Source organism: Dipodomys merriami, unplaced genomic scaffold, assembly GCF_024711535.1.
Source record: "Dipodomys merriami isolate MVZ:Mamm:240054 unplaced genomic scaffold, mDipMer1.0.p SCAF_323, whole genome shotgun sequence".
Lineage (NCBI taxonomy): Eukaryota > Metazoa > Chordata > Mammalia > Rodentia > Heteromyidae > Dipodomys > Dipodomys merriami.
The window spans coordinates 226,745-298,833 of record NW_027204749.1 but is presented as its reverse complement, the minus strand read 5'-3'; the positions used below and the strand labels follow the sequence as shown (position 1 = coordinate 298,833).

Sequence of the window (72,089 nt, the reverse complement as noted above, 5' to 3'; positions counted from 1 at the left end):
CATAGGACACACACAACAGAGTAATCTTAAAAATATTACAAATGTGAATAAGTGAAACCATGGGACCTATTATTTGCAATATCTAGTATATGTATGAGTCAAGCAGAAAAGGTCAGATAATGTGCTGTTAGGAAAATGAACCCTTAGCTATGTATTTAAATATTTTTTTTCTTTCATGCATTTCTTTCTAATGCATTTATAAGATTATTTCTTTGTTGCTTTGTATGTCCCTCCCCCACAGTATAATCCCTGCTTTCACTATATTTGATGTCAGTATAATTGGTGGAGGAGAAGTGGAAAAACAAGTCATTTAAGCATACAGGTGGACCTGTTGCAACAATGAGAAGTACAAATTGTCAAGTCAAAAATGAACTTTTCAACTTGGTGTGGGGGGGAGAATAGGGTGGTGGAGAAGGGTAAGGCTGGGAAGCGATGTGAAGGGTAAACAAAGGAGGAGGCTGCAATGCTTGATAAGAAATGTACTCATTATCTTCCCCATGTAATTGTAACCCCTCTGTACAGTATGTTCACAAAAAATAAAGTAAAATGAAAACTATTACAATGTGGAAATCCTTTGATCAGAAAGAAATACCTCATGTTTATCAGAGAACTGAGTCACATAGGAGAAAAGAAAGTAGTACATAGAACATATGTGAAATGACTTTCAATCAGAACTGAGTCTTCAGCATATGTGAGAGCAGAGACAGGAAAGAAATTATGAGTATAGAAAACATTTTGCCCAAAGTCCCATCTGTACAGGTATCAGAGACCTGGACACATGACATAATCTCTGTAAATATAAACATGAGAGGAAGTCTTTCAACCACAAGCCAACCTTCAGCAAATGTTAGAACATTCACCCAGGAAAGAAGCCCAGTGTAGGAAAATCTTTGTCAGAAAACCTCTGTAAATTGTACGGAGAAATCCTTCATGGAAGAGGTAAGCTAGGTGTGAAGGGAAACCATTCTTCACTCTTCAGCTTTCTTTGAGCCAACATTTGTCATCCTCTCGTCATGTTGAGTGGGGATGGTGTCATTCAATATTATCCTTTGGCAAATACTTTTGCTTGAGCTCAAAATTTAAGGGATTTACTGCTCACTGAGTTGGTAAAGTACCCTTTCTTTCTTTTAATTTAAAACCTGCAATTAAAAATGAGCAATGACACTCCCTCATGTGTGGAATCTTAGCTACTCAGGAGGCTGAAATTAGAAAATTAGTATTTGTAGGCCATTCAGTGCAAAAGCTTCATGAATATGTTTTCTTAGCCAATAAAAGGATGGATCTGGTCATATGTGCCTATCTTGTTTGCTACTTGTGATATGTAAGTATAAAATTAGTGTGTTGAAAGGCCCAGACAAAGAAGCAAGACTTTAAGGTGAAAAATCAGTGATACAAAAAAGCATCTGGTATAGAAGGTAAAGGAAGCCTCACTAATTTTGTCCCTGAATTCAACCTGAAGACCACTAATATGATCTGTGCAAACAATGCATTCTTCCAAATATTTAGTGGAAGAATTTGGATGTGGTTTACAGAATGATAGGTAAACAGTCCTTTACCAAGTGATTGCAAAAGGACCTTTGCCTATGTCAATATGATGTTATGAATTTTATATCGTATTCTGTGGAAACCATGAGTCCTGCTTGGATCAAGTAGTTAAGATCTCTTGATCTAACAGGGCACTGGTGCTTCACATTGGAATTCTTAATTGCTCAAGAGTATGAGTTTTAAAATCACAATTGAAAGGCCAACTAGGTAGGAATGCTCTGAGACTGTTTTCACCTAATTTCCCACAAGTAGTGCTGTGAATCATGTTGATAGACTGTCATCACTTTTGTTCCTTTATTACAAAATCTCAGGGACAGTACCCAGGTCCTGAGTAGAAAGAACTTCAAGGCCGGGGAAGATATTGTTTAAAATGGGTTCTTTGGCCTTCATGCAGGAAAGTTTCTACTCCTATAGGAATCTGAAATACTCCATAGGGTATAGTCATGGTCCGTCAATTGAAGTTGATATTGAAATGTCTTAAAGCCTGGGTAATGATAAATTGTCACAAATAGTTTGGTATCTTTTGTCATGTGAATAGACATGCATATACCTTTATATTTCTGACTAGTTCATACATACTTTCAGAGGTTCAAGTTACTATGTAGGACAATGTGGTCCACATGTGTAGGAATTAGACATTCCAAGAGAGATCTCAACATATAAAATGTGGCCGAATATTTCAATATACTTGAAACAGTATCATAAGAAAAGAAGGAGTCAATAGTGATCATTTAAGATCCCAGAATACCAATATATTTGAATGAGAAAACAATGGTCTTCTACTGTGTGCACACAGATGTAGGAGAAAGAATCTTTTCAGTCTATTCTGTCCAGATGTGTAGAAGCAATTTTGTTGTTCTTCCCTTATGGATTGCACTTTATTTCAAGGCCACTCCCGGGGGTGAATGACAGGATGTTTAGTATCAGCTCATTCTAAAAGCTCCTATGTCCTGAGAAGAAAAGTGGTGAACCATGATTTGGGTACATATCCACCCTAGACCTAATCACTAAGAGTGGGTTAAGTTCTATAATTTTTCAGAATGTCAATGGTCCTACCACAAGGTTCATCCTGAAGCAATATCCAAAGTTAGGCTTTAGAAGATGTCCCCCTTTCTTCAAAGATTTCAACTCGAAATTAGATTATTTTCAATAGCCATTCATTGAACATTACTGGATAAAGTATACAAACAGAGTCACATCTATGTTACAGAACATTGTGATAGGCTGGGAAGGGATGTGAAGGGTAAACCAAAGGAGGAGGGTGCAATGCTTGGTAAGAAATGTATGCATTATCCTGCCCATGGAATTGTAACACCTCTGTACAGTATGTTCACAAATAAAATAAAATTAAATTTAAAAAAATGAACATTGTGATATCATCAGCAGGGGCAGTTCATATGACCCAAAGTCATGACCCTGAAGTGTCTGCTCTCCAGAGATCTAAGTATTTAACTAAAACCCTCCAGTTCCCAAGCAATCTTGATCCCAATGAGAGAGCAGGATTTTAGGTGAATCCTTGTTTCTTCCTGAGGTTGACCTGGAATGCTGCACTTCAGAGTGACTGGAAGGGACAGAAGCTAGGATACTGAGCACAGTGGGTACTGAACAAGGCTCTCATAGGATTTTCACTAGAACCTCAGGGACCACCCAAGGCATCCTTCCATTAGCTTGAGCACTTATATCTTTAGTGTTGTCCACCTCTAGGTCATTTTTCCTCCCATAATTAGCATAGTATTAAGTGTACAATTTTCCTGCTCCTTTGAGAAACATCTTACCCTAACCTCTCTTTTCTGTTTCCTCAATGAATTCTGAGGTTCTTTTAAATTTTTTTTGTTCAGGTTTCTGGATCAGAAACATCCTTGTATGAAGTCCCTGTTATAGAGTTGTCAGTACATTGAGAAGATCACTACCTGGGGCATCCACAGCTAACCATCTTTTCTTCACTTGTCCATGGGGTCTGAGCAAAACCAGGCCAAATCTTTATATGTGCATTCTAACTTAAATGTTTGTTACCGAAACTTTGATGTAGAGACTTTATCAGGTGTGTTGGAAGTTGTCTGGGCTCATAGTCTAGGCCAGAACTCAAAATGGAAGGTACAGGAAAGAAAAGATTGGTGAGGAGACAGCCAAGGAAAGGAGCACAGTGCCAAAGTCTTCATGCAATATGCAAGCCTGGCAAGCCCCTTGGAACAGGAGTGAGGAGCCCAGAACAGGGCCTGTGCTACCCATCAGTATACCACCAGCACCACCTGGCAAATCTAGCATGGGATCTGGGCCTGTGCTACCCATCAGTACACCACCAGCACCACCTGGCAAATCTAGCATGGGACATGGTGTGCCCAGGTTTCAGGAGGGTTGACTGTTGACACAGGGACCTGTTAGTCAAGTTAAGCCAGTGGCCTAATGTAATTGTCTTATCTTGTGTAGATGATACAATTGCTGTGGACAAGAAGAATTGGTAATAAAACTATTGTCTGATGAACTAGTTAAAATTCTTCAGGATATTTTGTGTGTGTGAGTGTGTGTGTGTGTGTGTGTGTGTGTGTGTGTGTGTGTGTGTGTGTGTGTGTCCTAAGAAGAAAACAAATTGAAACATAGTTCAGAGAGAACTCAAATGACAAGAGTGTCCAACTTAATTCATCAGCAAGATAGATCCATTACAATCACACAATAAGTGAAAAGGAAAGGTTTCCTTCACTTATTTTTACCTATCTTGACAAAGCCCATTGTGTTTAAAATAATAAGAACAGAAATGTATGTGTTGCTGCTTACTGTTGTACAACAGCTAGTTTAGAAGTGACAGCAGAGGCAGAGATTCCCTTCTGTGTGCGGCCCCTGCACTCACTGGAAAGGAGGACAGTAGTATTGAAAGTGAACTAAAGTCACTTGTAAGTTTGTCTTTTAAATTGCAGGGGAAGCATTGACTAAATGAGCAGATGTTTTGTTTTGCTGGTCCTTAGGCTTGACCTCAGAGGCCAGGTGCTGTCCCTGAGCTGCTTTTGCTAAAGTGTAGCATTCTACCACTTGAGCCACAGCCCCACTTCCAGGTTTTTCTGTGCATGTGGACTTGAGGAATAGAACCCAGCTCCTCATTCATGCGATGCAAGCACTATACCACTTTGCTACCTTGCTTGTACTATTAGTAGAGTTTTTATGTTAAAAGAAAAAAGAATAGGTTGGTATGGAGTATCCACCTTCCATGTGCAATTCCCAAGGTTCAATTACCCAAAGTGAAAGGAAGAAAGTGGAAAATGGAATGATATGAAGTATACAGTTACAATAACAAAGAAAAATAGAAAACAAAGGCAATGAGCAAGTATTTAGGTTTTTGTTTGTTCATAATTGTTTCTTTTTTCTTTTAATTGTTAGTTGTGGGGTTTAAACTCAGGGAGGGCCTGGCATATTCCCTAGGCTTTTCACTAAAGGCTGGCATGCTACCACTTCCAGCCAGAATGTCACTTCTAGTTTTGTGGCATTTAATTGGTGATAAGTCACAATGAATTTTCTGCTGATGTGGGGCTGAGGAGTGGAACCCAGTGCCTCATGTATGCAAGGCCAGCACTCTACCACTGAGCCACACTCCCAGCCCTGCCTCCTTTCTGAAAATAGTATGGTTGGGGCTGGCAATGTGGCTTAGTGATAAAGTGCTTGCCTAGCATGCATGGGGCACTTAGTTTGATATTTCAATACCTAACAAACAACAAAAACTACCAAACACCCCTAGAAGCACTGGTGTTGTAGCTCAAGTCGGAGAGTGGTAGGCTTCAGCATAATGAAATTCAGGAACAGTTCCCACACCTTGAGTTCAAGCCCCAGGAATGTCAAACAACAACAACAAATGAGCAAATGAAAACAAAAAACCCAGTGTCAGCAAGTTTCATTGATAAACACCACACACACACACACACACACACACACACACACACACACACACACACACACACACACACACACACACTTTTTTTTTTTTTAACGATATTCACTCCTTTACTGTGTGTGCTCACCCTCCTGGCTCCAAATGCTACCTACATCCATAGGAGAACTTATTCTATGTTTCTGTTGTTTTTGCATTCTTATAAAAATTATTTTGGGGCTGGGAAGGTGGCTCAGTGGTAGAGCACTTGCCTTGCATGCCTGAGGCCCTGGGTTCAATTCCTCAGCACCACATAAGCAAAAAGAAAATAAAAAGCTGAAAATGGCACTGTGGCTCAAGTGGTAGAGTGCTAGCCTTGAGCTGAAGACCTGAGGGACATGGCCCAGGCCCCGAGTTCAAGCCCCAGGACCAGACCCCGCAAAAAAATTTATTGTAAAGGTGATATATATACATATACATCTGTACATACATATATCTGTATGTCTATATATACATATACATGTACATATACATATGTATGTACATACATATACATATGTATGTATATCATACATATTTACATCTATGTATATATACATATGTGTGTATACATATATACTTCTATGTATATATACATATATACATATATACACTTATGTATATATACATATATGTGTGTATATATGTGTATATATATATATATATATATATATATATATACACATAGAGGTATATATGTATGTCAAAGTTACATAAGCCAGGTATTGATTTCATTACTTGATTGATTACTCAATTGATTTCATTACTTGTTAAACAATATGCATTTTTGCACAATTCCATCCCCTTTGGAAAGCAGCATTTATTTCCATATAACACAGTAAAATATACCAATATTAGGTATTGATCTCATTGTCTGGGTGCTGTCCCTGACCATTTTATCTTAAGCATCTATCACTGGAGCCATCTATCAATTTCTACCCCTGGATTTTTAGGTGATTAATTGTAGATAAGAGTTTCATTGACTTTTCTGAAAGGGCTGGATGAAATCTCAATCCTCGGGTCTCAGGTTTGCTACCATGAGACCCTTGTGTCCAGCACCTTTAAATATTATTATATGCACTATGTTATTTGTGGTATGTTTTCTCTTTTCATCATTCACGAGATTTGATCTCTGGGCCTGGGCTCTGTCCCTCAGCTCTTCAGCTCAAGGCTAATGCTCTACTACTGGACCCACAGCACCACTTCCAGCTTCTTCTGTTTATGTGGTGCTGAGCAACCTAACCCAGGGAGTCATGCATGTAAGGCAAGCACTCTCCACTGAGCCACCTTTCCAGCCCCTACAGTAGCATTTTCAAAGGAATATATTAGGCCTTATATATTTGTTTGTTGCACTGATTCAACAAACCATAGAACCCAAAGACTTGACAAAGTATGGTACCTATAGTAAACGTGCAGCCTTTGAAAAAACCATCATTATCCAATGAACAATGCATTGTAACAACTATTTAGTAGGATTTAAATTGGAATAGGTATCAGAGGTGATTTACGGTGTATATAATATTCCCTGGAAATTATATGAGAGGTGATTTGCACTGTGTAGAACGATGTGTGCAGGTTACATGAAAGCAAACTAAGAAATACACATCAGATGAGACAAACATAATAAATAGCAAAGTAATCACTAAAATGAAACCATGTTAATATTGTAATATAAAAATATTAAATATATCAGGTACTGTCTGATTTGAACAGAAGAAAACATACTCAAAAAACTCAATAAGCCAGAAAGACATACATTAATTATTGAGAAATAAAAGTAAATCAGTATAAACATACCATAAGCAACAATCAATACTGAAAAATACAAGTAGTCATAATAGGAAAGGAAAAGAACCTCAGCACAAATTGTGTTACCACAGATACAGAGCATTCATAATAACAGGCAAATTATAAATCTGTATAACAAAAGTTCTATTCTGAAAAGTAAAGTCTACAATGACATGATTAAAAGGCCAAAGAATGATAATTTCTTTAATCTATCATTATGATGGGAGAAGTAATACTCCTCTTAATGACTGAGTAACTAGACAAAAGGTCACTAGAAACACATGGATGGCATTATCCTTACAAAATGCTGTTTATAAAGCACTATGCTCTTATATTTACCAAGACAGACACACTGAGAATAGATCTGAAGACAAATTGTCTTGAAATCAGTATGACAAATAAATCTATGATATAAGTACAATGAAATCCAACAATATGTTGCTAATAATCTAACAGTAAAACAAACAGAAGGAAACTAGAATGAATATGTAAAAACATATTTATGCTCTCATTGTGATTTATTCAATATTAAAGGGAGCTACTTTCTTATTTCACTTGTGAAATAAAAACAATTGCTTTCAATTATGTATGGTGTTTTCACGTGTGTATCTTCTGGTGTGTATGGCAGAGCCATAAAATGTGAGGGAAATAGGGTGATGAAAGTAAAATATACAATACAAGAGTAGAGATAGGAGGGAGAGATTGGGAGAGACTGAAGGCATGGAAGACACTGTATGAAAGGAAGGGTATTTTTTACCTCACCGATATCATTATATCTCTCTATACATCACCTCCACAATAACATTAAATTACATTAATTATAAAAAAATACCTCCAGCATAAATGATTTGCTTAGTGAAGAAACATACTGCAGTTAGAACAGTTACAATTGTTAGAAACACAATACAACACTTAATTTGAAAGATAAACTATTTCAGTTTATGTTGAATATTAATTCTACATAAACCAGTAACAATAAACTTTCATTGTAGTATCCAATTAAGTGTTAATGTTAAATGTTGAGGTAAGAAAAATCAAGGCAAGAACTTCTTGCTCAAGACTGTCATTTTAGCCTAGCTACTATGGAGGAAACTGAGGTCTGGAAGCCAGCCTGGATAGACAACTCAAACTAAGCAGCTAATGAACAGGTTAGAGGTATGGCTCAAGTGATAGTGCCAACAGTGAGTGAGGAAGGTGACTGACTGTGAGACCTGCAATTCAAGCTCCAATAGTAGCTCAAGAAACCCATGAAGTATGTGTATTACATGTGTTTCTAAGTTAGAAACCTAACTGTAGTGATACTAGCAAGTCTTCATCTCAGATATAAAGGGAAAAGAAGATGAGTGGAGAAGGTGGGGAAGGGAAGCAAAAGGTTAGGGAAAAGAAGGAAGAAGAAAGAACAAGAGAGTAGTGGAGAGGAGGGGAACAGAGGGAAAGGAAAAGAAGAGAATAAGAGAGAAGGGGAGGAATACTTCATGACATCAGATTTGATAGTAACTGGTCTGGGAAGATTGCTCAGTGGTAGAGTGCTTGCTTAGCATGCATGAGGCCCTGTGTTTGAATCCTCAGCACCACATAAGCAAAAATGTTTGAAGTGTTCCTTTGGTTCAATTTTTAATGTACTCACCTTCAGTACATTAAAAAAAAAGTACTTGCAGACAGTAAACTGATTGATTCTGGCATCATCTTCCCCTGCTCTAATATATATACTGCAATAAAATAACAGAATTTAAAGACAGATATACTTTATAATGTATGAATTAAATTGATTTGTCAAATTTTACTCATTACTTTCCCAGTTACTCCCAAATATCATGTATGAAATTTTAAGAAGTTTTTGGTTATTTGTGTCTGAAATTTGCCTTTCCTTATAAAGTTTTTCCCTCATTTTGTTGTTGGTCCTGTGGCTTGAACTCAGAGCTTGGGCACTGTCTGTGAGCATTTGCTGTGCTGTACTTGCCTTTCTTTTACTAATTGCTTCAGGAGACTAGTGAAAAGTTTCCTCCCAGGAGTTTCTTAGAAAATGGTACTCTTCCTCCAAGACTCTTCAAAAAAAATGGTTGTCTAGGTAGATCAGGATGAATGTGGGAGGAGGTAGAGTTCAGCGCAGGTCTATGTTCATGTGAAGCTTGATTATTTGCTGCAAACCAGTGTGTTTTTACTTTTCTGTTTTGTATATCCTATTTTGTTTTGATTTTCAACCTCTTCTCTTACCCTAGAAGTTCCTGTCAGCAAGTCTAGGTCACATATCTAGGGGAACTAAGACTTGTTTTCCCAGACTGCATCCATTACACCGTGCAATAAATCTTTTGCCTCCCTACCTCATATAAGACATGCTAAGCTTGTCTCTTAAGGGTTTGTTGTGATTGTTGATGATCCTTTCCCCACATTATGATTGGGAAGGATTGTGTAGGAAATTTTCATGCCTGTTATTCAGTCCTCCAATGCAAGGTTTTTCCATCCCTCTTTTAGTGGACTTTAGCTATTCCTCATGAAAATGGAGATCCTGAGGCACATTTGGATGGATAGACGGCAACATAGGAGCACCTATAAAATATGAAGGAAGAATAATTCTTCCTTTCTGTAAAAGTTGAAAGTAAGTTCCTGAGAGGGAAGGACATAAGGATCAGGTAAAAATGGGTGCTTCCTAGACTAGCTGTGTCCCATAGTTGTCATTGTTCTTGGTTACATTTTTCAAACATTCATTTCTAAGTATTATGTTTATTGTACTAGTATAAATAGAATTTACTTCCTACATTATTTTTGAATTGTTCATTGCTCACAGATGTAAGTCTCATTATTATACAAATATTATATCCTATTACTTCATTGATCACAGTTATAGACTTTTGCAGATCCTGAAGTAGAAGGTACAAGTATGGTAAGGTATTCGGGGATAGATTATGGGTCTGACTTCCTCTGGAGGAAAAGGTGAACCAATGGAAAAAGATGGATTTATGCATAACACTTGTAGAATTCCTTTGGCAGGAGATGTGGTGCATCCCTCTTGGGTTCCACTATGCCCAGTGATTCCCATGGTTGCGATGATCCATCGCCCTGGAGGGTCAGTGGATTTCACATCTTGTCCACTGTTCTGGTGGTAGGAGTCTCCCAGTATGTAAGGCAGGACTGGTCTCAGAGGAGTGTTGTGATTAGTGGTACCTTGCTGGCTCCCATGTTTGTCAGTTTGTGTGGACAAGCTCACCCTGACATCTTGAGCCTGGCTGCTGCCATGAGGCCTATTTGAACCAATGCCTCTCACCATCCCATACCTCTGTTTCAGAGACCTGTCCTGTTTCATGGTTTTGTATCATTTACTGTGCAAGCTTGTGTTATGTATCCATACATGCTAGTAGTTGGGCTGGGTATGGTTTTCATGGGTGAGGTTGTGTTTCCTGCCTCTTGCAGGAACAATTGTGTTCTCACTAACTGCATGAGTAATCCTAGCTTACTATGCAATCCCCTTAACTTACATTGCATGTTCAGTTCATAGAACCATGGTATAATAAGTTTGGGTCTCGGTTTGCTTTTGAGGTTCAGAGGACTCTTAGCCATTGCTGCAGATTTTTGGGAATATTGGTTGCCCTCATTATTGTTACCCTGACTCTTGTTGCTAGCACTACTGCTTCTCCTGTGATCCTTGTAGAAACCATATATACAGCAAAACATGTTAATGCTTTAGTTTGAAATGTTTCTGGACCCTTGATATTCAGCTGGGAGTAGATAAAATGATCGTGATATGTTTTATGATTTGGAAACAGCAATGATGTATGTTGATAATCACATAGACCTGCTAAAGAGACAGTTAAAAATGATGTGTCATGCTAATTGTCTGTACATCTGTGTTATCCTTCTTAAATATGATGGAAATATGACTTGTACCAATATCCAGTGACATATTTGAGGAACCTTGCCCTCTGATCATTTAAGCTTAGGCATTATGCAGCTTCAGGGTCAGATATCTGGTATTGGTCACTGCACCACGCAGGCTTAGCTGTATCACTTCTCAATTACCTTCAGGAATTCACCTGGGGAATTAGCACTCTTTTTGCTATTTCTTAGGCATTTTCCTGTTTATTGTTTTGGTATTTCTTTTTTCTTCCATTCTTCCTGAGATGTATGATCTGCTGATTTTCCAGGTTCAGGCTGATAAACACTTGCTCAATTTACAAAATGAAAAAGGGGGAAGTGGTGCAGACCCTGAGGTGCCAGGAGCTGGCACGGTGTGAGCAAAAGATCCACAACCATGGACTCCAACCTTCAGGGCTATAAGTACTTGCCCTTTTTGTAGGAGGGAGTGTTCCTTTTAGCTTCTAGGCCTGGAGGCTTACCTCTAGGTGTTTGTTGGACAAAGGTTGAAATAGAATGAGGAAGGATGCATATGGTCTGCACTTGTTGGCACAGTGAGTCCTTCAAAAATGTGATGCAAGCACTGGACAGATCTAGAAAGTATCTATAGCTAAGGTTATTGCTGGAATAAAGAGAGATTCGTCATTGGCCTTCTCTCAGTCTGTTCCATTATCATCCCATTGCCCTTCCAGAGCACTGTTGGTGTTGTGGCTGTCCTGAAACAGTGGTAGAGTGCTTACTTAACCTGCATGAAGCCCTGGTTCAAGTCCTCAGTACCACATACATAGAAAAAGCCAAATGTCGAATTGTGGCTCCAGGAGTAGGGTGCAAGTTTTGAGCAAAACTTTAGGGACAGTGTCCATGCACTGAGTTCAAGCCCCAAGGCTGGGACATAAAAGAAAAGAAATGCAAGCTGGGTGCTGGTACATCATGTCTTTAATCCTAGCTATTCAAAAGGCTGAAACTTGAGGATCGCAGTCCAAAGTCAGCCTGGCCAGCATTGTCTGTGAGACAATTATCTCCAATAAAAATGAGAAAACCAGAATTGGTGCTTTAGCTCACAATGTAGACCACTTCACTTGAGCTGAAGAGTTAAGGGATGGTTCCTAGGCTCAGAGTTCAAGTGGCATGACCCAAAACAAAACAAAACAAAACAAAAGGATAAAAGAATAAAGAAATTCATCACAAATATAGGCTTGAACAATGAAAACTATATTTCAGAGATGGGAAGGTAGTTCAGTGGTAGAGTGCTTGCCTTGCATGCATGAGGCCCTGGGTTCGATTCCTCAGCCCCACATAAGCAGAATAAGCCAGAAGTGGCACTGTGGCTTAAGTGGTAGAGCACTAGCCTTGAACAGAAGAGCCGAGGAACAGTACCTAGGCCCAGACTTCAGGACCCATGACTACCCAAAAAAAAAACAAAAGAGGGCTCGGAAGGTGGCTCAGTGGTAGAGCGCTTGCCTTGCATGCATGAGGTCCTGGGTTTGTTTCTTCAGCACCACATAAACTAAAATAATAAAGCCAGAAGAGGCTCTGTGGCTCAAGTGGTGGAGCGCCAGGCTTGAGCTGAAGAGCTGAGGGACAGAGTTCAGTTCCAGAGTTCAGGCCCCATGACTGAAACCCCCAACAAAAAAAAAAAAAAAAGAAAAAGAAAAGAAAACTACATTTCACAGGTACTCTTGGGAGCACCCCAGTTTTTACCTGATCCTTATCTGTTTGTGTCTCAGGAATTTAGTTTTAGGGAGGATTTTTTTTTTTTTTCCTGGGCCTAGAACTCTGGGCCTGAGCACTTGTCCCTCAGCTTTTCAGCTCAAGGTGAGCGCTCTACCACTTGAGCCACAGCCCCATTTCCCAGGAATTTAGTTTTAAAGAAGGAAATTATTTTTTCTTTATATTGTTAGAGGTGCTTTTAAGTTGAAGTCTATACATTCAAATATGCTCTTTGATTCCCATTTTCATGAGGAATAGTTCTGGTCCACAATAGAGACATGGAGAACCCATACACTGGAGAACTAAAATCAAACGTGAAAGTTTCCAATCCAGTCTTTCCCAATTATTTTTTATGGAAGGGATTACAAAAAAATCACAATAAACACCTAAGAGACAAGTGTAAGTTCTCTGATAAGAGAGAGGGAGACTGTTGTAGACCCTGGGGTGCCTGCCAGGAGCAGACAAAATGTGAGCAAAGGCTTCAGTGCCATTGACTCCCACCCTCAGTACTGCAAGTCCTGGTCCTTTCTTGGTTTGAGGAAGTGTGTGTTCTAGCTTTTGGCCTGGGGCTTTAACTGACAGGAGGCTTGGGTGAAATAGAATGAGGAAAGGTGTGTGCTGTTTGCACTTTTGGGCACAGTGGGTCTAGACCAATATTACACAAGCATTTGAGAAATATAGCAGAATTGTGCCATCAGCCATCTCTCTGTTTCCTTAATTATCATCCCATTGGCCCTCAGAGCCTTGCTTGTGCTCTGATGGGATTATGGCAGGAGACAAAGTTTTACTGCATACTTTAATCGTTAAGGTCTGAGAAGACAAGTCTGAGGTCCCCTCGATATGTGGCCTAAAGCTACTGAGAGGAACTGTTAGGATCAGAGAAGAGGTAAGAATTCTAAAGAGATTTTCACATGCAAAATGGAAAGACAAAAGCAGACTGATTTGCAAATGATTAAGCTTCACATCAACATAGCCTAGCCTAAACTTCACTCTTCTATCTCTCCTGCATTCATCTCTGACCCCCCTAACCACTATCTCTTTGAAGGGAAATGGAGGTGATGTGCCTGGTTCATAAGAATCCCTGTTTGGGAAATTTTCACAAGTTACATGAAGAAATTATGAAAGGAAATGAAAATAGAGCATAGCAAATGCTCACAGACAGTACCCAAGCTCTGAGTTCAAGCCACAGGACCAACAACAAAACAAAACATAAAATCCTTAAATGAAATACAAAATTCAGAAAAAAACAAAAACTCATTAGATTTAATAGATAGAATTGGGGAGTTTCTGGAAAATTAATTGTTAGATTTTGTGACATCCAAATCACCAGAAGTATTATGCTGCATATTTACATAACAATCTCACTATTTTATGCCAGTGTATACATTACCGCAATGGGATGTGACCCAGGTATAAGTTTAGTGGTTGTGAATACCTTTGTAAAGTAAGAGGGGATGTATTAAAAAATTTAAGACAAAACAGAAATATAATTTACATTCAGCAGAAGGCAGACATTGAATAAACAGAAAGGTATAAGCAACGCAGTCACATAACCTCAATTTCATTATTAGAACTAAGAATCGAAAAGCCAAAATATCCAATTCTACCCATATATATCCATTTTCTGCGTGGTTTTAGGTATTTCAAGAGGAAACAGTGGTTTTCAAGAAGAAACTGAGCTTAACTCCCACAGCAGGGAGAGAAAAGTCCCTATGCACACAAGCACACTTGTTCCCAGGTATGTAGGAGGGTGGCACCGAGCATTGTGGGAATTGTAGTCTCCTTGGAGGATATTTTCTTTGAAAGTCCTGGGTTGTTTTTGTTTTTTTGGAGGGTGGAGGTGGGGCAGAAGATGCTTTTGCGCATGCGTCTCCCCGCCCACCATGGGTGTTTTAAATCTGCATCTTCTGGATTCTTTTCCTTTGCCTTGCTGCTGGAAGTGCACAGAAATACAGTTTTGCCTTCCATAGGTGTTAGCCATGAGCCTTGGGCCCAGCTCTGTGCAGTGGAGCTTGGGATCTGTAACTTGAAGGAATCTCAGGCTTTGGAACTGAGCCAGGTAGGAATTGTGTGATTGCTGCAGGAGTCTCCCCTCCATGGGTTTCTGTTTGTTTTTCTGTTTCTGTTTGTTTGGTGGGGGGTGAACTCTGGGCCTGAAAGCAGCATTCCTGAGCTCCTCAGCTCAGAGGGAGAGCTTGATACTTGAACCAAAGTGCCTACTTTCCTCTCCATGCTTTTCTCCAGTATGGAGTTGATAATTTGCTCAAGGTTCAAATGTCTGAGAGCAAGCTGGGTGATTGTCCAGACCAGGAGAGCCCAAAAATTGTGCACTTGTACTCCAAGACCAAGGGATTCTTCTATTAACCCATATGACTTTATTTGCTTTGCCTACGTGAAAGAGGAGTACAGGAAGAATTCTAGTGAAATTGTGAGGTGTGTGCCTGCCTAGAGTCCTCTTACATTGAAGTTGTATTTGGGGCTTCTGTGATTTTTCTCCTAGAGATATTTTAATCTATTTGGCTTGAGTTTTTAATCTCCTGGCTTGAGTTCACACGTGTTTGTATTCAACACTGTTTCTAGAGACAGTTGTACACTGGATATTCGAGTAGTGAGTGCTGGTCCTGTACTATTAGGAATGAAGCTTAGCAATGTTTGAAGCAGAGCACCCTATGAATAGGAATCTCTATCCTAAATGAACAGACCTTGTCAATTCTGAGAAGCCCTAAAGGAAAGAAGCAGAAAAGCAAGGAAGGGGAAGATGTAGCTAGCTTCCTTTGCCTTATGCAAAAATTGTTGCTACTTCCCTGAGCACCAGATTCACGTGGTACTCTTTCCTACACCACTCTCAATCACTTTTTGTTGTTGCAAGATTAAACTAATTTCTAGGAGGCATGATGAGCTGGATTGAGGAATAAGCCAGAGCATAGTTATGAGAGGGTACCTGAGGCTGTGGTTTGGGATGGTGGGGTAATTGTTATGACTGAAAGTATCTATTCATGTAGTAATCCCTAATCCTGTTTTTGCTAATTTATTCAGCCTGTTAACACTGTGATTTTTAGTATGTAATCATGCAAACTTACATTAAATGTGCCATCTATGGATTTGCTAGTGCTAGCTCTAATTGGTTGGTTGTGCTTGGTTGTACAGAAAGTGTTGGTCTGGGACATGTGGCCTAAAAAGAAAATTCACAGAAGAAAACTTGAGGTAATATGTCTTACTCAAGGTTGTATGCTTTGTAGGTGTTACTTATCTTCAGGTGTGTCATGCCTATATCGATTATTTTATGTTGTATCTTTAGGATGGCCAAGGTTCTTCGCATGACTGTTTAGGGAAATGAACCTTAGGGACTTCTCAAATCTGGGTTACCTCATCTTTTCTCATGTCCCTTTGGCCAAAGCATTTTAAATGGCAAATTGCTAATCATTGCATATGTGTGCAATGGGTAGAGTGAAATGTGCGATTTGATACCCATTATTGAAATAGTATAACATAAGAAATATACTCTATAAACATTTTTATCTCTAACTTTGGGTGAAAATTACTGAGTTACATCATACATGTTATCCACGGTGTTTAAATACGTAAATGAATGAGGTAGAACACAAAATACAATGGATGCCTAGGATACTTTTGTATTAAAAAGGCAGTTCATGGGCTTGAAAGGTGGCTCAGTGGTAGAGTGCTTGCCTTGCCTGTATGATGTCCTGGGTTCGATTCCTCAGCACCACATAAGCAGAAACTGCTGGAAGTGCTGCTGTGGCTCAAGTGGTAGAGCACTAGCCTTGAGCTGAAGAGCTGAGGGACAGCGCCCAGGCCCAGAGTTGCGGCACCTTGTCTGGCAAAAAAAAAAAAAGTAAAAAAAACCAGTTCATACATCCTGAAGTATATTCAGTAATAAAAACGTTTAGTGGAAATATATGTTTTTGCTTTCAATTATTCAATATTTTCAGTGGGAACATTCATTTTTTGAATTTAGTGTGTACTTAAACAAAGAAATTAGTTGCTTTAATAATATCTAACAGGAAATTGACTGGATTTGTGTTTATTGGACAATTTAATGCACTGCCTGAGAAATTAAAGTTTCTTTGCTTATAAGAAGGCTTTACGTTTTCAGGAAAAAATAAATAAAAAATTTTTAAAAAGTTTATGGTTTTGCATCCCATGTATCATGTTTGCAAGAGGAAATTCTGGGCCCAAAATCTCACAGATTCATTTCTGAATGCATCATTTCCCTTAAATCCCAGCCATGTTTCCAGAATCTTCTGCTCATTGTCAGCAGCAAGACAGAATGAATGGATCTCTGGTGAGTTGTTTTATTATTTTTCATTTGTTTTCCATTCCATTATATGAACCTAAAGATGTCCAAGAATTAAAAACAATACCAACCACACAGATTCAGCCTCAGGAGCATATTCATAAATCAGATAAAGAAGGCTTGTAAATTAGCAGATAAAGATTGCTTGTAGGTTTAGCAGATTGAATGGTTATATTCTAAGTTGAATTCAGATTGGCTTCAGAATGTCTAGGTTTCATCTTGTCATAAAATGTAGTCATACCTGTTATTTGATGTAATGACACCAAGCAGGTTACTTCTCATGGAAGGTGAAGGATAGATTGCCACCAGATCACTTCCTCATGAGTAACATTAAACTATCTCAATGAAATTTTCTTGGAATTGCTGAAATAGTGTGGTCATACATACCTTCATGTGTTCTTAAGGAATGATTAACCTATATGTACTTAAATTACTCTCCATATATAGTTCTTGGACTGCTTCATGGTCTTGGTCTTACTTGAAACTTCGCCTGTATTTGTTGCTAAGCTTTATGGTCTTTCTACAAATTCCTGTTTGTTTTCTAAAGTATTCTCACGAGATTTCTTTCCTCTATTTTCTCTCTCTATTTTTGATTTTCTACTCGCTAGTGTTGGTTATTTTTCTCTTTCTCTCTCTTAGTATCTATCTTTCTATCATTTTTTTCTTTTTTCATTCCCTCTTTCCTCCATATGTGTCTCAGATTTTCTTAGTGATCAGCTTTAAGTTGCTGCCATGGCTCTTAGGATTGACATTTTTTTTCCTGTAGTATAGGAATATTATTGCCTAGAGAGTTCTACAGGATTCAAGATACAAAGAAAATTAGAGAAACACAAAAACACAAACAGATAGACGTACGGGAAACCAGGGTTCCAAAAGCTCTCTGGCACTTTGTCCCTGTGCGCCAGAAAGCTAGCATAGTTCCTTGAGTGCACACTGGGAAGATTACCATTGATAACATGCAAAAATGAATTATCTATACTAATAGTACAATCAGAGTCACAACAGGTTGTGAGGAAAACATGTTTTCTTATTCTCCTGAAACAGTAGACTGTCGCCCAGAGAAAATGCAGACATGGAGTTCACATTACCTAGCCTTCAAGGTGAACAGCAGTTCAGTTTCAGATGCTATCTTTCCAACAGTAAGGAAAAGGCCTGCACTCCAGTCTCTTAACCCTCTCCAGATTTCTCTTTTAAGCTTTCTGCAGCCAGCTCTCAGTGCTCTCAGTTCTGTCAGGCTGGAATTCCAACCTCTCAAACCTTTTCCCCTTCAGCTCAACTTCAGAGTTCCATTCAGAAAAGTACATCTTTCCCCCAATTGATAAACTACAAGGAAATTTGATTTCACCTGATTCTGTTATCTTTGGTCTAACTTCATTTGTCGTGGTATTCAGTTTTGTTTTTCCATACCACTACTTTTAAATATTTCACTCACTGTCAGTATAAGATAGGTAATTTTGATAAAAAAAAAAAAAATACAGTGACGAAATTTTCCCTATTAGAAATATCATTGTTTGCAAAATCCCACATATGTTTGCTTAGGAATTGATTTTGATCTCTGAGGAATTTCGCTATTAACTAACACAAGGGAAAATGTATCCTTAGGGCTCTACTGGCGAAATGACTGAGGAATATGTAACACATTTGAGCATTTGGTCATATTTATCATTTTTGTCATCTTGAGTGTTCCTTGAGCCTATATTAATTTGCCTCCACCTTCCATGAAGACCTATTAAAATGAAAATCTTCTCAAGGAACATTTTATTCTCCTCCCACCTATATTTTGTATTGTAGAATGTAGAGAAAGTTTACAAAACGTCATGATAGCAGTCCTTTTTTACATAGGAAGGAAATATCAGGGAATCTATGACCACACTTCAATATTTAGTATTTAAACCAATCATGGTGAACCTAGGATATTTTTATGTGGGAACTAAATCAAGTCTTATAAGGGCTCAATAAATCATTAGCTACTTTCTGGAGTACTGTTACTGTTTTTTAATATTCATGTGGACACTGCTTTTCCTTGATCTAGTAATGTTGTAGGTTCTGTATCCCATGTGATATCCTGAATGTGTTCTGCTTGCTTATGAGAGTACTTGTTAATAGAAGGTCTAAATAGGATTTATGGTGAAGCAGTATATGTAAAGGCAGAAAAAATATTTGTTTAATTCATTTTTATGCTGATATGTACTAACATTTTATCAAAAATAATAATATAATTTTTTAGACACCACCTTAGACTTAATGTCACTATGCCAGATTATTGTCTCCTTAGAGTTTTTATCTTGTCTCTATTGCTAGCAGCAGAAATGTGTTTGCATGCATTAGGGAATCTGTAACTTTTTATTGGTCTTGGGGTTTGAATTCTAGACCTGGTTGTTGTCCCTCAGTTCTTCAGGTCAAGGTGAGTGCTCTACCACTTGAGTCACAGTGCTACTTTCAGTTTTCTGGTGGTTTATTGGAGATAAGTGTCTCATGGACTTTCCTGCCTGGGCTGGCCATGAGCCTTGATCCTCAGACCTCAGCCTCCTTAATAGCTAGGATTACAGGCATCAGCCACCAGGTGCCCTGCAAATCTGTGTATTTTAATGGCCAGGTTTATGTATTGTCAAATATGTCTAATTTGCTATTTAATTTTCCCAGTTAAAAGATAACACAGCCAGCTGCAAACATTTTATGTAAGATAAAAGCATACCTGCAGCATAATGGAATTCCAGATTGGAATTCTCATGACTCTGGTCTAATTTCTTGATGGAAATGTGCCATTACAGAAGCTGATGTCATTTGACGATGTGGCTGTGTACTTCACCTGGAAGGAGTGGCAGAATCTGGATCCTGGACAGAGGAACCTTTATAGAGAAGTAATGCTGGAGACCTATAGCAACTGAATGTCCTTGGGTGAGCAAAGGTCACTTTTAATTGGAAGATCAAGTGCTTTCATTTTAGTAGACATTTGACTGTTTATGTTGTTTAGGTATAATATTCCAGTCCATTCCCAGGTAAAAAACTGCTAGTATAAAAGCCAACCAAAGTTAGGTCTGGGAGCTTTATATTGTTTGCCTTTCACACTACTGCTTCAGCCAAAACACCATTTTGGCTTTTGTTTTGGGGTATAGTCTGAATTTCCATCCCAGGTTGGTTTCAATCCTGCCCCTTCTGATCTTACCTCCTAAATGTAGGGTTAGAAGTGTAAACCTTTGGACCATTACATTTTGATGAAAAAAAAAAAGATTCCAGTCCATAGGAAGTGTCATTTCTTCCTAAGGGAAACTTCAACTTCATTATATGTAACTCAAGAGCTTATTTTATTCTCATTCTTTAACAAGGCAAATTAGTAGTTGGACAAAAGTTCTAAACGATTATCCACTAACAGGAAACTGACTTCCCAGACTTGGGGGTGATTATTATAGGTGGATCTGCAGTCTGGAAAGAATATATATTACTAGTGTCAGTACGATTTGGAAATAAGTAGTTGAAAGTGTGAAAGTGTGTATTTGTAAGCCAAACCTGACATAGGTTGCATTGCTTCAAGCTTGGAATCCTAGATACTCTGGAGGTGGAAATCTGCAGATTTTGGTTTGAAGCCAGCAAGTGTAGAAAAATGAACATGAGACTCTTATCTCCAATTAACCATTCCAAAACTAGAAAGGTAGCCAAGACTCAAAGTAGTAGAATGCTAGATCTGAGCAAAATAGCTGAGTTCAAGCCACACAATTGGCAAAATAAATGCGTAGCTGGGGCAAAGTCCACCATGGAGCTGTTAGAATTGAGACACCATGGGTTGGGAAGGTGGCTCAGTGGTAGAGCACTTGTCTTGCATGCTTGAGTCACTGTGTTCGATTGTTCAGCACCACATAAGCATAAAAAAATCCGGAATTGGTGTTGTGGCTCAAGTGATAGAGTGCTAGCCTTGAGCTTAAGACCTGAGAAACAGCTCCCAGGTCCAGAGTTCAGGCCCCACAACAGAACCCACCCACCAAAAAATAAAACAATTGAGAAACCAGATTTAGGAGCAACCTTGTGAGCAGGATGTCTGCAACCTTATATTAATGATGACCCAGCAAGAACAATAGTTCTCCACTATTTCTTAATCACAGGCCTCTGTGTTCCTAAACCTAAATTGATTGTCAAGCTGGAGCAAGGTACAGATCCATGGATAAGAGAAGACTCAGAAGAGAATTTCACAGGTGACTTAAAGCATCTTGAAGGTGATGATTGGTCCAGAGCCTATTGGTCTGTTTATCTTGAGCTGTTTAGAGGGAAATAGGCCTTGTACGCCTGAGTCATGTGTAGCAGAAAAGTAGGTGATCTTTTGTCTCAAGGAATTGTAAATCCAGAATTCACGTGGAGACAAACTGAATTTGGTGTGCCAGTGTAGTTAATGTTAGCAATTCTCTTTTTCTGTAGAGAAGTCATTCATAAAGAGAAAAAGACAATAAAAATTGTAGAAAGGAGATCTCATTTTCTTTTAAACTAATATTATGAAGTTAGGAGGAAAATAGGAGTATGCTAGGGCTGCTATCCTCTGCTGTGACAATTTCTCATCAGTTATGATGTGCATAGAGTGAGATTCAGAATGGAAGCATTAAAAGTACATAGATGAATAATTTGAGTAAATATTTCCTTGACAAAAAAAGAAATATCTGAAATACAGAAAAACATTATTTTCCATTGTAAAATGTCAGTACTACTTTCTCAATTACTACATTGCATAGAAAATATATATTCTCAAAATTGGTTAACTACATGTAGAAAAATAAAGCTAGATCCTTATATATCACCCTGTACCAGAATCAACTCCAAATGGATCAAAGACCTTGAACTCAAAGCAGACACTCTGAAAACATTACAGGATGGAATAGGAGAAACCCTAGGTCTCCTTGGCTCTGGCCGAAATTTTCTGAATAGAGACCCGGAAACACAACAAATAAAAGAAAGGTTGGACAAATGGGATTGCATAAGGTTGCAGAGCTTCTGCAGGGCAAATGGCATAGCTAGCAAGATCAATAGAAAGCCCACCGATTGGGAGAAGATCTTTACTAGCCATACAACGGACAAGGGTCTCATATCTAAAATATACTTGGAACTCAAAAAATTAAACCACCCAACAACAAATCCTCAAAGAAACAACTGCCCAATAAATAAGTGGGCGAAAGACTTAAAGAGAAACTTCTCTGAAGAAGAAAGAAGGATGGCCAATAGACACATGAAGAAATGTTCAACATCCCTAGCCATAAAAGAAATGCAAATCAAAACAACATTGAGATATCACCTCACTCCAGTTAGAACAGCAAAAATCAAGAACTCTAACAACAACAGATGCTGGAGGGGATGTGGACAGAAAGGAACCTTACTTCATTGTTGGTGGGAATGTAAACTTGTTCAACCACTTTGGAAAGCAGTATGGAGGTTCCTCAAAAGACTTCACATAGAACTCTCCTATGATCCAGCAATCCCACTTTTGGGCATTTACCCAAATGTTTACAAACAAGACCACACTAAAGCTACCAGCACAACTATGTTTATTGCAGCATTATTTACCATAGCTAAGATATGGAACCAACCCAGATGCCCCTCAGTAGATGAATGGATCAAGAAAATGTGGTATATATACACCATGGAATTCTATGCCTCCATCAGAAAGAATGACATTGCCCCATTTGTTAGGAAATGGAAAGGCTTGGAAAAAATTATATTAAGTGAAGTAAGCCAGGCCCAAAGAAACATAGGTCCCATGGTTTCCCTTATTTGCAATATCTAGTATAGGTATGAGTCAAGCGCAAAAGGTCAGATAATGTGATGTTAGGAAGACGAACCCTTAAATATATTTTTTAATGTTTTCGTTTCTTTCATGCATGTGTTTCTAATGCATTTATAAGATTATTTCTTTGTTGCTTTGTGTGTCCCTCCCCCACAGTGTAACCCCCGCTTTCACTATATTTGATGTCAGTATAACATGTGGAGGAGATGGGGACAAACAAGTCGTTTAAGGATTCAGGTGGACCTGTTGCAACAATGAGAAGTACAAAATGTCATGTCAAAACCAGCTTTACAATGTCGGTGTGTGGGGGGGAGGGGGGTATGATTGGGTGGGGGGGAGGGGGGAGGCTGGGAAGGGAGGTGAAGGGTAAACAAAGGAGGAGGCTGCAATGCTTGGTAAGAAATGTATGCATTATCCTGCCCATGTAATTGTAACCCCTCTGTACAGTATGTTCTCAAATAAAATAAAATCAAATAAAATAAAAAAAGAAAATATATATTCTGAATAAAGGAATGCATTGATATTTGAAAATCTTGTAACAGAGTGAGAGAAAATACCTTTACATTAAGGAATTTATGGATCTCATTTATGTTTTTGTCTATTTTCCTGTTATTTATTTTAGATGTCCCAGAAATGGAGGATGAAATTAGCACCTGTCAGGAAAGTCACAATAAATATCTCTCTGAAGTAGCAGTCATGAATAGTAACCCAGGGGAGGAAAAAGTGAGACTTATAATAAGTTTTAATTTGAGCTCAAAACAGAAGTCAGAACTGATTACGAATAATGGGAACTCCTTAGGAATGAGGACAGAAAAGGTCACTGGGTGTCAGAACATGGGTGTTTTCAGTGAACCTGGTAAGATCTGTGCTGCATATCGTCCTCATGTGCCTTCTGTAGTTGAAGAATATAAACAATGTGAAAGGTCTTTCACTGAGAAGACATACCCTATCATCCCTCAGAGAAAACAGACAGGAGAGAAACCTTATGAATGTAACATGTGTGGAAAGATTTTCACCTGTAAGGCATACCTTAATGTGCACCTGAGAATTCACACAGGAAACAAACCATATGAATGTAATGTGTGTGGAAAGTCTTTCACCCAGAAGTCACACCTTACTGTCCACCAGAAAAGACACACAGGTGAGAAACCTTTTCAATGGAACATGTGTGAAATGTCTTTCACCTGGAAGTCAAACCTTACTACCCACCGGAGAACACACACAGGAAAGCAACCTTATGAATGTAACATTTGTGGAAAGTCTTTCAACTGGAAGTCAAACCTCACTGTCCACCAGAGAACACACACAGGGGAGAAACCTTATGAATGCAATGTGTGTGGAAAGTCTTTTGTCAAGAAGGCATGCCTTACTGTTCACCAGAGAACACATACTAGAGAGAAACCTTATGAATGTAACATGTGTGGAAAGTCTTTCACCCAGAAATCAAGGCTTACTAGACATCAGAGAACACACTGGAGAGAAACCTCATGAATGTAACAGGTGTGGAAAGTCTTTCACCAAGAAGTCATACATTACTGGCCACAAGACAACACACACAAGAGAGAAACCTTATGAATGTAACATGCATGTCATCTATCACCTGGAAGTCAAACCTCACTGTCCATCAGAAAAGACACACAGGAAAGAAACCTTATGAATGTCATATGTGTGAAAAGTCTTAGCCAGAAGCTAGACCTTACTGTCCACCAGAGAGCACAAAAACAGGAGAAAAATTTTTATGAATGTAAGCTATATGGAAAGTCTTTCACCCAGAACATACAACTTTCTGTCCATCAGAAAAAAACCCACCAGAGAGAAATGTTATGTATGTAGCAGGCATGGAAATTCTTTTACCTGTAAAGCACACCTTAACATCCATCACAGAACACAAGGAGAAAAACCTTATGAATGCAACCAGTGTGGAAAGACCTGGAGGTCACAGCTTAATACACATAAGTTGATTCACACAAATGAAATAACTTAGGATTGTACCAAATGGACAAAGTTTTCGATCTGTAAGAAAATTGAAATTGCAACACAGAACTAATACAGGATAGAGACCTTATCATATAGCAGATGTGGAGTCCTCCAACTAGAAAACACAGCTCAGGGTTGATCACAGAACACACAAAACACACAGACAGAGACACACCCTCTCACACAAAGAGGAGAGAAATCCTACATAGGAAAAATAAATGGAAAGGTTTTCAAGAAAAAGTCCTAACTCAGTTTGCATCAGAGAACAGACACAGATGAGAAAATACAAATGTAACAAATGTGGAAAGTCTTTTACCAAGTATTCATGGATCCAAGTTCATAGAACACACACACTAAAGAAATCTTACAAATATTACAAATGTGGAAATCCTTTGATCAGAAAGGAATACCTCATGTTCATCAGAGAACTGACTCACGTAGGAGAAAAGAAAGTAGTGCATAGAACCTATGTGAAATGACTTTCAATCAGAAATGAATACTGAGCATATGTGTGAGCATAGACAGGAAAGAAATTATGAGTATAGAAAACATTTTCCCGGAAGTCATATCTGTACAGGTTCCAGAGACCGGGACACATAGCAGAATTTCTGTAAATATAAACATGAGAGGAAGTGTTCCAACCAGAAGCTGTCCTTTAGCAATTAGTAAAACATTCACCCAGGAAAATAGCCCAATGTAGGAAAACATTTGTCAGAAAACCTCTATAAATTATATAGAGAAATGCTTCCTGACAGAGGTAAGCTAGGTATGATGGAAAACCATTCTTCACTCTTCAGCTTTCTTTGAGCCAACATTTCTCATCCTCTCATCGTGTTGAGTGGATATGGTGTCCTTCAATATTATCCAAAGCATGTGGAAACAACCAATCACAACAAGTAATTCAGAGATTGAAGTTATTAACTTGTGTCTTTTATACTAAGGAATGGTGTGTCAGGGTAATTTGATAAACTCTTCTTAGAAAAATGAGCTCTGGCCCTTTGGGACTGGATTCAGGTCATCTCCAAAATGGTTAGGGGAACAATAGATAGGTAAAGAATGTGATGATTGGAGGCAAGAACATGAGAACAACCATTTTTCTACTGCTCCCTTAAGTCTCCCTCCGTATGTGTGATCCATGCCTTATAGGACAAAGGCCTAACTTATTCCAGTTCAGTTTCTGAATAGAAGATCTAATGGAAGATATTAGTCCTTATTGCAGTACATACATAGTAGTAAATTCTTTCTCGGAGGGGTAACAATGCTCAATAGGAAATGTATTCATGACCTAACTCATATAATGGTATAACGAATCTATATAGCATATCTACAATATATATTTTAAAAAATATGGTGGGGGGCTTGGGAGGTGGCTTAGTGGTAGAGTGCTTGCCTTGCATGCATGAGGCCCTGGGTTCAATTCCTCAGCACCACATAAGCAAAAAGAAAAAAGCTGGAAGTGTTGCTGTGGCTCAAGCTGTAGAGCACTAGGCTTGAGCTGAAGAGCTGAGGGAGAGTGCACAGGCCCAGAGTTTAGGCCCCAGGACTGGACGAAAAAAAAAAAAAGAACAAATGAAAAAATATGGTTGATAAATAAAACAAGAGTCTCTGCATTTTGCCTTGGGGCAGAACCCCAAAGTGTCTTCAGTGCTTGATCTTGTCTTTATTTAATCACTGGTGATGAGCAACTTGTGATTGATTCACTCTTAGCCCATTTAGTTGTTCTGCTGAGTAAGCTATAATGAAACACCAGTGTGGACGATGTGTCATGACTGTGTTATCTCATAGAGGGCCAATGTAGATATGACATTAGGGAAAATAATCAGGCACAAAAAGATATTGATCAATCTCACAAAAATTGAAGTTAACAAAAAAATAAAACCATCTGCCACTTGAGCTACAGCATCACTTCTAGGCCCTGAGACAAGGGAAGGAAGGAGGGAAGTGAGAGAGGGAAAGAGGAAGGGAAGGAATGAGGAAGAAGGAAGAAATAAATTATTCAAAAGAAGAATGTTTAATTTTTGGTGAATGTGAGAATTATTCTTTCATAGGTGGGGCTCAAGAAAAATGGCTTTTACAAAAAGCAAATTCTTTAACTGTATACAAAATGATAAAGAGGATGTAACATTTTGTAAATTAATTTAATAATTCAGTAATATTAAGTAAGGAAGTCAGGTGTGGCTGGTGCGCTATTGGCCACAGGGTGGTTGGTGGGGTCTGCAGTCTGGTATTTATGTTTGGGGAAGGAAATGACAACATACATCACTTGCCACCCAACAGATGGGTGTGTCTGGTTTCCTGGAAGCAGGGGTGAGCATTTGGCTGATATGTTACTCAATCTGTTAGTCTAGTGCCTGGGACTGGAATTTCCTGTAGACCTGCCTCCTGCTTAGGTCCTATTTAGGCTTGACCAGCAGTGGCACCAGATACAATGCCACATGTTTCTGTGATCATGTCCTGTGTCCTTTCCCCTGGCTTGTCTCTGGTCATCCTAGTGTCCCAATTCAACACTCTCTTGGTGCTGATTGGTTTCTTGGTGTTGGTTTTATTCTTTTTTTTTCCTTTCTGTCCTATTTCCAAGCTGTCTAAGTGTATTTGTGGACTTCAAGTCTTTGTTACTACAGGCTGCTTGCAGACTGCTAGCTGTGTAATAAACACTGTAGTATTCCATTTTCCAAAATGTGGCTTCCAACAAATATACTGTCTTCTTTTACAGAAACACAAAGGTGGACCTAACATTAGAATTTCTAGAGCCAAGATAGATGCCACAGTATAGTGATGTAATTAAAGATATCTTGGAGGCATTTACAAAATATGTCTGTTACATCAGAAAGTGCTTAATTAGTAAACCAAGACCAAGACTCCAGATCCTATATAAGCCAGTCATTCTAGATATGTCCAGAGCTGTTTGGTTACATGAAGAGCTCTACTTTCACACTTTCTTTTTTTTTAATTTTAATTTATAATTTTATATTGTGAAAACACTCTAGAGAGGAGTTACAATTCCATGGGCGATATAATGAGTACATTTCTTATCAAGCATTGTAGCCTCTTCCTTTGTTTCCCCTTCCCATACCTTCCCTTCATCCCCCCCAGCTCCCCACCTAATCATCCCCACTTACCCACCCTGTCCCCCCCCACCAAAGTTGTAAATTTCATTTTTCGACATAACGACTTGTACATCTCATTGTTGCAATTGGTCCACCTGTATCCCTATTTACTTTCACACTTTCATGAAGGAATGCTTTTGTGCCAATATGAGGTGTTGAACTCAGGAACTGAGTTGAAGCCAAGCTGGCTTCAAAGGAGATTCTTTCATCTTGGCCTCCATAAAAGCTAGGAATCAAAGCATGAGCTCTGTGGGCTGTTCTGAACAAATCTCTCTCTGGTAACAGGAGGTTTCCTTCAGTGCTTTACCTCATGCTTCCTGTGCCTTCAACAATTTCAGTATTTATTTTAATTGTTCAAAGAGAATCCTTAAATCCAGCTTATGATTCCATGTACAAGAAAAGGACAGTGGACTTCACATTGCAAGATTTAGCTATTTGCTAGCTTAACCTCTTCCATCATACTGTTCACCCTTTTGCTTTTTTGGGGGGGGGGAGATACGGTTGTGTGGCCTGAACTCTGGGCCTGGGTGCTGTCCCTCAGCTCTTCAGCTCAAGGTTAGCACTCTACCATTTGAGCGACAGCACCACTTCCAGGTTTTTTTTTCTTTTTGCTTATGTGGTGCTGGGGATTCGACAGGGCCTCATGCATGCAAGGCAAGCACTGTACCACTGAGCCACTTTCCCAGCCCAACACTTCTGCTTATCTACAGAGGAATAGTGAAAAAAATTGGGGGATTGGGAGGTACCTGTGCCCTTGCTCTTCCTACTTGTACCCCCAACCCCACACACCATCCATTTGGAAATAGCTCATTCTCCCATGTTTATAAAGTGGATGCTTTCTGAGAAGGGATGGGTCACAGACTGGAGTCCTACCTTGGCCTGTTTTATAGCTCAATTTATGAACCAACATACCACATTCATTTAAAGTATGCCTGATGATAACATTTCATTAATGTTTTCTATTATTTTGTTATTATCATGTGGCCAACTCTTTGCTTGAACTCACAATTTAAGGGACTTAATGCTCATTGAATTGGTAATGTACCCTATCCTTCTTTTAATTTAAGACCAGCAATTAAAAATGAGCAATTACACTCCCTCATGTGTGGAATCTTAGCAACTCAGGAAGCCGAAATTAGATACAATTTGTAGGGTATCCCATCGAAAAGCTTAATGAAAATGGTATCTTAGCCAATAAAAGTGTGGCTCTGGTTATATGTGACTATCTTGTTTGCTACTTGTGATATGTAATTATAAAATTAGTGTGTCGAAAGGCCAAGGCAGAGAAGCAAGACCCTAATGTGAAAAATCAGTGATACAAAAGGGCATCTGGTATAGAATGTAAAGGAAGCCTCACAAATTTTTGCCCCTGAATTCACCTTGAGGACCAATAATAGGATCTGTGCAAACAATACATTCTTCCAAATATTTAGTGGAACCATTTGAATGTAGTTTACAGAATGATAGGTAAACAGTCCTTTACCAAGTAATTGCAAAAGGAACTTTGCATATGTCTATATGATGTTATGAATTTTATATCCTGTTATGTGGACACCATGAGTCCTGCTTGGATCAAGAAATTAAGATCTCCTGATCTAACAGGGCACTGATGCTTCACATGTGAATTATTAGTTGCTCAATAGGATGAGCTTTAAGGATCACAATTGAAAGGCAAACTAGGTAGGAATTGCTGTGAGAGTGTTCTGGCCAATTATCACCAAATTTCCCACAAGTAGTGCTGTGAATAAAATTGATAGATTGTCAACACATTTGTTCCTTTATTACCAAAGCTCAGGGACAGTACCCGGGTCCTGAGTAGAAGGCACTCCAAGGCTAGGGAAGATATTTTATAAAATGGGTTCTTTGGCCCTCATGCAGAAAAGTTACCATTCCTGAGAAAGCCTAAAGTCCTCCATATTGTATAGTCATTGACCTCAATTGAAGTTGATATTGAAATGTCTGATAGATTGTCATGAATAGTTTGGTATCTTTTTTCATGTGAACCCACATGCGCATACCTTTATGTTTCTGACTAGTTCATAGGTCCTTGCAGAGGTTCAAGTTACTATGTAGGACAATGTGGTCCACGTGTGTAAAGTGCAGAATGAGACCTTCAAAGAGAGATCTCAACAGAAAATATGGCCAAATAATTCAGTATCCTTGAAACAGTATCATAAGAAAAACCATTTGAAGAAAAGTAAAATTAAGAGAAAAATGGAGGAAAGAGAAGCAGAGAGAATGAAAGAGAAAAAGAGACAGAGAGAGAAGTAGACAATGAGAGAAGAAAGAGAGAAATAAAACTAGTGAAGCCACATGGTGGTGGCTCATGCCTGCAATCCTAGCTAGTCAGGAGGCTGAGATCTGAGCATAGAAGTTCAAAGCCAGCCCAGGCAGGACCATCTGTGAGACTCTTATCTCCAATTAACCACTAGAAAATTGGATGTGGTGATGTGGCACCAGTGGTAGAGTACTAGCCTTGAGCTGCAGAGTTTAAGTATAGCGCCTAGGCCCAGAGTTCCAGAACTATGACTGAAAAGAGAAAAAAAAAAAGAAAGAAGGGATGGTAAATGGAAACAAAGGAGGAGGCAACAATGTGTGATAAGAAATGTACTCACTATCTTGACCATGTATTTGTAACCTCCCTTTATGGTATTTTCACAATAAATAAATGTAATGCAAAAGAAAGAAAGCTAATAAAGATGAAAAATAGAATGAATTGGGAAAATAGGTAAGAGAACTCCTATGAGAGCACCATAGAGAAAAACAGAGATTTCTATAAATACCATCAAGCTCAGCCTAAGTTTCAAGTAAAACAAAGACCACAAAGCAGTCCAAGAGTATTTACAGAGATTAATTGAAGTACTTAAAGCTCACTCAGTCCTGTAGAATATTTGAAGTTATGTTTGACCACACTATTTCAGCAAATCCAGTAAAATTTCATTAGGATAGTTTAATATTACATATGAGGATGTGATGTCTGAGCAGTTGCTAGCCATCCTTCACCTTCAATGAGAAGTCATCTCCTGGGTGTCACTGAATCACATAACTAGTGGGCCAACTTTCTCTCACACTAGAAAATGTAGAAACAAACAAGCATATCTTCACTTAACTTGGAATGTCAGATTTTATAATCTTCTAAATCTCCAAGCCAACTTTAGTTTTTTTTTTTTTTTTTTTTTTTTTTTTGTCCATCGTGGGGATTGAACTCTGGGCTTGGGTGCTGTCCCTGTGCTCTTCAGCTCAAGGTGAGTGCTCTACAGCTTGACCCACAGTGCCACTTCCCTTTTTCTAGTGGTTTATTGGATAAAAGAATCTCACAGACTTTCCTGCTCGGGTTGGCTCTGAACCCTGATCCTCAGCTCTCACCTCCTGAGTAGCTTGGATTACAGGTGTGAGCCACCCGCGCCTGGCTACATCTTTAGCATTTTTAGAAACATGTTCCTGAAGCTGAATCTTTTTTTTCTCTTCATCCATCTTGGACATCCTTAGGTTCATAATGGAATGTCAAACAAAGTGAAAAATAAAAGAATCTCACTAGAGATCCTTTCATGCTTTCTTGCTGTTGACAATGTATAACGATTCTGGAACCATGGCTAGGAGTGAAGGCAAATAAGGGAGTCAGAAAAGAACCTGTGTGATTTTACCCTAGATGTTCCTGTTCAAAACATGATATGTGGCCTGGAAGAGCCTTCCTATGGGAGAAGAATCATTCCTGTCTTAAGAAGAGCATTATATTGTCCACTAAAGACATATGCATGGGGGCTGGGAAGATGGCTCAGTGGTAGAGCACTTGCCTTGCATGCCTGAAGCCCTGGGTTCGATTCCTCAGCACCACATAAGCAAAAAGAAAAAAGCTGCAAGTGGCACTGTGGCTCAAGTAGTAGAGCGCTAGGCTTCAGCTGAAGAGCTAAGGTACAGGGCCCAGGCCCAGAGTTCAGGCCCCAAGACCAGACCCTCCCCCCAAAAAAAGAACAGAAAAAAAAACTAAAGCTCCTACAAAAGATTGTTGAAAAATTGAACCCAAAAAAGGAAAACATGCCACCTGTTCACTAAAAGTAATTATCACTGAAATACACCTAGGGATATATAAACTATTTTTCTATTAATGTAAAGATATCTTAGGACTCCATTGATTATTTGTTCTCTAACTCATTTATTTACATATTCAAACACATGTATGTTATGAACAGTATTTTCACACAAAGTTATAGAGATAAAATATATACAACACATATTTTTGTTTTATAATATTTCAGTAATGGTTGTCATATGGCACATTACCCTTTATGCAAATAATTAGCATACCTTGGTACAATGACTTGCAATTTGAGTTTGAACCTGCTTTGGCCAAAGGTACATCAGCACTGATGATATAAACACAGATTGAGAAGTCCATCACTTTCCTAAGTAGTCATATTAAGAATCATGTCCATTCTGCTGGAGATACAGGGCCTAATAAAGATGCAACATAAAATGCTGGTCAGAGGAGTGACAAAATCCCAGTCAACCATCCCCAGCCAAGGCACCAGTAGATTGAAGTCTTATGTGTTACTAAACAATCTTAACAGAAAATACACCCCAAAATGTACATCCATCAAAATTAAAACCAACAAATTATATCCCGATGTGCTTTTGATTGTACTTATTGGTTGATTACACAGGATATTCTGTTATCGAGTAGTGATGTAGTTTCTACAATTACATAGAATGGTAATTGTTAATATAAAATACATGACCTTTACAGTGACATATACAGAAAGTGAAAATCTATTCTGTATACATCATTGAGGTTGTTTTTGCTGAGAAAGACACTATGAATCCTTTAAAAGCAATAATTTCACATTACTACTGGGTTTTTCTGTCACAAGAATGTTTTCTCACTTTGAAAGACTTAAGAATTTATTATAGACTAAGTGTTCACATTCACAATACTTGAGATCAGGAGTGTTACAGATTTCAAGGTGGGGGCATTTTCTGTGTGTTTTGGGATTTGGAATGTCCTCATACACATTAGTGACAACATTGTGCCTTAAAACTTTCAAGTTTTCTATTTCATATTATTTCATTAGAATATAATCTGAATTTTAAAAAGAGCATTGTAACTGGGCTATCATGTGTAATAGCTGTAATCTTACTTACTCAGAAGGCTGAGATCTGAGGAAAGTTAGTATTATCCTCACCTTTACTTCTCAGCTCCACCAAGACCTGAGCTCTTCCCAGACCTAGAATTCCCTCAGTACAGCTGGCCACTCCCTCTCTCATCTCAGACTCACCTGAGCACGTATTTAATTCACATCCTGCCCCCCAGATCCTGTTGCAACCAGAAGAGGGACAAATGCTTGTGCTCCCTGTCCTGGGAAATATGGTCCTTCTAATAAACCTTATAATAATTTTTCTCCCGTGCCTGCTTGTGGTTCCCTGGGATGGACATGAAGGAATGATACAAGGATCACAGATTGAAGCCATGGCATATGAAAGTCTGAGAGACTTATCTCCAATACACTACCAAAGTAGTGGGAAGTGCAAATGTGGCTTAAGTGGTAGAACATTAGCATGGAACCAAATAATTTCAAGGTCATTTTCAGACCCTGATTTCAAGAATCAGGACAGGCACACACATATCAAGTGCATTGTATTGTATTCAAATTATGTTTTAACAATTGTTTTTGGTGTACATGTATAGGAAACCTCTCTGATATTTATTTTGTCGGTGTGGGGCCTGAACTCTGAGCCTGGGCACTGTCCCTCTGACCTTCAGCTGAAAGCTAGCACTCTACTACTTGAGCCACAGTACAGTGCTGGCTTTTTCTGCTTATGTGGTTCTGAGGAATAAAACCCAGGACTTCATTCATGCAAGGCAAGCAGTCTATGACTGAACCACCTGCCCAGCTAGTGTCTCTCATTTTAAGTGATGTAATATAGGCTAATTAAATTAGTGGAGAAATTGTAATTTGTCAAGAACAGACATGTTAATTGGAGTATATTTGTGCCAGCAGCATTTTGAAAGTTTCAAAAGCCCTAGAAAGTGCAGAGGATGAAAAGAGGATCAATATGTTTATATAAGACATTTTCAAGGAATGTTTACCATTCATTGACTTCAATTCAAAAAACCAAGTTCATAAAGTCATATGTGTGCATACCAGAATCTCTAGGTTCAGAAGTATAAACGCACAACTCCTGACTCTCCTTGTCTCAAAAATCAGAGTTTTGTGAGCCACTTTCTGGCACCTGGAGGAACAAGTGCTAATGGCAGCACAAACCTATGAGCTCATAAAATATCATCCACCCCAGACTGGGGAAAGATGGGAAGGGCAGACTCTGGCTAGGAGCCTCAGATCGCTTCGAGTTAAAGCTCCAAAGATCCCCTGAAAAAGAGAAGCTGGGCTTCTACCTCTTGGCTCTGACTATGGAGTGCAAAGCTCTACTTCAGAGCACTTCCAGCAGCAAGGGAAAAGCAAAGTAACCCGGATTTGCAAACTAAAAACACCAACAGTGGGCAAGGAGGGACTGGTGCCTCTTCCCCCCACCCCTGCCTCCCTGATTTCCCCCCACCCCCGACCGCTCCCGCCCCCTCCCCCCCCAACACTTTCAAAGGATCTATACCCCCATAGAAACTACAATTCCCAGAATGCATGCACAATTCACCTAGAGGAAGTGGTCTTGTTACAGGGTTTTGATTGGCACAAGGCACTTGGTCCTAAGTGTGCAAGGATGCCTGGGGACCTTTCTCTTCCAGCTGCGGAATCTTAGGTGAGTTTCTTCTTGAAAATTCAGTTTACCAACATAAATATTGTGAGACCAATTAAAAACACAAATGTATTAGGAGCACTGCATAATTTGGCTTTTTAATTCTTAGTTCTTTTAATATAATTGAGGTTATGATACTACGTAGTTTTTGTTTTTGTTTTTGTTCAAAAAGTACGTTCTGCAGAACGTAAATTATGTCTCTGTTTTTCCTTAAAGTTTTGAATATCTCCCCTCTCATTTTACAACAGTATTTGCAGCTGGGTGCCAATGGCTCATGCCTGTAATCTTAGGTCTCAGGAACCTGAGATATGAGGATCCCAGTTCAAAGCCAGCCTGGAAAGTTCATAAGTCCTATCTCCAGCTAACTACCAAAAAAAAAAAAAATGGAAGTGGCCTTGTGGCTCAAGTGGTAGAGAGCTCACTTTGAGCTAAAAATGCAGGGACAGCACTCAGGCTGGGTTCAAGCCACAAGATCGACAAAAAAAAAAAAAAAAAAAAAAAAAAAAAAAGGGTACTTGCGGACAGTAAACTGATTGATTCTGGCACCATCATCCCCTGCTCTAATATATATACTGGAATAAAATAACAGAATTTAAAGACAGATATACTTTATTATCTTCGAATTAAATTGATTTCTCAAATTCTACTCATTACTTTCCAAGAAACTCCCAAATTCCATCTATGAAATTTTAAGGAGTTTTTGGTTATTTGTGTCTGAAATTTGTCTTTCCTTATAAAGTTTTTCCCCCCTTTTGTTGTTGGTCCTGTGGCTTGACCTCAGAGCTTGGGCACTGTCTGTGAGCATTTGCTGTGCTGTACTTGCCTTTCTTTTATTAATTGCTTCAGGGGACTAGTGAAAAGTTTCCTCCCAAGGCTTTCTTAAAAAATGGTACTCCTCCTCCAAGACTCTTCAAAAAAAATGGTTGTCTACGTAGATCAGGATGAATGTGGGAGGAGGTAGAGTTCAGGGCAGGTCCATGTTCATGTGAATCTTGATTACTTGCTCCAAACCAGTCTGTTTTTACTTTTCTGTTTTGCATATCCTATTTTGTTTTGATTTTCTACCTCTTCTCGAAACCTAAAAGCTCCTGTCAGCAACTCTAGGCCGCATATCTAGGGGTCTTCAGACTTGTCTTCCCAGACTGTATCCATTACACTATGGAATAAATCTTTTGCCTCCTTTCCTCATATCAGACATTCTAAGCTTGTCTCTTAAGGGTTTGTTGTGATTGTTGATGATCCTTTCCCACATCATGATTTGGAAGGACTGTGTAGGAAATTTTCATGCTTGATATTCATTCCTCCAGTGTAAGGGTTTTCCATCCCTCTTTTAGTGGACCTGAGCTTTTCCTCATGAAAATGGAGATCGTGAGGCACTTTTGGATGTGTAGAGGGCAACATTGGAGCACCTATAAAATATGAAGGAAAAGTTAAAAGTAACTTCCTGAGAAGCAAGACATAAGGATCAGGTAAAAATGGCTGCTTCCTGGACTAGCTGTGTCCCATAGTTGTTATTGTTCTTGGTTACATTTTTCAAACATTTATTTCTAAGTATTATGTTTATTATACTAGTTTAAATAGAATTTACTTTGTACATTATTTTTGAATTGTTCATTGCTCACAGATGTAAGTGTCATTATTATACAAATATTATATCCTCTTACTTCATTGATCACAGTTATTGACTATTGTAGATCCTGAGGTAGAAGGTACAAGTATGGTAAGGTGTTCAGGGATAGATTATGGTTCTGACTTCCTCTGGAGGAAAAGGTGAACCAATGCAAAAAGATGGATTTATGCATAACACTTGTAGAATTCCTTAGGCAGGAGATGTGGTGCATCCCTCTTGGGTTCCACTATGCCCAGTGATTCCCATGGTTATGATGATCCATCGCCCTGGAGGGCCTGTGAATTTGAAACCTTGTCCACAGTTCTGGTGGTACGAGTCTCCCAGTATGTAAGGCAGGGCTGGTCTCAGAGGAGTGATGTGATAAGTGGTAGCTTGCTTGCTCCGATTTTTTTCAGTTTGTGTGGACAAGCTCACCCTGACATCTTGAGCCTGGCTGCTGCCATGAGGCCTATTAGTTCATAACGCCTCTCACCATCCCATACCTCTGTTTCAGAGACCTGTCCTGTTTCATGGTTTTGTATCATTTACTGTGCAAGCTTGTGTTATGTATCCATACATGCTAGTAGTTGGGCTGGGTATGGTTTTCAAAGGTGGGGTGGTGTTTCCTGCCTCTTGCAGGAGCAATTGTGTTCTCACTAACTGCGTGAGTAATCCTAGCTTACTATGCAATCCCCATAACTTACATTGTATGTTCAGTTGATAGAACAATGCTATAATAAGTTTGAGTCTCTGTTTTCTATTGAGGTTCAGAGGACTCTTAGCCATTGCTGCAGATTTTGGGGAATATTGGTTGCCCTCATTATTGCTACCGTGACACTCCTTGCTACTTCCCTCTCCACACTTTACTCCAGTCTGGCGTTTGATAATTTGCTTGAGGTTCAGGAGTTTGTGCTGTCATTAGCCTCTGGGCCTTCAGATGCAAGAACCTGGTCCCAAATATCTGAGAGCAAGCTGGGTGATTGTCCAGACCATGAGAGCCCAAGAGCCGTGCATTTGTACTCCAAGACCAAGGGATTCTTCTATTAACCCATGTGACTTTATTTGCTTTGCCCAGGTATAAGAGGAGTACAGGAAGAATTCTATTGAAATTGTGACAAATATGCCTGCCTTGAGTCCTCTTACATTGCACTTGTATTTGGGGCTTCTGTGTTGTTTCTCCTAGGGATAAGTTAATCTGTTTGGCTTGAGTTTTTAATCTCTTGGCTTGTGTTCACAAGCGTTTGTACATGACTCTGTTTCTAGAGACAGTTGTACATGGGATATTGGAGTAGTGAGTGCTGGTCCTGTATTTTTAGGAATGAAGCCTAGCAATGTTTGAAGCAGAGCACCCTATGAATAGGAATCTCCATCCTAAATGGACAGACTTTGTCAATTCTGAGAAGCCCTAAAGGCAAGAAGCAGAAAAGCACAGGAAGAGAAAGATGTTACTAGCTTCCCTTGCCTTATGCAAAAATTGTTGCTACTTCCCTGAGCACCAGATTCACGTGGTACTCTTTCCTACACCAGTCTCAATCACTTTGTGTTGTTGCAAGATTTAAACTAATTTCCAGGAATTGTGATGCGCTGTATTGAGGAATAAGCCAGTGCATAGTTATCAGAGGGTACCTGAGGCTGTGGTTTGGGATGGTGGGGTAATTGTTATGACTGAAAGTATATATTCATGTAGTAATCCCTAATCTTCTTCTTGATAATTTATTCAGCCTGTTACCGCTATGATTTTTAGTATGTCATCATGCAAACTCATGTTAAATGTCCCATCTAAGGATTTGCTAATGCTAGCTCTTATCGCTTGGTTGTGCCTGGTAGTACAGAAAGTATTGGTCAGGGACATTTGGCCTTAAAAGAAAAATCACAGAAGAAAACTTGAGGTTTTATGTCTTACTCAAGGTTGTATGCTTTGTAGGTGTTGCTTATGTTCAGGTATGTCACTCCTATATGCAGTATTTTATGTTGTATCTTTAGGATGGCCAAGGTTCTTCCCAAGACTGTTTAGGGAAATGAACATTAAGGACTTCTCAAACCTGGATTTACCTCATCTTTACTCATGTCCCTTTGGCCAAAGCATGTTAAATGGAAATTGCAAGACATTGCATAGGTGTGCAATGGGTACAGTGTAATGTGCCATTTGACAACCGTTGTTGAAATATTATAACACAAGAAATCTATTCTGTATACAATTTTTCTCTAACTTTGTATGAAAACTACTGAGTTACATCATACATGCTTTCCCTGGTGTTTAAATATGTAAGTGAATGAGGTAGAAAACAAATTCCAATGGATTCCTAGGATACCTTTGCATAAAAAAAAGCAGTTCCTACATCCCCAAGTATATTCAGTAATCAATACTTTTTGTGGAAATGTGATATGTTTTTGCTTTAAAGTATTCAATAATATTTGTGGGAACATTCATTTTTTCCAATTTAATGTGTACATAAACACAGAAATTAGTTGGCTTAATAATATCTATCTACCAGGAAATGGACTGGATTTGTGTTTCTTGTAGACTTTAATGCTTTGTCTGAGATATGAAAGATTCTTTTAAGACAGCTTTATGGTTTTGCAGTCCATGTACTATGTTTGCAAGAGAAAATTCTGGACCCAAAATCTCACGCATTCATTTCTGAATACGTCATTTGCCTTATATCCCAGCCATGCTTCCAGAGTCTTCTGTTTATTGTCAGCAGCAAGACAGAATGAATGGATCTCTGGTGAGTGTTTTTTTATTTCTCATTTGTTTTCCATTCCATTATATGAACCTAAAGATGTCCAAGAATTAAAAATACTACAAACCACACAGATTTAGCCTCAAGAACATATTCATAAATCAGATAAAGACAGCTTGTAGATTAGGAGATAAAGATTACTTGTAGGTTTAGCAGATTAAATGGTTATATTCTTTCTAAGTTGAATTCAGATTGGCTTCAGAATGTCTAGGTTTCATCTTGTCATAACATGTAGTCATATCTGTTATGTGATGTAGTGACACCGAGCAGGATACATCTCATGGAAGGTGAAGGGTAGATTGCAACCAGATCTCATCCTCATGAGTAACATTAAACTATCTCAATGAAATTTTGCTGGAATTGCTGAAATAGTGTGGTCATACGTACCATCGTGTGTTCTTAAGGAATGATTAACCTATATGTATTTAAATTACTCTCCATATATACTTCTTGGACTACTTCATGGTCCTGGTCTTACTTGAAGCTGAGGCTATATTTGTTGCTAAACTTTATGGTCTTTTTACAAAATCTTGTTTGTTTTCTAAAGTATCCTCACAAGGTTTCTTTCCTCTATAATCTCTCTCTACTTTTGGTTTTTTACTCACTTGTGTTGGTTATTTTTCTGTTTCTCTCTCTTTGTATCTATCTTTGAATCATTTTTTCTTACTTTTCTCATTCTCTCTTTCCTCCATATGTCTCTCAGTTTTTTCATTTCTTCAATGATCTATCTGGAAACTAGTTTTTCTTAGTGATTATTTTTAGTTTGCTGACATGGCTCTTAGGATTGACATTTTTTTTACACACTGTATAGGAAAATTGTTGCCTAGAGAGTTCTACAGGAATCCAGAAACAAAGAAAATTAGAGAAACACAAAAACATAAACAGATAGACTTAGGGGAAACCAGGGTTCTGAAGCCTCTCTGGCACTTGGTCTCTGGTTGCCAGCAAGCTAGCATAGTACCTTGAGTTCACACAGGGAAGATTCCCATTGATAACATGCAAAATCGAAGTATCTATCTTAATATTACAATGTGAGCCACAACAGGTTGTTAGGCACACATGTTTCCTTATTCTCCTGAGACAGAAGCCTGGTGCCCAGAGAAAATGCAGACATGAAGTTCACCTTACCTAGCCTTCAAGGTGAACAGCAGCTCAGTTTCAGATGCTATCTTTCCAACAGTAAGGAAAAGGCCTGCACTCCAGTCTCTTAACCCTCTCCAGAATTCTCTTTTAAGCCTTCTGCAGCCAGCTCTCAGTGCTCTCAGTGCTGTCAGGCTGGAATTCCAACCTCTCAAACCTTTTTCCCCCTTCAGCTCAACTTCAGAGTTCCATACACAAAAGGACGTCCTTCCTCCAATTGATAAACTACAAGAAAATTTGATTTCACCTGATTCTGTTATCTTTGCTCTAACTTCATTTGTCATGGTACTCAGTTTTTTTTTCCATACCACTACTTTTAAATATTTTCATTCACTGCCAGTATAAGATACGTAGTTTTGATTTAAAAAAATTAATCCAGTGATGAGGATTTCTCTATTAGAAATATCATTTGTTGCAAAATCTCACAGACGTTTGCTCAGGAATTGATTTTGATCTCTGAGGAATTTCGCTATTAACTAATAAAAGTGGAAATATATCTTTAGAGATCTACTGGAGAAATGACTCAGGAATATTTAACACATTTGAGCATTTGGTCATATTTATCATTTTTGTCATTTTGAGTGTTCCCTGAGTCTCTATCAATTTGCCTCCACCTTCCATGAAGGCCTATTAAAATGAAAATCTTCTCAAGGAACATTTTATTCCCCTCCCACCTATATTTTGTATTGTAGAATGTAGAGAAAGTTCACAAAACTTCATGGTAGCAGTTCTTATTTACATAGGAAGGAAATATCAGGTTGTCTATGACCACATTTCAATATTTAGTATTTAAACCAAACATGGTTAACCTAGCATATTTTTATGTGGGAACTAAATCAAATCTTATAAGGGCCCAATAAATCATTAGCTACATTCTGGAGTACTGTTACTGTTTTTTGAGCATTCATGTGGACACTGCTTTTCTTTGATCTAGTAATGTTCTATGTTCTGTATCCCATGTGATATCCTGAATGTGTTCTGCTTGCTTATGAGAGTACTTGCTAATAGAAGGTCTAAATAGAATTTATGGTGAAGCAGTAAATGTAAATGCAGAGAAAATATTTGTTTAATTCATTGTTAGACTTATATGTACTAAAATTTTATCAAAAATAATAATACAATTTTTAGACAGCACCTTAGACTTAATGTCATCATGCCACATTATTATCCCCTTAGAATTTTTATCTTGTCTTTATTGCTAGCAGCAGAAATGTGTTTGCATTCATTAGGGAATCTGTAACTTTTTATTGGTCTTGGGGCTTGAATTCTGGGCCTGGTTATTGTCCCTCAGCTCTTCAGGTCAAGGTGAGTGCTCTACAACCACTTGAGTCACAGTGCTACTTTCAGTTTTCTGGTGGTTTACTGGAGATAAGTGTCTCATGGACTTTCCTGCCTGGGGTGGCCTTGAACCTTGATCCTCACACCTCAGCCTCCTCAATAGCTAGGATTACAGGCATAAGCTACCAGTGCCCTGCAAATCTGTGTATTTTAATGACCAGGTTTATGTATTGTCAAATATTTCTAATTTGCTATTTAATTTTCCCTGTGAAAAAATAACATAGCCAGCTGCAAACATTTTATGTAAGACAAAAGCATACCTGCAGCATAATGAAATTCCAGATTGGAATTCTCATGACCCAGGCCTAATTTCTTGATGGAAATGTGCCATTACAGAAGCTGATGTCATTTGATGATGTGGCTGTGAACTTCACCTGGAAGGAGTGGCAGTATCTGGATCCTGGTCAGAGGACCCTTCATAGAGAAGTGATGCTGGAGACCTATAGCAACCTAATATCCTTGGGTGAGCAAAGGTCACTTTTATTTGGAAGGTCAAGTGCTTTTATTTTTGTAGACATTTGACTATGTTATTTAGGTATAATATTACTGTCCATTCCCAGGTAAAGAACTGCTAGTATAAAATGCAGGCAAATTCAGGTCTGGGAGCTTGATGTTGTTTGCCTTTCACACTACTGCTTGAGCCACAACTCCATTTTGGATTTTGTTTTGGGGTATATTCTGTGTTTCTGTGCCCAGGTTGGTTTCAAGCCTGCCTCTTCTGATCTTACCTCCTAAACGTACTGTTACAAGTGTAAGCCTTTGGACCATTACATTTTGTTAAAAAAAAAAAAAAGATTCCAGTCCATAGGAAGTGTCATTTCTTTCTAAGGGAAACTTCAACTCATTATATGTAACTCAAGAGCTAATTTTATTCTCATTCATTAAGAAGGCAAATTAGTAGTTGGACAAAAGTTCTAAACTATGATCCACTAACAGGAAACTGACTTCCCAGTCTTGGGGGTGATTATTATAGGTGGATCTACAGTCTAGATAGAATATACATTACTACTGTCAGTATTATCTGAAAATCAGTAGTTGAAAGTGTCAAAGTGTGTATTTGTAAGCCAAACCTGACATAGGTTGCATTGCTTCAAGCTTGCAATCCTAGATACTCTGTAGGCTGAAATCTGAAGATTTTGGTTTGAAGCCAGCAACTGTAGAAAAATGAACATGAGACTCTTATCTCCAATTAACCATTCAAAAACTAGAAATGTAGCCAAGACACAAACTAGTAGAATGCTAGATTTGAGCAAAAGAGCTGAGTCCAAGCCACACATTGGCAAAATAAACCCAAAGCTGCGGGAAAGTACATCATGGAGATGTTAAGAATTGAGAAACCATGGACTGGGAAGGTGCCTCAGTGGTAGAGCGCTTGCCTTGCATGCTTGTGGCCCTGTGCTCGATTCCTCAGTCTGAAAAAAGCAGAAAAAAAAAAGCCAGAATTGCGGTTGTGGCTCAAGTGGTAGAATGCTAGCCTTGAGTTTAGGAGGTGTGATACAGCTCCCAGGCTCAGAGTTCAGGCCCCACAACCGATCCCTCCACCCAAAAATAAAACAATTGAGAAACCAGATTTAGGAGCAACCCAGTGAACAGGATGTGTGCAACATTACATTAATGATGACCCAGCAAGATCAGTAGTTCTCCACTATTTCTTATTCACAGGGCACTGTGTTCCTAAACCTATATTGATTGTGAAGCTGGAGCAAGGTGCAGAACCATGGATGAGAGAAGACTCAGAAGAGAATTTCACAGGTGAGTTAAGCCTCTTGAATAGTGATGTTGGGTCCAGAGCCCAGTGGGTGTGTTTATCTTGAGCTGTACAGAGCAATAGTATTCCTAGTGCCCTGAGTCATGTATGGCAGAGAATTAGGTGATCCTTTGTCTCAAGGAATTGTCAATCCAGAATTCTCGTGGAGACAAACTGAATTTGATGTTCCAGTGTAGTTAATGTTAGCAATTCTTTTTGTCTGTAGAGAAGTCATTCATAAAGAGAAAAAGACAATAATAAATGTAATGAGATCTCATTTTATTTTAAACTAGTATTTTGCAGGTAGGAGGAAAATGGATCAGGACAATTTCGTATCAGTGGTGCTGGGCATAGAGGGAGATTCAGAATGGAAGCATTAAGAGTACGGAGATGAATAATTTGAGTAAATATTTCCTTGAGAAAAATATAAAAATCAGAAATAAAGAAAAACATTATTTTCCATTGTAAAATATCAGTGCTACTTTCTTAATTACTACATTGCAGAGAAATATATATATTCTGCATAAAGCAATGCTTTGAAATTTGAAAGTATTGTAACAGAATGTGAGGAAATATCTTTACATTAAGGAATTTATGGATCTCATTTATGCTTTTGTCTATTTTTCTATTATTCATTTTAGATGTCCCAGAAATGGATGATGTGATTAGCACCTGCCAGGAAAGTCCCAATTATCTCTCTGAAGTAGCAGTCATGAATAGTAACCAAGGGGAGGAAAAAGTGAGACTTATAAGAAGTTTTCATTTGAGCTCCATACAGAAGTCAGAACTGATTAAGAATAATGCGAACTCCTTAGGAATGATGATAGAAAAGGTCACTGGCTGTCAGAGCATGGATATTTTCAGTGAACCTGGTAAGATGTGTGCAGCATATAGTCCTCATGTGTCTTCTGTAGTTGACGAATGTAAACAGTGTGAAAAGTCTTTCACTGAGAAGAAACACCCTGTGGTCCCTCAGAGGACACACACAGGAGAGAAACCTTATGAAAGTAACATGTGTCAAAAGTCTTTCACCCAGAAATCAAAGCTTACTGTCCACCAGAGAACACACACAAAAGAGAAACCTTTTGAATGTAACATTTGTGGGAAATCTTTCATATGCAAAGCATATCTTACTAGACACCAGAGAACACACACAGGAGAGAAACCTTATGAATGTAACATCTGTGGAAAGTCTTTCATCCAGAAATCAAAGCTTACTGTTCATCAGAGAACACACACAAAAAAGAAACCTTTTGAATGTAACATTTGTGGAAAATCTTTCATATGCAAGGCATATCTTACTAGACACCAGAGAACACACACAACAGAGAAACCTTTTGAATGTAACATTTGTGGAAAGTCTTTCTCCTGGAAGGCAAATCTTACTAGACACCAGAGAACACACACAGGAGAGAAACCTTATGAATGTAACAAGTGTGGAAAGTCTTTCACCCAGAAATCAAAGCTGACTCTCCACCAGAGAACACACACAAGAGAGAAACTTTATGAATGTAACATGTGTCGAAAGTCTTTCACCGAGAAATCAAAGCTTACTGTCCACCAGAGAACACACACAAAAGAGAAACCTTTTGAATGTAACATTTGTGGAAAGTCTTTCTCCTGGAAGGCATATCTTACTCTGCACCAGAGAACACACACAGGAGAGAAACCTTATGAATGTAACAAGTGTGGAAAGTCTTTCACCCAGAAATCAATACTTACTCGCCACCAGAGAACACATACTAGAGAGAAACCTTATGAATGTAACGTGTGTGGAAAGTGTTTCACCTGGAAGTCAAACCTTAATGTCCATCAGAATACACACAGGAAAGAAACCTTATGAATGTCATATGTATGGAAAGTCTTTCAGCCAGAAGCAGACCTTACTGTCCACCAGAGAGCACACACAGGAGAGAAATTTTTATGAATGTAAGATGTGTGGAAAATCTTTCACCAAGAAATCAAATCTTAATCTCCACCAGAGAACACATAATAGAGAGAAACCTTATGAATGTAACTTGTGTCGAAAGTTTTTCACCCATAAAAGAAACCTTACTGTGCACCAGAAAACACACACATTAGAGAGACCTTATGAATATAATATGTGTGGAAAGTCCTTCTCTTGGAAGTCAACCGTCAATGTCCATCAGATAAGAGACACAGGAAAGAAACATTATGAATGTAACATATGTGGAATGACTTTCACCTGGAAGTCAAACCTCACTGTCCATCAGAAAACACACAGGAAAGAAACCTTATAAATGTCGTATTTGTGGAAAGATTTCAGCCAGAAGCTACAACTTACTATCCACCAGAGAGCACACACAGGAGAGAAATTTTATGAATGTAACCTATGTGGAAAGTCTTTCATCCAGAACTTACCCCTTTCTGTCCATCAGAAAAAAAGCCCACCAGAGAGAAATGTTATGTATGTAGCAGGCATGGAAATTCTTTCACCTGGAAGGCACAGCTTAACATCCATCACAGACACAAGGAGAGAAACTTTATAAGTGTGACCAATGTGGAAAGACCTGGAGGTCACAGCTTAACACACATAAGTTGATTCACACAAATGAAATAAGTTAGGATTGTACCAAATGGGAATGTCTTTGATCTGTAAGAAAATTGAAATTGCAATACAGAACAAATACAGGATAGAGACCTTATGATATAGCAGATGTGGAATCCTCGAACTACAAGACACAGCTCAGGGTTCATCACAGGACACACAAAACACACACACACACACACACACACACACACACACACACACACACACACACACACACAAACACCCTCACACAAAAAGAGGAGAAAAATCATATGTAGGAAAAATGGAAAAGTTTTCTAGAAAAAGTCATAACAATAGTAAAGTCTTTCTTGGAGGTGTAACAATGCTCAATAGAAAATGTATTAATGACCTAACTCATATAGTGGTATAAACCAATCGATACAGTATCTTTACAATAAAATATATATTTAAAAATATGATGGATTAATAAAGACTAGAATCTCTGCATTTTTTCTTGGGGGAGAACCCCAAAGTGTCTTCAGTGCTTGCACTTTTCTTTAATTAATCACTGGGGATGAACAACTTGTGATTGATTCACTCTTAGCCCATTTAGTTGTTCTGCTGAGTGAGCTATAATAAAACACCAGTGTGGAAGATGTGTCGCACCTGTGTTATCTCATAGAAGGCCAAAGTAGATATGACATTAGGGGAAATAATCAAGAACACAAAGATATTGATCAATCTCTCACAAAAATTGAAGTTAACAAAAAATAAAACCATCTGCCATTTGAGCTACAGCATCACTTCTAGGCCCTGAGAGGAAGGAAGGAAGGAGGAGGGAAGTGAGAGAGGGAAAGAGGAAGGAAAGGAGTGAGGAAGAAGGAAGAAATAAACTATTCAAGAGAAGAATGTTAGGAAATGGAAAAACTTGGAAAAAATTATATTAAGTGAAGTAAGCCAGGCCCAAAGAAACATAGGTCCCATGGTTTCCCTTATTTGCAATATCTAGTATATGTATGAGTCAAGCAGAAAAGGTCAGATAATGTGATGTCAGGAAAATGAACCCTTAGATATGTATTTTAATGTTTTTTTCTTTCATGCATGTGTTTCTAACGCATTTATAAGATTATCTCCTTGTTGCTTTGTATGTCCCTCCCCCACAGTATAACCCCTGCTTTCACTATATTTGATGTCAGTATAACTTGTGGAGGAGATGGGGAAAAACGAGTTGTTTAAGGATACAGGTGGACCTGTTGCAACGATGAGAAGTACAAGTTGTCATGTCCAAAATGAGCTTTACAACGTAGGTGTGTGTGGGGGGGAGGGGTGGGGAGGGAAGGAGAAGGATTGGGATTGCGGAGGGGGGGGCGGCGGGAGGCTGGGAAGTGATGTGAAGGGTAAACAAAGGAGGAGGCTGCAATGCTTGGTAAGAAATATACGATTATCCTGCCCATGCAATTGTAACCCCTTTGTACAGTATGTTCACAAATAAAATTAAATTAAATTTAAAAAAATAAAATAAAAATAAAAAAAGAGAAGAATGTTTAATTTTTGGTGAATGTGAGAATTATTCTTTCAGAGGTGGGCCTCAAGAAAAATGGCTTTTAAAAAAGCAAATTTTTGAATGTTTACAAAATGATAAAGAGGATGTAACATTTTATAAATTGATTTAATAATACAGTAATATTAAGTAAGGAGGTCAGGTGTGGCTGGTGCCCTATTGGCCACATGGTAGATTGTGGGGTCTGGCATCTTGTTTTCATGCAGGGGGAAGGAAATGCCCCATCCATCACTTACCACCCAACTGATGGGTGTGGCTGGATCCCTGCAAGCAGGCATGGGCATTTGGCTGATATGTTACTCAAACTGATAGTCCAGTGCCTGGACTGGGAATTTCCTGTAGACCTGCCTCCTGCTTAGGCCCTATTTAGGCTGGCCCAGCAGTGGCACCAGATGCCATGCCACATGTCTCTGTAATCATGTCCTGTGTGCTGTCTCCTGGCTTGCCTCTGGTCATCATAGTGTCCCAATTCAGCACTCTCTTGGTGCTGATTGGTTTCTCACTGCTGTTTTTATTCTCCCCCCCCCCTTTGTGTCCTGTTTCCAAGCTGTCTAAGTGTATTTTGGACTGCAAGTCTTTGTTACAACAGGCTGCTTGCAGACTGCTAGCTGTGTAATAGATTCCATTACTCCATCTACCATAATGTGGCTTCCAACAAGTATACTGTCTTCTTTTACAGAAACACGAAGTTTGACCTAACATTAGAATTTCTAGAGCCAAGATAGATGCCACTGTATAGTTATGTAATTAAAGATATCCTGGAGGCATTTAGAAACAATTTCTGTTACATCAGGAAGAGCTTAATTAATAAACCAAGACCAAGGCTCCTGATCCTATATAAGCCAGTCTTCTAGATATGTCCAGAGCTGTTTGGTTACATGTAGAGCACTACTTTCACACATTCATGAAGGAACGTTTTTGTGCCAATATGAGGTTTTGAACTCAGGAACTGAGTTGAAGCCAGCCAGAGCTGTGAACCATCCCTTCTCAGAAAGCATACAGTTTGTAAACATGGGAGAATGAGCGATTTCCAAATGGATAGTGTGTGTGTGTGTGTGTGTGTGTGTGTGTGTGTGTGTGTGTGTGTGTGTGTGTGTGTGTGTGTGTGTGTGTCTTTGAAGCCAGCTCTGGCTGGCTTCAAAGGAGATTCTCTCATCTTGGCCTCCATAAAATCTAGGAATCAAAGCATGAGCTCAGTAGGCTGTTCTGATGAAATCTCTCTCTGTGAACAGGTTTCCTTCAGTGCTTCAGCTCAGGCTTCCTGTGGCTTCAACAATTTCCATATTTATTTCAATTGTTCAAAAATAATAACTCTTCTTTACAGTATTTTCACAATAAAAAAAGGAATCCTTAAATCCTGCCTATGATTCCATTTACAAGATAAGGACAGTGGAGTTCACATTGCAAGATTTAGCTAGTTGCTCGCTTAACCCCTTCCATCACACTGTTCACCTTTCTTCTTTTTTAGGGTGGGAGGTCTGGTCTTGTGCCCTGAACTCTGGGCCTGGGTGCTGTCCCTCAGCTCTTCAGCTCAAGGCTTGCACTCTACCACTTGAGCCACAGTGCCACTTCCAGCTTTTATTTCTTTTTGCTTATGTGGTGCTGGGGAATCAAACCCAGGACCTCATGCATGCATGGCAAGTGCTCTAATGCTGACGAACCATCCAAGCCCAACCCTTCTGCTTATCTGCAGAGGCCTAGTAGGAAAAAATGGCATTGGAAGGCACCTGTGCCCTTTGCCTTCCTATTTGTACCACACAGACACACACACACACACACACACACACACACACACACACACACACACTATCCATTTGGAAATCGCTCATTCTCCCATGTTTACAAACTGTATGCTTTCTGAGATGGAATGGTTCACAGACTAGAGTCCTACCTAGGCCTGTTATATACCTCAAATTATGAACCAACATACCACATTCATTAAAAGTATGCCGATGATCACATATTTTATTAATGTTTTGAATTATTTTTGTTATTATCATTTGGCCAACACTTTGCTTGAATTCAGAATTAATGGGACTTAATGCTCACTGAATTGATAAAGTACCCTTTTCTCTTTTAATTTCAAATCAGCAATTAAAAATGAGCAATTACACTCCCTCATGTGTGGAATCCTAACTACTCAGGAAGCTGAAATTAGATAGTTTTGTAGGCCCTCCAATGGAAAAGCTCCATGCAAATGGTATCTTAGCTAATAAAAGCATGGCTCTGGGTATATGTGCCTATCTTTTTTGCTACTTGTCATATGTAATTATAAAATTAGTGTGTTGAAAGGCCCAGACACAGAAGCAAGACCCTAAGGTGAAAAATCAGTGATAAAAAAGGGCATCTTGTATAGAAGGTAAAGGAAGCCTCACAAATTTTTGCCCCTGAATTCAACCTGAGGACCAATAATAAGATACGTGTAACCAATACATTCTTCCAAATATTTAGTGGAAGAATATGGGTGTGGTTTACCCAATGATAGGTAAACAGTCCTTTACCAAGTAATTGCAAAAGGACATTTGCATAGGGCTATATGATGTTATGAATTTCATATCCTGTTATGTGGACACCATGAGTCCTGTTTGGATCAAGTAATTAAGATCTCCTGATCTAACAGGGCACTGGTGCTTCACATCGGGATTCTTACTTGCTCAAGAGTATGAGGGTTAAAGATCACAATTGAAAGGCAAACTAGGTAGGAATTGCTGTAAAAGTGTTATGGCCAATTATCACCAAATTTCCCACAAGTGGTGGGGTGAATGAAGTTGATAGACTGTCAACACTTTTGTTCCTTTATTACCAAAGCTCAGGGACAGTACCCGGGCCCTGAGTAGAAAGAACTCCAGGGCCAGGGAAGGTATTTTGGAGAATGGGTTTTTGGCCCTCGTGCAGAAAAGTTACCATTCTTGTTTAAGCCTAAAGTCCTCAATAGGGTATAGTCATTGTCCTCAATTGAGGTTGATATTGAACTGTCTTATAAGCCAGGGTAATGATAGATTGTACGAATATTTTGGTTTCTTTTGTCAAGTGAATCCACATGCACATATCTTTATGTTTCTGACCAGTTCATAAGTCCTTGTAGAGGTTCAAGATACTATGCAGGACAATGTGGTCCACGTCTGTAAAGTGGGGATTGAGACCTTCAAAGAGAGATCTCAACATATAAAATGTGGCCAAATATTTCAGTATACTTGAAACAGCATCATAAGAAAAGAAGTATCAAGTAGTGATGATTTAAGGTCCCAGAATACCAATATATTTGAACGAGAATACTGTGATCTTGTGCTGTGTGCACATAGATGTAGGAGAAAAGCTCTTTTCAATCTGAGCTCTTCAGATGTGTTTAAGCATTTTTTTTGTTTTTCCCTTTCTGATTGCACTTTATTTCAAGGCCACTCCCAGGGGTGAATGACAGGATATTTAGTTTCAGCTCATTCTAAAAGCTATGTCCTCAGAAGAGAAGTGGTGAACCATGACTTAGGTACATATTCACCTTAGACGCAATCACAAAGAGTGGGTTAAGTTACATAAGTTTTCAGAATGTCAAAGGTCCTACCACATGGTTCATCCTGTAGCCCTTTTCAAAATTAGGCTTTAGAAGAGTTCTGCCTTTGTATGAAGATTGCAGCTCTAAATTAGATTATTTTCAATAGTCATTCAGTGAATGTTACTGGATAAAGTTTACAAATGAAATCGTATTTATTTTAGAGAAAATTCTGATATCATCAGCAGGGGCAGGTAATATGACTCAAAGTCAGGACCCTGAAGAGTTTGCTCTCCAGAGATCTCAGTATTTAACCAAGAACCTCCAATTCCCAATCCATATTGATCCCAATGAGAGAACAAGATGTTAGGAGAGCCCTTGTTTCTTCCTCAGGTTAACCTGGAATGATACACCTCAGAGTGACTGGAAGGGACAGAAGCTGGGATACAGAACACACTGGGTACTGAACAAGGCTATCATAGGATATTCACTAGACCCTCAGGGACCACCCAAGGCACTCTTGCATTCCCTTGAGCACTTATATCTTTATGTTTGTCCAGCTCTAGGTCATTTTTCCTCCCATAATTAGCTTAATATTAAGTGTACATTTTTTTCTGTTCCCTCAATGAATTGAGAGGTTCTTTTAAATTTTTCTCTTTCATTTTTCTGGATCACTTACACCCTTGTATGAAGTCCCTGTTATACAGGTCTCAGTACTTTGAGTAGATGACTACCTGGAGCATCCACAGCCAACCGTTTTTGCCACACTTGTATGTGGGATCTGAGCAAAACCCAGCCAAAACTTTATATGTGCATTTTAACTTAAATGTTTGTTACAAAAAGTTTGATGTGGAGACTTCATCTGATGTGGTGGAAGTTGGTTGGGCTCATGGTCTATGCCAGAACTCAAAATGGAATGTACAGGAAAGAAAAGTTTGGTAAGGAGCCAGCTGAGGAGAGGAGGGCAGTGCCAAAGTCTTCATGCAATAGGCAAACCTGGCAAGCCCCTTGGGACAGGAGTGAGAAGCCCAGAGCAGGGTATGTGCTCCCCATCAGTCCACCCCCAGCACAGCATGGCACCTGCAGCATGGGCCAAGGCGTACATGTGTTTCCTGCAGGGTTGACTGTTGACACAGGGACCTGTCAGAGAAGTCAGTGGCCTAATGTAATAGTCTTGTCCTATGTAGATGATACAATTACTTGTGGACTAGAAGAATTAGTAGTAAAACATTGTTAGATGAACTAGTAAAAATTCTTCAGGATGTGTGTGAATGTATATGTCCTAAGAAGAAAAGGAATTGAAAAGTAGTTCAGAGAGAACTTCAATGACAAGTGTGGGACTTGAGTGCACAGCAAAATAGATCCATTATTATCACAACGAAAAGGTGAAAAGGAAGGGTTTCTTTCACTTATTTTTATCTACCCTTACAAATCCCATTGTGTTCAAAATAGTAAGAACAGAAATGTATGTGTTGATGCTTACTGTTGTACAATTGCTAGTTTATACATGACAGCAGAGGCCTAAGGTCTCTTCTGTGTGTGGTCCCTGAACTCTCTGGACAGAAGGACAATACTATTGAAAGTGAACTTATGTCACTTGTAAGTTTGTGGTTTAAATTCCAGAGGAATCATTGATTAATGTAAATGAGCAGACTTTTTGTTTTGCTGGTCTTTAGGCTTGAACTCAAGGGTCAGGTGCTGTCCCTGAGCTGCTTTTGCTCAAGGGTAGCACTTGAGCCACAGCACCACTTCTGGCTTTTTCTGTGTATGAGAACCTGAGGAATAGAACCCAGCTCCTCATTCCTGCGATGCAAGCACTGTACCACTTAGCTACCTTCCCTGTCCTATAAGCACACTTTTTATGTTAAAAGAAGAAAGAATAGGTTGGTATGTAGTATCCACTTTCCATGTGCAAGTCCAAAGGTTCAAACCCTCAAAGTGAAAGGAAGAAAGTAGAAAATGGAGTGACAGGAAGTATTCAGTTACAACTACAAAGAAAAATAAAAGAACAAACACAATGAGCAAGTAATTAGGTTTTTGTTTGTTTGGGATTGTTTCTTTTTTCTTTCAATTGTTAGTTGTGGGGTTTAAACTCAGGGAGGGCCTGGCATATTCCCTAGGCTTTTCACTAAAGGCTGGCATGCTACCACTTCCAGCCAGAATGTCACTTCTAGTTTTCTGGCATTTCACTGGTGATAAGTCACAATGAATTTTCTGCTGATGTGCTGGGGAATGGAACTCAGTGCTTCATGTATGCAAGGCAAGCACTCTACCCCTGAGCCACAGTCCCAGCCCTGCCTCCTTTCTTAAAACAGTGTGGTTAGGGCTGGCAATGTGGGTTAGTGATAAAGTACTTGCCTAGCAGGCATGGAACATTAAGTTTGATATCTCAGTACCTAATAAACAACAACAGCCCCCAAACACCCCCAGAAGCAATGGTGCTGTAGCTCAAATAGTAGAGTGGTTGCCTTCAGCATAATGAAATTCAGGAACAGTTTTCAAGCCCTGAGTTCTAGCCCCAAGAATCTCAAACAAAAACAACAAAAAAAAAGATGAAATGAACAAATGAAAAGGAGAAACCCACTATCAGCAAGTTTCATTGATAAACACAACACACAAACACACAAACACACATATAGACACACCCACAAATATAGTTTTATCAAACCATATTCCTCTCCTTTACTATGTCTGCTCACCCTCCCTGATCCAACTGCTGCCTACATGCACTAGAAAACTTATTCTATGTTTCTCTCGTTTCTGCATTTAAAAAAATTTATTGTGAAGATTAAAATATAAAAGTAGTATCAATACTCATGAGAAAATTCCAATCAAAAATACAATAGAATAAACATTTTATACATGTTAGTGTGGACATAGTTTTAAACAAAACAACAGAAATCCTTCCAAAGTCTAACAAAACCTAGGAAAGATGTGACAATAATGTGAACTTGGTGCATTTCTCTCAGGTATCTAAAATTATCATAGATGGGACAAAAAGTCCTAAAAAGAACTGAATATAGAATTACATACAAATATGGTCCAGCACTTCTACACTTGTACGTACCTTAAAGAAAAACAAAGATTTCTATAAATACCATCAAATAAGGACTAAGTTTCAAGAAAGACAAATACCACAAAGAAGTCCAAGAGTATTTTCAGAGAGTAATTGAAGTACTTATAACACACTCAGTCCTGTACAATAGTCAAAATTATGTTTGACCACACTTTTTCAGCAAATCCATTAAAACTTCATTAGGATAGTCTAATGTGTGTATGTGGATGTGATGTCTGACCAGATTCTAGCCAACCTTTACTTCCATGAGAAGTTACCTCCTAGATGTCATTGAATCACAAAAAGAGTGAGGCAACTTTGTCCTCACATTAAAAATCTAGAAACAAACTAAAGCACATCTGCATTTAACTTAGAAGGCAAGATTTGATCATCTGCTAAATCTACAAGCCACCTTTAGCTTTTTGAGAAACATGTTCCTAAAGCTGAATCTGCCATGCCTACTCCGATGGAGTCGGCTTAGCATGGGAAACCTGCTTTTAGACCTGAGAATGGAGCTTCACAGAAGCCTATCTCTGAGAATGGGACTTCACCGAAGTCTACCTCAGAGATTGAGGCTTCAAAGAGACCTATCTCAGAGAATGGGACTTCACCGAAGTCTACCTCAGAGAATGGGGCTTCAAAGAGGCCTACCTCCTGGAAAGGCTGGCAAGCCCCTGGGAAAGATGTGTTTCTGTTCCTGATTTTCTTTTCTTCACTGTATAGGAGTGCCTATTAATCTTTTACTGTTCCTGCTGCTCATTGTACTTACTCATGCTCAACGTTCCCTTATTCAAGGCTCTTTCTTAGAAGTATTGATGACTCCAACATCCGATGAGTGTCCTGAGAATATGACTAACTCACCAGATTTAAATGCTACCCTGAAAGCCCCTCTTGTGGAGGCTAGTAGACAAGTCATAAGTAAATATAAAAGTATTGGTGGTTTCATGACCTCACTTGCGCAGAAGGAATTGTTTGTAAGAGATTTATAAGAAGCTGTGGGCATAGAGCAGAAAGAGTGTATGGCTACTGGAGACTTTCCTTTAATCCTAAAGCATATACAATAGACTCATATAGATATCCTGTAGATAAGAAAGCTGTAGAGGGATATTTAGACCAAAAGCTACATAAAATTCCTAAAAAGTTGGTAGATGGAAGGTGGCAATGGCTTATCAGAAGAAAATGGTGGGATCCTCCATTATCTAGAGGACCCCAAAGACTTCCCCCAGATCCATAGCCTTTAACAGATGTGTATGATAAGGATGGCAACCGTTGGAAAAACTACTTAGCAGAAAGAACTTCCTATTAGTCTCTTTCATTTACTGAGAGACTTGCTAGATCTAGGTCTCCTTGGTGCTTACTATTAAAGAAGGAACAAGAAAGATCTTATGAGACAGTTAAGGCCTCTATGGAGAAGAGTAAACGATTATGTGGAAGTGTTACAAAAAAGACACTATGAGCTTAAATTTGATATATGGCCAGATTTAACTAAGTATACTGAATATCATGATTTTGGGCCACAAATTGGGAACCCTCTAAGTACAATTGCTTAGAAAAGATTTGAAACGTATAAAGTACAAAACTAAACCAAAGTAACCATGAAGTACTAGAGTTCATGCCTTTCTGTTCAGCACCTTGCCCATATGCTCTGGTTAATAGTTAATTGGTGATAAACATCGAAAACCATTGTATTTCTTAAAAATAGAGGGGGGAGGGGGGAGGCTGGGAAGGGAGGTGAAGGGTAAATAAAGGAGGAGGCTGCAATGCTTGGTAAGAAATGTATGCATTATCCTGCCCATGTAATTGTAGCCCCTCTGTACAGTATGTTCTCAAATAAAATAAAATAATATTAAAAAAAATAGAGGTAAACCCCAAAAGAAGTGCCTATCGTCATAGCTCGTCATCCAAAAAACAAGATCAGGCGACCAGCTGGTGACCACCTAAGAACAAAGCCTTGCAGCAAGATTGTGTAACTTTTTGCCCTTTCTCATCAACACTTTTGCTATAAAAGCTTGTTATCCTCTGCAATAAATCGCACTCAGCACTCACTCCTCTTGTGTGTGAGTTGTTTGTTTGCCATCTCCCCACCTATGCCAGTTCCTCCACTAGGTGTCCTCCATCTTCCCGACAGAGCTGGTCTGAGACATGAATCTATTTTTTTTTTTTTTCTGTTTTTCAATCTGGGACACAGTTAGGTTCATAACCTGGTATGTCAAACAGAGTGAGAAATAAAAGAATCTCATCAGAGATCCTTTCATCTTTCTTGCTGTTGACAATGAATAAAGATTCTGGAACCATGGCCTGGAGAGAAGCCAAATGAGAGAGTCAGAAAAAAACCTGTGTGATTTTACCCTAGAAGTTCCTGCTCAGAACATGATAGGTGGACTGGTAAAGCATAAAGCCTTCTTATGGGAGAAGAAACCTTCCTGAATCAAGTCTCCACTGGAGACAAATCCACAGAAGAGTCAAGTCTTATGTGTTACTAAACAATATTAACAGAAAATACAGTCAGAAATGTAGATCCATAAAATGTAAAAGAAACAACTTATATAGGTATGTGCTTTTGCTTATACTTGTTGGTTGATTACACAGGAAATTCTTTTATCCAGCGTTCTGGTTTTTCTTACACTTACCCACAATGGTAATTGGTAACATAAACTACATGAACTTTGCAGTGACATTTACAAAAAGAGAAAATCTACTCTGTTTACTTCAGTGAGGTAGTTTTTGATAGGAAAGACCATATGAATCCTTTAAAAGCAGTGTTTGCACATTACTACTGGGCTTTCCCACATCACAAGAATGTTTTCTTACTTTGAATAACTTAAAGTGAATTTATTATAGGCTAAGTGTTCACATTCATAATACTTAAGATGAGGACTGTTACAAATTTCATGGTGGGGTATTTTCTGTTTGTTTTAGGATTTGGACTGTCCATATCCACATTAGTGACTGAATATCTTGCCTTAAAATTGTCAACTTTTCTATTTCATAATATTTTATTTGGATATAATCTGAATTTCAAAGAGGACATTGTAACTGGGCTGTCATGTCTAATGACTGTAATCTTAGCTACTCAGAAGGCTGCCATCTGAGGAAAGTTAGTATTATCCCCACCTTTTCTTCTCAGCTCAACCCAGACCTGAGCTCCTCACAGACCTAGAGTTCCCTCCCTACAGCTGGCCACTCCCTCTCTCATCTCAGACTCACCTGAGCATGTACTTAACTCACTTCCTGCCCCCCAGATTCTGTTGCAACCTGAAGAGAGACAAATGCTGGTGCTCCCTCTCCTGGGAAATATGGTCCTTCTAATAAACCTTATAATAATCTTTCTCATGTGCCTGCCACAAGTCCCCTGGGATGGACATGAAGAAACCCTACAAGGATCACTGATTTAAGCCAGGGTGATAGGAAAGTCTGAGAGACTTATGTCCAATAAACTACAAAGTAGTGGGAAGTGCAAATGCGGCTTTCAAGGTCAGTTTCCTGACCTTGAGTTCAAGAATCAGGACAGGCAGACACATATCAAGGGCATTGTATTGTATTCAAATTTTCACATATTTTAACATTTGTTATATTTAACAAATATCATATTTTAACAATTGTTTTTGGTGTACATGTATAGGAAACCTCTCTCATTTTTCTCTCATTTTTTTGTCCCTGTGGGGCCTGAACTCTGAGCCTAGGCACTGTCCCTCTGACCTGCAGCTCAAAACTAGCACTCTATTATTTGAGCCACAGTACACTGCTGCCTTTTTCTGCTTATGTGGTTCTGAGGAATCAAACCCAGGGCTTCATTCACCCAAGGCAAGCACTCTACCAGTGAACCACCTGCCCAGCCAGTCTCTCTCATTTTAAGTGATGTAAATTAGGCTAAATATATTAGTGGAGAAATTGTAATTTGTCAGAACAGACACATCAATTGGAGTATATCTGTGCCAGCAGCATTTAGAAAGTTTCAAAAGCCATAGGAAGTGCATAGGATGAAAAGAGGATCAATATGTTTATACAAGACATTTTCAAGGAATGTTTACCATTCATTGGCTTCAATTCACAAAAAGCAAGTTTATAAAATCACATGGGTGAGTATCAGAATCTCTAGGGTCAGGAGTATAAACGCACAACCCCTGATTCTCCTTGTCTCAAAAATCAGAGGTTTGTAGCCACTTTCTGGCACCTGGAGGTACAAGTGCTATTGGCAGCACAAACCCATGAGCCTTAAAATATAATCCACCCCAGACTGGGGAAAGATGGGAAGGGCAGACTCTGGCTAGGAACCTCAGATTTCTTCATGTTTCAGTTCCCAAGTTCCCCAGAAAAAGAGAAGCTGTGCTTCTACCTCTTGGCTCTGACTATGGAGTGCCAAGCTGTACTTCAGAGCACTTCCAGCAGCAAGACAGAGGGAAAGAAACCCGAATTTGCAAACTAAAAACACCAACAGTGGGCAAGGTGGCATTGGCGCCTTTCCCCCCTCCTCACCCGATTACCCCTCCCCTTTGTCCCCCCCCCACACACACTTTCAAAGGATCTATGCTCCGATAGAAACTACAATTCCCAGAATGCAATGCACAATTCACCTGGAGTAAGTGGGCTTGTTACAGGGATTTGACTAACACAAGACTCTTGGTCCTAAGTGTTCAAGGATGCATGGGAACCTTTCTCTCCCAGCTGTGGGAACTTAGGTGAGTTTCTTCTTGAAAATTCAGTTTACCAACATAAATATTGTGAGACCAATTAAAAACACAAATGTATTAGGAGCATTGCATAAGTTGGCTTTTTAATTCTTAGTTCTTTTAATATAATTGAGGTTATAAATCTACGTAGTTTTGATTTTTGTTTTTGTTCAAAAAGTACGTTCTGCTGAATGTAAATTATGTCTCTGTTTTTCCTTAAAGTTTTGAATATCTCCCCTGTCACTTTACAAAAGTATTTGCAGCTGGGTGCCAAAGGCTCATGCCTGTAATCCTAGGTACTCAGGAAGCTGTGATATGAGGATCCCCGTTCAAAGCCAGCCTGGGCAGGAAAGTTCATAAGTCTTATCTCCAACCAACTACCAAAAAAATGGAAGTGGCCTTGTGGCTCAAGTGGTAGAGAGCTCGCTTTGAGCTGAAAAACGCAGGGACAGTGCTCAGGCTGTTTTCAAGCCACAAGATCGACCAAAAAAAAAAAAGTACTTGCAGACAGTAAACTGTTTAATTCTGGCATCTTCCCCTGCTCTAATATATATACTGGAATAAAATAACAGAATTTAAAGAGCCTGGGCACTTGTCCCTGAGCTCTTCAGCTCAAGGAGAGCACACTACCACTTGAGCTACAGCACCACTTCCGGTTTTCTAGTGGTTTATTGGAGACAGGAGTCTCACAGTCTCTCCTGTGCGGGCTTGCTTTGAACCTCGATCCTCAGATCTCAGCCTCCTGAGTAGCTAGGATTACAGGCTTGAGGAAACGGCGCCCGGCAATATCTTTGTAAAGTAGGAGGGGATATATTAAACAAATTTAAGACAAAACAGAGATATAATTTACATTCAGCAGAAGGCAGGCATTGAATAAACAGAAAGGTATAAGCAACACAGTCTCATAACCTCAATTTCAGTATTAGAACTAAGAATCAAAAAGCCAATGTATCCAATTCTCCCCATATATATCTATTTTCTGGTTGGTCTTATGTATTTCAAGAGGGAACAGTGGCTTTCAAGAAGAAACTGAGCTTAACTTCCACAGAAGGCAAAGAAAAGTCCCAATGCACAAGAGCACACTTGTTCCCAGATATGTAGCACGGTGGCACCGAGCATTGTGGGAATTGTAGTCACCAAGGAGGATATTTTCTTTGAAAGTCCTGGGTTGTTTTTGATTTTTGGAGGGTGGAGGTGGGGCAGAAGATGCTTTTGCGCATGCGTCTCCCCGCCCAACATGGGCGTTTTAATTCCGCGTCTTCCTGATTCTTTTCCTTTGCCTAGCTGCTGGAAGTGCCCTGAAGTACAGTTTGGCTTTCCATAGGTGGGAGCCAGGAGGGTGGCTCCCAGTCTGTGCAGTGGAGCTTGGGATCTATAACTTGAAGGAATCTCAGGCTTTGGAAATAATGTCAGGTAGGAACTGTGTGATTGCCGCAGGAGTCTACCCTCCACTGGTTTCTGTTTGTTTTTCTGTTTCTGTTTGTTTGGTGGGGCCTGAACTCTGGGCCTGCAAGCAGCATTCCTGAGCTCCTCAGCTCAGAGGGAGAGCTTTATACTTGAGCCAAAGTGCCTACTTCCCTTTCCACGCTTTTCTCCAGTCTGGGGTTGATAATTTGCTTGAAGTTCAGGAGTTTTTGCTGCCATTAGCCTCTGGGCCTTCAGATGCAAGAACCTGGTTTCCAAATATCTGAGAGCAAGCTAGGTCATTGTCCAGATGAGGAGAGCCCAAGAGCTGTGCATTTGTACTCCAAGACCAAGGGATTCTTCTATTAACCCATGTGACTTTATTTGCTTTGCCCAGGTATAAGAGGAGTACAGGAAGAATTCTATTGAAATTGTGACAAATATGCATGCCTTGAGTCCTCTTACATTGCAGTTGTATTTGGGGCTTCTGAGTTTTTATTCTCCTGGCTTGAGCTCACAAGTATTTGTACATGACCCTGTTTCTAGAGACAGTTGTACATGGGATATTGGAGTAGTGAGTGCTGGTCCTGTATTTTTAGGAATGAAGCCTAGCAATGTTTGAAGCAGAGCACCCTATGAATAGGAATCTCCATTGTAAATGGACAGACCATGTGAATTCTGAGAGGCCCTAAAGGGAAGAAGCAGAAAAGCACAGGAAGGGGAAGATGTTGCTAGCTTCCCTTGCCTACTACAAAAATTGTTGCTACTTCCCTTAGCACCAGATTCACGTGGTACTCTTTCCTATACCACTGTCAATCACTTTGTGTTGTTGCAAGCTTTAAACTAATTTCCAGGAATTGTGATGCGCTGGACTGAGGAATAAGCCAGAGCCAAGTTATGAGAGGGTACCTGAGGCTGTGGTTTGGGAAGGTGGGGTAATTGTTATGACAAAGTATCTATTAATGTAGTAATCCCTAATCCTCTTCTTGCTAATTTATTCAGCCTGTTACCACTATGATTTTTAGTATTTAATCATGCAAACTTATGTTAAATGTCCCATGTAAGGATTTGCTAAGGCTAGCTCTTATTGGTTGGTTTTGCTTGGTAGTACAGAAAGTATTGGTCAGGGAAATTTGGCCTTAAAAGAAAAATCACAGAAGAAAATGTGAGGTAATATGTTTTACTCAAGGTTGTATGCTTTGTAGGTGTTGCTTATCTTCAGGTGTGTCACTCCTATATGCAGTATTTTATGTTGTATCTTTAGGATGGCCAAGGTTCTTTCCAAGACTGTTTAGGGAAATGAACATTAGGGACTAATCAAACCTGGGTTTACCTCATCTTTACTCATGTCCCTTTGGCCAAAGCATGTTAAATGGAAATTGCAAGACATTGCATAGGTGTGCAATGGGTACAGTGAAATGTGCCATTTGACAACCATTGTTGAAATATTATAACACAAGAAATATATTCTGTAGACATTTTTTCTCTAAATTGGGTGAAAACTACTGTGCTACATCATACATGCTTTCCCTGGTGTTAAAATATGTAAATGAATGAGGTAGAACACAAATTCCAATGGATTCCTATGATACCTTTACATTAAAAAAAGCAGTTCCTACATACCGAAGTATATTCAGTAATAAATACTTTTAGTGGAAATGTGATATGTTTTTGCTTTCAAGTATTCAATAATATTTGTGGGAACATTCATTTTTTCAAATTGAATGTGTACATAAACATAGAATTTATTTGGTTTAATAATATCTATCTGTCAGGAAATGGACTGCATTTGTGTTTCTTGGACACTTTAATGCTCTGCCTGGGACATTAAAAATTCTTCTAAGACAGCTTTATGGTATGGCAGTCCATGTATCATGTTTGCAAGAGAAAATTCTGGATCCCAAATCTCACAGATTCATTTCTGAATATGTCATTTGCCTTATATCCCAGCCGTGCTTCTAGAGTCTTCTGTTCATTGTCAGCAGCAAGACAGAATGAATGGATCTCTGGTGAGTGTTTTTTTTTTTTTTAATTTTCATTTGTTTTCCATTCCATTATATGAACCTAAAGATTTCTAAGAATAAGAAGCAATACCAAGCACACAGATTCAGCTTCAGGAATGTATTCATAAATCAGAAAAAGATGGCATGTAGATTAGGAGATAAAGATTACTTGTAGGTTTAGCAGATTAAATGGTTGTATTCTTTCTAAGTTGAATTCAGAGTGGCTTCAGAATGTATAGGCTTCATCTTGTCATAACATGTAGTGAAACCTGTTATGTGATTAGTGACACAGAGCAGGTTCCATCTCATGGAAGATGAAGGGTAGATTGCAACCAGATCTCATCCTCATGAGTAACATTAAACTATTTCAATGAAATTTTCCTGGAATTGCTGAAATAGTGTGGTCATACGCACTTTCGTGTGTTCTAAAGGAATGATTAACCTATATGTACTTAAATTACTCTCCCTATATACTTCTTGGACTACTTCATGGTCTTGGTCTTACTTGAAGCTGAGGCTATATTTGTTGCTAAACTTTATGGCCGTTTTTTCAAAATCTTGTTTGTTTTCTAAAGTGTCCTCACAAGATTTCTTTCCTCTATAATCTCTCTCTACTTTTGGTTTTCCACACACTTGTGTTGGTTATTTTTCTCTCTCTTTGTATCTATTTATGAATCATTTTTTCTTACTTTTCTCATTCTCTCTTTCCTCCATATGTCTCTCAGTTTTTTCTTTTCTTCAATGATCTATCTGGGAACTAGTTTTTCTTAGTGATCAGCTTTATGTTGCTGACATGGCTCTTAAGATTGACGTTTTTCATACACACTGTATAGGAAAATTGTTGTCTAGAGAGTTCTACAGGATTCCAGAAACAAAGAAAATTAGAGAAACACAAAAACATAAACAGATAGTCGTAGGGGAAACCAGGGTTCTGAAGCCTCTCTGGCACTTGGTCTCTGGTTGCAGGCAAGCAAGCAAAGTTCCTTGAGTTCACACAGGGAAGATTACCATTGATAACATGGAAAACTGAAGTATCTATATTAATATTACAATCTGAGCCACAACACATTGTGAAGAAAACATGTTTCCTTATTCTCCTGAGACAGAAGATTGGCGCCCAGAGAAAATGCAGAGATGATGTTCACCTTACCTAACCTTCAAGGTGAACAGCAGCTCAGTTTCAGATGCTATCTTTCCAACAGTAAGGAAATGGCCTGTACTCTAGTCTGTTAACCATCTCCACAATTCTCTTTTAACCCTTCTGCAGCCAGCTCTCAGTTCTCTCAGTCCTGTCAGGCTGGAATTCCAAACTCTCAAAACTTTTTCCCTTTCAGCTCAACTTCAGAGTTCAATACAGAAAAGTACGTCCTTCCTCCAACTGATAAACTACAAGAAAATTTGATTTCACCTGATTCTTTTATCTTTGGTCTAACTTCATTTGTTGTGGTATTCAGTTTTGTTTTTCCATACCACTACTTTTTTTTTTTTTTTTTTTTGGTCGGCCATGGGGCTTGAACTCTGGGCCTAGGCGCTGTCCCTCAGCTCTTCAGCTCAAGGCGAGCGCTCTACCACTTGAGCTACAGCGCCACTTCCGGTTTTCTGGTGGTTTATTGGAGATAGGAGTCTCACGGTCTCTCCTGCCCGGGCTGGCTTTGAACCGCGATCCTCAGATCTCAGCCTCCTGAGTAGCTAGGATTACAGGCGTGAGCCACCAGCGCCCGGCTGATACCACTACTTTTAAATATTTTCATTCACTGCCAGTATAAGATAGGTAGTTTTGATTAAAAAAATAATACAGTGATGAGGTTTTCTCTATTAGAAATATCATTTGTTGCAAAATCTCACAGATATTTGCTAGGAATTGATTTTGATCTCTGAGGAATTTCACTATTAACTAACAAAAGTGGAAATATATCCTTAGGGATCTACTGGAGAAATGACTCAGGAATATTTAACACATTTGAGCATTTGGTCATATTTATCATTTTTGTCATCCTGAGTGTTCCTTGAGTATCAATTTGCCTCCAACTTCCATGAAGGCCAATTAAAATGAAAATCTTCTCAAGTAATATTTTATTCCCCTCCCACATATATTTTGTGTTGTAGAATGTAGGCAAAGTTTACAAAACTTCATGGTACCAGTTCTTTTTTACATAAGAAGGAAATATCAGGGTATCTAAAACCTCATTTCAATATGTAGTATTTAAACCAAACATGGTTAACCTAGGATATTTTTATGTGGGAACTAAATCAAATCTGATAAGGGCCCAATAAATCATAAGCTACTTTCTGGAGTACTGTTACTGTTTTTTAACATTCATGTGGGCACTGCTTTTCTTTGATCTAGTAATGTTCTATGTTCTGTATCCCATGTGATATCCTGAATGTGTTCTGCTTGCTTATGAGAGTACTTGTTAATAGAAGGTCTAAATAGGATTTATGGTAAAGCAATAAATGTAAATGCAGAGAAAATATTTGTTTAATTCATTGTTACCTACTGATATATACTAAAATTTTACCAAAAATAATAATATAATTTTTTGACACCACCTTAGACTTAATGTCATCATGCCAGATTATTGTCTCCTTAGAATTTTTATCTTGTCTCTATTGCTAGCAGCAGAAATGTGTTTGCATGCATTAGGGAATCTGTAACTTTTTATTGGTCTTCGGGCCTGAATTCTCGGCCTGGTTATTGTCCATCAGCTCTTCAGGGCAAAGTGAGTGCCCTACCACTTGAGTCACAGTGTTACTTTCAGTTTTCTGGTGGTTCATTGGAGATAAGTGTCTCATGGACTTTCCTGCCTGGGCTGGCCACGAACCTTGATCCTCAGAGCTCATCCTCCTCAATAGCTAGGATTACAGGCATAAGCCACCAGTTCTCTGAAAATCTGTGTATTTTAGTGGCCAGGTTTATGTATTGTCAAATATTTCTAATTTGCTATTTAATTTTCGCAGTGAAAAGATAACATAGCCAGCTGCAAACATTTTATGTAAGACAAAAGCATACCTGCAGCATAATGAAATTCCAGATTGGAATTCTCATGAACCCGGTCTAATTTCTTGATGGAAATGTGCCATTACAGAAGCTGATATCATTTGATGATGTGGCTGTGAACTTTACCTGGAAGGAGTGGCAGGATCTGGATCCTGGTCAGAAGACCCTTCATAGAGAAGTAATGCTGGAAACTTATTACAACCTAATGTCCTTGGGTGAGCAAAGGTCACTTTTATTTGGAAGATCAAGTGCTTTTATTTTAGTAGACATTTGACTATGTTATTTAGGTATAAGATTCCAGTCCATTCCCTTGTAAAAAAAACTGCTAGTATAAAAGCCAGCCAAATTCAGGTTTGGGAGCTTGATGTTGTTTGCCTTTCACACTACTGCTTGAGCCACAACTCTATTTTGGCTTTTGTGTTGGGGTATATTCTGAATTTCCATGCCCAGGTTGGTTTCAAGCCTGCCTCTTCTGATCTTACCTTCTAAATATAGGGTTAGAAATGTAAGCCTTTGGACCATTACATTTTGTTTAAAAAAAAAAAATGATTCCAGTCCATGGGAAGTGTCATTTCTTCCTAAGGGAAACTTCAACTTCATTATGTGTATCTCAAGAGCTAATTTTATTCTCAGTCTTTAAGATTTCTAATCAGTAGTTGGACAAATGTTCTAAACTATGATCCACTAATAGGAGACTGACTTTCCAGACTTGGGGTGATTATTATAGGTGGATCTACACTCTAGATAGAATATACATTACTACTGTCAGTATTATCTGGAAATCAGTAGGTGAAAGTGTAAAAGTGTGTATTTGTAAGCCAAACCTGACATAAGTTGCATTGCTTCAAGATTGGAATCCTAGATACTCTGTAGGGTGAAATCTGAAGATTTTGTTTTAAAGCCAGCAACTGTAGAAAAATGAACATGATACTCTTATCTCCAATTAACCATTCAAAAACTAGAAAGGTAGCCAAGACACAAACTAGTAGAATGCTAGATTTGAGCAAAAGAGCTGAGTCCAAGCCACACATTGGCAAAATAAACCCAAAGCTGGTGGAAAGTACACCATGGAGATGTTAAGAATTGAGACACCATGGGCTGGGAAGGTGGCTCAGTGATAGAGCCCTTTCCTTGCATGCTTGTGGCCCTGTGCTCGATTCCTCAGCATGAAAAAAGCAGAACAAAAGCCAGAATTGGCGTTGTGGCTCAAGTGGTAGAGTGCTAGCCTTGAGCTTAGGAGGTGTGATACAGCTCCCAGGCTCATAGTTCAGGCCCCAAAAACGATCCCACCCCCCAAAAATAAAACAATTGAGAAACCAGATTTAGGAGCAATCCAGTGAACAGGATGACTGCAACATTGAATTAATGATGACCCAGCAAGAGCAATAGTTCTCCACTATTTCTTACTCACAGGGCACTGTATTCCTAAACCTATTTTGATTGTGAAGCTGGAGCAAGGTGCAGAACCATGGATGAGAGAAGACTCAGAAGAGAATTTCACAAGTGAGTTAAAGCATCTTGAATAGTGATGTTGGGTCCAGAGCCCAGTGGGTCTGTTTATCTTGAGCTGTACAGAGCAATAGTATTCCTAGTGCCCTGAGTCATGTATGGAAGAGAACTAGGTGATCCTTTGTCTCAAGGAATTGTCAATCCAGAATTCTTGTGGAGAGAAACTGAATTTGATGTTCCAGTGTAGTTAATGTTAGCAATTCTCTTTGTCTGTAGAGAAGTCATTCATAAAGAGAAAAAGACAATAAGAAATGTAGTAAGGAGATCTCATTTTAAACTAGTATTTTGCAAGAGGGAGGAAAGTAGGATCAGGACAATTTTGTATCAGTGGTGCTGGGCATAGAGGTAGATTCAGAATGGAAGCATTAAGAGTACGGAGATGAATAATTTGAGTAAATATGTCCTTGATAAAAATATAAAAATCTGAATTAGAGAAAAACATTATTTTCCATTGTAAAATGTCAGTACTACTTTCTTAATTACTACATTGCAGAGAAATATATATATTCTGCATAAAGCAATGCTTTGATATTTGAAAATATTGTAACAGAATGTGAGGAAATATCTTTACATTAAGGAATTTATGGATCTCATTTATGTTTTTCTCTATTTTTCTATTATTCATTTTAGATGTCCCAGAAATGGAGGATGTGATTAGCACCTGCCAGGAAAGTCACAATAAGTATCTCTCTGAAGTAGCAATCATGAATAGTAATCAAGGGGAGGGAAAAGTGAGACTTATAAGAAGTTTTCATTTGAGCTCCATACCGAAGTCAGAACTGATTGAGAACAATGGGAACTCCTTAGGGATGAGGATAGAAAAGGTCACTGGCTGTCAGAGCATGGGTATTTTCAGTGAACCTGGTAAGATATGTGCTGCATATAGTAATCATGTGTCTTCTGTAGTTGACGAATGTAAACAGTGTGAAAAGTCTTTCACTGAGAAGGAACACCCTGTTGTTTCTCAGAGAAAACACACAGGAGAGAATCCTTATGAATGTAACATGTGTCAAAAGTCTTTCACCCAGAAATCAAAGCTTACTGTCCACCAGAGAACACACACAAAAGAGAAACCTTTTCAATGTAACATTTGTGGAAAATCTTTCATATGCAAGGTATATCTTAATCTCCACCAGAGAACACACACAGGAGAGAAACCTTATGAATGTAACAAGTGTGGAAAGTCTTTCACCGTGAAATCAAAGCTTACTCGCCACCAGAGAACACACACAAGAGAGAAACCTTATGAATGTAACATGTGTCAAAAGTTTTTCACTGAGAAATCAAAGCTTACTTGCCACCAGAGAACACACACAAAAGAAAAACCTTTTGAATGTAACATTTGTGGAAAATCTTTCTCCTGGAAGGCAAATATTACTAGACACCAGAGAACACACACAGGAGAGAAACCTTATGAATGTAACATGTGTGGAAAGTCTTTCACCTGGAAGACATACCTTACTGTCCACCAGAGAACACACACAAAAGAGAAACCTTTTGAATGTAACATTTGTGGAAAGTCTTTCTCCTGGAAGGCATATCTTAATCTGCACCAGAGAACACACACAGGAGAGAAACCTTATGAATGTAAGATGTGTGGATAGTCTTTCACCTGGAAGACATACTTTACTGTCCATCAGAGAACACACACAAAAGAGAAACCTTTTGAATGTAACATTTGTGGAAAGTCTTTCTCCTGGAAGGCATATCTTAATCTGCACCAGAGAACACACACAGGAGAGAAACCTTATGAATGTAAGATGTGTGGAAAATCTTTCACCAAGAAATCAAATCTTAATCTCCATCAGAGAACACATACTAGAGAGAAACCTTTTGAATGTAACATTTGTGGAAAGTATTTCTCCTGCAAGGAATATCTTACTCTGCACCAGAGAACACACACAGGAGAGAAACCTTATGAATGTAAGATGTGTGGAAAATCTTTCACCAGGAAATCAAGTCTTAATCTCCATCAGAGAACACATACTAGAGAGAAACCTTTTGCATATAACATTTGTGGAAAGTATCTCCTGCAAGGCATATCTTACTCTGCACCAGAGAACACACACAGGAGAGAAACCTTATGAATGTAACAAGTGGGAAAGTCTTTCACCCCGAAATCGATGCTTACTCGCCACCAGAGAACACATAATACAGAGAAACCTTATGAATGTAACGCGTGTCGAAAGTCTTTCACCGAGAAATCAAAGCTTACTCGCCACCAGAGAACACACACAAAAGAGAAACCTTTTGAATGTAACATTTGTGGAAAGTCTTTCTCCTGCAAGGAATATCTTCCTCTGCACCAGAGAACACACACAGGAGAGAAACCTTATAAATGTAAGATGTGTGGAAAATCTTTCACCAGGAAATCAAGTCTTACTCTCCATCAGAGAACACATACTAGAGAGAAAACTTATTAATGTAACTTGTGTCGAAAGTCTTTCACCCATAAAGGAAACCTTACTATGCACCAGAAAACACACACATTAGAGAGACCTTATGAATGTAACATGTGTGGAAAGTCCTTGTCTTGGAAGTCAAGCATCAATGTCCATCAGATAATACACACAGGAAAGAAACCTTATGAATGTAACATGTGTGGTATGACTTTCACCTGGAAGTCAAACCTCACTGTCCATCAGCAAACACACAGGAAAGAAATCTTATGAATGTCATATTTGCAGAAAGATTTTCAGCCAGAAGCTACAACCTACTATCCACCAGAGATCACACACAGGAGAGAAATTTTATGAATGTGACCTATGTGGAAAATCTTTCATGCAGATCATACACCTTTCTGTCCATCAGAAAAAAACCCACCAGAGAGAAATGTTATGTATGTAGCACGCATGGAAATTCTTTCACCTGGATGGCACAACTTAACATCCATCACAGACACAAGGAGAGAAACCTTATGAATGTGACCAATGTGGAAAGACAGCTTAACACACATAAGTTGATTCACACAAATGAAATAACTGTAAGAAAATTGAAATCGCAATACAGAACCAATACAGGATAGAGACCTTATGATATAGCAGATGTGGAGTCCTCGAACTACAATACACAGCTCAGGGTTCATCACAGAACATACAAAACACACAGACACACACACACCCTCACACACAAAGAGGAGAAAAATCATATGTAAAAAAAACGGAAAGGTTTTCTAGAAAAAGTCATAACAGTAGTTAAGTCTTTCTTGGAGGGGTAACAATGCTCGATAGAAAATGTATTAATGACCTAACACATATAATGGTATAAACAATCTATACAGTATCTTTACAATAAAATATATATTTAAAAAATATGATGGATTAATAAAGACTAGAATCTCTGCATTTTGTTTGTTTGTGTGTTTGTTTTTGGGTCCGGTCGTGGGTCCTGAACTCTGGGCCTGGGCGCTGTCCCTCAGCTCTTTAGCTCAAGGCTAGCGCTCTACCACTTGAGCCAGAGCACCACTTCCCGCTTTTTTTTTTCTTTTTGCTTATGTGGAGCTGAGGAATCGAACCCAGGGCCTCGAGCATGCAAGGCAAGCGCTCTACCACTGAGCCACCTTCGCAGCCCTGCATTTTGTCTTGGGGGAGAACCCCAAAGTGTCTTCAGTGCTTGCACTTTTCTTTAATTAATCACTGGTGATGAAAAACTTGTGATTGATTCACTCTTAGCCCATTTAGTTGTTCTGCTGAGTGAGCTATAATAAAAGACCATGTGGACGATGTGTCGCACCTGTGTTATCTCATAGAATGCCAAAGTGGATATGACATTAGGGGAAATAATCAAGTACACAAAGATATTGATCAATCTCTCACAAAAATTGAAATTAACAAAGAAATAAAACCATGTGCCACTTGAGCTACAGCATCACTTCTAGACCCTGAGAGGAAGGAATGAAATAGTAGGGAAGTGAGAGATGGAAAAAGGAATTGAAGGAATGAGGAAGAAGGAAGAAATAAACTATTCAAAAGGCGAATGTTTAATTTTTGGTGAATGTGAGAATTATTGTTTCAGAGGTGGAGCTCAAGAAATACGGCTTTTACAAAAAGCAAATTTTTGAATGTTTACAAAATGATAAAGAGGATGTAACATTTTATAAATTGATTTAATAATACAGTAATATTAAGTAAGGAGGTCAGGTGTGGCTGGTGCCCTTTGGCCACATGGTAGATGGTGGGTTCTGGCATCTTTTTTTCATGCAGGGGGAAGGAAATGCCCCATCCATCACTTACCTCCCAACTGATGGGTGTGGCTGGATCCCTGCAAGCAGGCATGGGCATTTGGCTGATATGTTACTCAATCTGATAGTCCAGTGCCTGGGACTGGGAATTTCCTGTAGACCTGCCTCCTGCTTAGACCCTATTTAGGCTGACCACCAGTGGCACCAGATGCCATGCCACATGTCTCTGTAATCTTGTCCTGTGTGCTTTCTCCTGGCTTGTCTCTGGTCATCCAGTGTCCCAATTCATCACTTTCTTGGTGCTGATTAGTTTCTCGGTGCTGTTTTTATTCTCTCCACCCCCCTTTCTGTCCTATTTCCAAGCTGTCTAAGTGTATTTGTGGACTGCATGTCTTTGTTAGAACAGGCTGCTTGCAGACTGCTAGCTGTGAAATAGACTCCAGTATTCCATCTACCATAATGTGGCTTCGAACAAATAGAGTGTCTTCTTTTACAGAAACAGAAAGATTGACCTAAATTTAGAATTTCTAGAGCCAAGATAGATGCCACTGTATAGTTATGTAATTAAAGATATCCTGGAGGCATTTAGAAACAATTTCTGTTACATCAGAAAGAGCTTAATTAATAAACCAAGACCAAGGCTCCAGATCCTATATAAGGCAGTCATTCTAGATATGTATAGGGCTGTTTGGTTACATGAAGAGCAATACTTTCACACATTCATGAAGGAATGTTATTGTGCCAATATGAGGTGTTGAACTCAGGAACTGAGTTGAACCCAGCCAGAGCTGGCTTCAAAGGAGATTCTCTCATCTTGGCCTCCATAAAACTAGGAATCAAAGCATGAGCCCTGTGAGCTGTTCTGAAGAAATCTCTCTCTGGGAACATGAGGTTTTCTTCAGTGCTTCAGCTCAGGCTTCCTGTGGCTTCAACAATTTCAGTATTTATTTCAATTGTTCAAAAATAATAACTCTTCTTTACAGTATTTTCGCAATAAAAAAGGAATCCTTTAATCCTGCCTATGATTCCATTTACAAGATAAGGACAGTGGACTTCACATTGCAAGATTTAGCTAGGTGCTCTCTTAACCCCTTCCATTACACTGTTCACCATTCTACTTTTTTGGGGTGGGGGGTCCAGACTGGTGGCCTGAACTCTGCGCCTAGGTGCTGTCCCTCAGCTCTTCAGTTCAAGGCTTGCACTCTACCACTTGAGCCACAGTGCCACTTCCAGGTCTTTTTTTTTTCTTATGTGATGCTGGGGAATTGAACCCAGGACCTCATGCATGCATGGCAAGTGCTCTGACACTGAGCCACCTTCCCAGGCAAACCCTTCTGCTTATCTACAGAGGCCTAGTAAAAAAAATGGGATTGGGAGGCACCTGTGCCCTTGGCCTTCCTATTTGTACCACACACACTCTCTCTCTCTCTCTCTCTCTCTC

At 39.0% G+C, this 72,089-nt stretch overlaps 1 protein-coding gene across 1 annotated transcript; it reads left to right on the top strand.

Moving 5' to 3' along the window:
* The first annotated feature begins 23,694 nt into the window (after positions 1-23,694).
* LOC138841615 (zinc finger protein 420-like) lies at positions 23,695-69,140 on the top strand. Its single transcript, XM_070042392.1, is given in 10 exon segments — positions 23,695-23,878; positions 43,185-43,274; positions 43,911-44,141; positions 59,839-59,967; positions 61,909-61,967; positions 65,048-65,174; positions 66,373-66,462; positions 67,099-68,494; positions 68,496-68,563; positions 68,566-69,140. Coding segments are annotated over 10 exon segments (2,949 nt in total).
* The last annotated feature ends 2,949 nt before the right edge of the window (positions 69,141-72,089 follow it).